The sequence below is a fragment of the Cricetulus griseus genome, chromosome 7 (genome assembly GCF_003668045.3).
Source record: "Cricetulus griseus strain 17A/GY chromosome 7, alternate assembly CriGri-PICRH-1.0, whole genome shotgun sequence".
NCBI lineage: Eukaryota > Metazoa > Chordata > Mammalia > Rodentia > Cricetidae > Cricetulus > Cricetulus griseus.
The window spans coordinates 73,357,806-73,411,025 of NC_048600.1; the positions used below are offsets into that span (position 1 = coordinate 73,357,806).

General features: G+C 50.8%; 1 protein-coding gene across 1 annotated transcript; it reads left to right on the forward strand.

The window, feature by feature from the left end:
* The first annotated feature begins 7,781 nt into the window (after positions 1–7,781).
* Positions 7,782–33,476, forward strand: Wnt9a (Wnt family member 9A). Its single transcript, XM_027427346.2, has 4 exons — positions 7,782–7,974; positions 26,777–27,033; positions 27,722–27,984; positions 30,809–33,476. The coding sequence occupies exons 1-4, from the start codon at positions 7,880–7,882 to the stop codon at positions 31,289–31,291; spliced, it is 1,098 nt and encodes a 365-aa protein (XP_027283147.1). The 5' UTR covers positions 7,782–7,879; the 3' UTR covers positions 31,292–33,476.
* The last annotated feature ends 19,744 nt before the right edge of the window (positions 33,477–53,220 follow it).

A 53,220-nucleotide genomic window follows, 5' to 3' on the forward strand; every position in this document is an offset into this window, starting at 1 on the left:
AGGCTGAATGTCCAGCATCTGGCAGCCCATCTGGCCTCTGGAGACGGAAGATGAAATCATGACAGTGTGTACAGGCAGAAGAGGTCTTGTTGAAAGGCAGGAAGCTGGGGAGTTTGGGGGATTTAAAAACAATACTCTTGGGCACCAACTAGCACCATGAACATCTCTCAGAGCACCAGTAAATCAGTCACTTTCTACTTTCGTACAGCCCTGCTGGCACGGAACTCACTATGTAGACTTGGCTGAGTTTGCCTCCTGGGTGCTGGATTAAAGGCTTGTGCCACCATGGCTGACAAAACAAAACAAAACAAAATTATTTTTTGAGACAGGGTCCCACTCTGTAGTCCAGGCTGGCCCCAAATTTTTTCAATCTTCCTGCTCCTGTCTTCTGAATACTGAATTTATAGGAATGTTTCCCAGCTAACACTTATGTATTTCCCATTTTATGTCACTGTGATGAGAAAAAAATGTGCTGGGATTGCAAGAGTGACCCCCCCCCCACCGCAAGCCTGGCTTAGACAACCTTTCTTTCTTTCTCCTCTTAGATTTATTTATTTTATAGATTTATTTATTTATTTTTAAAGATCTGCTCACCACATTTGTGCAGTGCCCACAGAGGCCAGAAGAGGGCATTAGCTCTCCTGGAACTGGAGTTAAAGACAGTTGTGAGCTGTCATGATAGAAGCCCAAACTGGGTCCTCTGCAAGAGCAACAAATGCTCTTAACTGCTGAGCCATCTCTCCAGCCCCTAGGAACCATTTCTTAATGGTCTCTGATAATGCTACACAGAGGGCCAAGCCTCCAACACATGAATCTGGGGGACACACTCACCCTATATCCAATTCAGCGCATCTTTCCAAGGGCCTTCCTTCTCATGTGCCTCATGGACCTTCCCAGAGAAGACAAAATAAACACAGAGAGGGCTTGGGGAGCCAACTCAGTCAGTGAAGTGCCTGCTATGCAGGCACAGGGACCAAAGGTCAGCATCTTTTGGTCCAAACAGACAGGTGGCACAAATTAATAATCCAGGTGCCAGGGAGACACTAGAGACAGGAACAGGCAGATCATTAGGATAAAAGACAGATGGATGGTTGGGCTGGAGAGATGGTCAGCCATAAAGAATGCTTTTTGCTTTTGCAAAGAACACAGGTTTGGCTCTCAGCATCAACCTGCAGCTTATGACAGTCTGTTATTCCAGTTCCAGGGCATCTGATACCCACTTCTAGCCTCCAAAGACATCAAACACACACATGCGGGCAAAACACTTATACCTGGAAAATCAAAATAAATAAAGCTTTAAAAAAAAAAGTTCTGAGGAATGACACCTGAGGGGAGGGTGACCTTGGTCTTCCACAACAGCCAGATCAACCAGATCAACCCTGGTAGTCAAAAGGTGACAGATGTGACTACAAGGTCACCCCCACATCATAGGGGGTCTTCTCTGTGCTTCTTTCCACTGGCAGTTTGTTGAATTTCTTGATTTTTAAAATAAAAAAGTTATTCTTTATCTTATGCGTTTGTTTGCCTGTATCTATGACTGTGCACTAGGTGTATGCCTGGTGTCCAAGGAGAAGAAAAGAGAGTAGGATTCCCTGGGACTAGAGTTAAAAATGATTGTGAGCTTCCATGTGTGTGCTGGAAATCCAACCGTGGTCCCTAGAAGAGCAGCCAGTGTGGTCTTAACCATGGAGCCATCTCTCTAAACCCACTATTTTGTTAGTTTACTTAGGTTTTTGAGAAAGGGTTTCTCTCTGTAGACCAGGTTGGCCTTGAGCTCACAGAGATCCTCCTGCCTCTGCCTCCGGGTGCTGGGATTAAAGGAATGTGCCTCTATTGCCCCACTCAAACCCAATTTATTTTTATTTTTATTTGTGTGTGTGTGTGTGTGTGTGTGTGTGTGTGTGTGTGTGTGTGTGTGTGTTTCTACATGTATGTCTGTGATCTACTGTATGCCTGGTGCCCTGGGAAGCCCAAAAAGGGCATCTGAGTCCCTGGGGTCCTTGGCTGTGGGTCACCTCTTGGCTGCTGAGAATCTAACTTGGTCCTCTGGAAGAACAACAAGTGTTCCTAACTGCTGAGGCATTTCTCTGTCTTCTCTTGATTTTTTTTAAAAGATAGTCTTGCCATGTTCAGGGTCTGGTGCTGAACTTGAGATCTCATGCCTCATCCTTGAGTGCTGGAATTACAGGCTTGGTCTGCTCTGCATGGATTTCCATGCATTCTGTTCCAGTCTCACTCCCCACTGGCTTTTCCAGGATGATGCCCAGAAAATCTGCTGGATTCATATTCTGCCTCTCCCCTCTGTTTGTCTCTGTCTCTCTCTTTCATTCAGACACTGAAGGACAACTGTATGAAGCAGTGAAAGTTAAAACAAAGAAACAAACAAACTGTTGATAAATGGGCAGCATTTTTGAGTGTCTATGGAGCTTCAACGCTGAAAGTGCAATCATGCAAAGGATGTGTGCATTACTTAGACAGAACTTGTGTCTTATTTTGCTTTGTTTTGTTCAAGACACGGTTTCTCTGTGTAGCCCTGGCTGTCCTGAAACTTACTCTGTAGATCAGGCTGGCCTCAAACTCACAGAGATCCTCCTGCCTCTGCCTCCCCAGTGCTGGGATTAAAGTCATTTGCCACTACCATCCCACAGTTAGAAACTCTTGGGATAAAACTGAGTAGAATGGTGCAAAGCTGTAATTTCCGAATTTGAGGTGGAGGCAGGAGGTCCAGGAGTTCAAGGCCAGCCTAGGATATACAGGACCCTGTTTTTAAAAAACCACCACCACCACCACCATGAAGAAGGAGGAGGAGGAGGAGAAGAAGGAGAGAGAGAGAGAGAGAGAGAGAGAGAGAGAGAGAGAGAGAGAGAGAGCGGCTGGAGGAGGATATAGGAATTCACTGGCAGAGTGCTTGCCCACCATGCACACGCCTTGGACTCAGTGCCTACTGCTCCATAAATTGGCATGATGCCCAACTAATCCCAACATTTGTGAAGAGAGTCAGGAAGATGAAAAGTTTAAGATCATCCTTAGCTACACAGTGAGTTCAAGGTCAGCAAAATCAATAACAACTATAGGAAGGAAGGAGGAGAAAGAAAGAAAGAAAGAAAGAAAGAAAGAAAGAAAGAAAGAAAGAGGGTCACGGAAGGGTTTTTCTGGGTTATGGTGTTCTGTGGTTCGCCAAAGAGGTCAGAACAAAAAGCTTTGAGGTTGAAGTAAGGGGAACACTAAGGAGAGAGGCCGTGAAGTGTGTGGGTAAGCTGGTAATTCACAGTGGAAATCTGATCCTGTCAACACTACTATAACCGTGTGCTCAGCCAGGTGTACTGGGCATCAAAGTGAAAATCATCCTTCCCTGGGATGCATGACATAAGACTAAGAAGCTCCTGCCTGGCAGCACAAGCATCGTGGAACCCAGCAATGAAATCCCTACCTTCACAACAAGAGTCAGAAGCCACTTTGTGCCCTAACCAGTATCCACAGCAAAACAGGACCTGGGAGATGCATCTGGAGTCTGAATATTGCTTTGTAAAGACAATTTAATAAAAGTCTTGCACAAAGGGCAAAAAGCAACACATTTGTCACACTCATATCCCAGAGGATATAGTAGTGTGGATGAATGTTTTTCTCAACAAGTCTGTCTTTTGCCTGGCATCTGTCCCAAGCCAGGTCTTGGGCTGGGTGCCACTGAGACAGTAGGTATGCACATGGGATGGTAGCCAGAACAGGGGCTGGGGCATTGGCCATTCTCTCACTGACAGGCAGGGGGCAGCCTGGTCTTGCAGTTTAGCTTTCCCATGCTTGTCTCTCTCTCTCTCTCTCTCTCTCTCTCTCTCTCTCTCTCTCTCTCTCTCTCCTCTCTCTTTCCTCTCTCCCTCTCTCTCCCCCTCTCCCTCTTCCTTTCTCCCCTCTCTCCTCTCTCTTCCCTCTCTGTCCCCTCTCTCCTCTCCCCTCTTTCTCTCCTCTTCTCTCTCCTTTCTCTCCTCTCTCTCTCCCCCTTCCTCCCTCTCTCCCTTCCTCCCTCCCTCTCTCCTCTCCTCTCTCGTTCCTCTCTCTTCGTCTCCTCCCCCTCTCTTTCACACACACACACATCACCACCACACACTATCACAGCCATGAGCTCATTCTGTCCGTGTCTGGCAATCTGGGTGGGTTCGTTTCTCTTCACACTCTGTCCAGCTTCATTTCAAATGACTCATGCATGGTTTTGCATTCTCCCCTAGGGAGACCCCTGCCCAACCTTCTCAATTAGGCAGTGTTTCCTGATAAGTGGCCCCTTGCCCCACTCCTCCAAGACCACCCGAGATTGGCTCCCCTGGTTCTACATGCTGAGTGAGTGTACAGGACAGGGACAAATCCTACCACTTTAACCTCTTCCTGCCTACTCTGGGGCCTGCTGTTGACTGTCAACTCACATTATGCAACCCTGGTCTAGAGAAATGGCAGCAGGATGGCCTTGGGGTCCACAGAAACCTCTATGAAATGGGATGGAGCTAAGACAGCATTGTCACTTGTCCCTCTTAAGCCTGTATTCTCAGTGGAGGGTAGTGACACTTCAGGTCCCTGGGAATCCATGTGAGTCATGAAGAGATCTGGTCATTCCCTTTCTCTTTATGGATGGTTACCTTGAAAAAGACCTAGAGGCAGGCTGGCCAAGTAGCAGAGTCCTTCCTTAAGGGGACCTGATCTTCCCTTAACTTGAGGGTTCCTGGTGTGTAAGTGAGCTGACTCGACTTAGAATTTCAGTTAGACTTTTGCTCTCAATTGTGAACACAGTGGCATCTGGCCGCTGCCCCGTATTTAGATGGCTGCACAGGCCTAGGTGGTCACTGAGGGAGATGACAAAGAGCCTTCTAGCCCTGTACCCAAAATGAAATCAGAGGGCCACTTGGCCATCCGCCAGAGCACAGTATTTAGGAGACTTCCCCAGTAGAATGCCCTTCCCACACTCTGCAAAGCCAAGAGCTCATCTACACTGGCACTGGCGGAGGGAAGGTGGTAGTAAATAAAGACCATGGAGCTGGGAGAGAAGAGGAAAGGGGGAGGGAGTTTCCTTCCTAACCTGCCACATGTCCTTAGGCAGGTGAGTGCTGTTAAACTCAGTGGGCTCAGTTTACCACCCAGTGCTTGTCAGTAGCTCTTCTATAGGGATGTGGCTTCTACCTGCTTCCTGGCTCCTTCGGGCATTGCCTTTTTACCAGCACCAGAAAGGCGCCAGAACCTTCTGTTTCCTGGACCTTTCACGTTCTTCCTCAGTGGCCCCTCCACTGAGCTTCTGTTTCCTTTCTATTGTCTTCAACAGAGACACTGACATGAGGGGTGGAACCTCCACAGGGCAGGTGCTCCCTCCACCCTGGTGCTGGGCTGGCTGGTGGCAGTTTAGGTAGATGTAGAGGGACTGGCAGGCTGGGGTGCTCTTTTGGGAGAGCATAGCAGGGCAGAAGCTATATGAAGAAACTATATGAAGAAGCATCTCAAAGATCTGTAAGGGACAGAGAGAAGCCACCTTGGCTTTGCTATGGTATGGAACAAGGCTGGGAGAGGCTGCATGCAGGTAAGAGTGTATGGGGTGGGGCGGGGCACATGTCTCCTGAAGTTCTGTTGAAGGTGGGACAACTGTGGTATCTCCATCATCCACTGCCATCCCCCCCTCTGGGAATGGAAGGCTGGGGTAGCCCTCAGACTCAGATCTGGCATTACCTTATGTCGGGCATGCATTCTGCCATGCACATGCCCTGGGCTCTGAGTTTGATAGGTCACTCAGAGATAGTCTACCCCTACCTCCCATTGTCATGATCAGACCTAACAAAACCAAAGAGAGCAGAACCCTCCCCAGTATTTAAAAGGTGGATCATCCTCATTAGCGCCTGTCTCCACAGACGGCCAGGGCTAAAGCCAGGCCTCTCTGTGCCTGGGCTGCCCAGCTGCTGCCTGCTTCCTCAGCACTTGCTGGGTGGCCGAGGTGCCAGCTCCACTCTCACTGAGTCTGTATGGCCTGCAGTGCCTGGCGACACTCGTTTACAATCTCACACATCATTTTTCTTGGAAGCAATCTCATGCCTTTAAATATGTCATCGCTCAGGGTCTCCAGTCCCCTGCCTCTTCCCAGGAGCAGGAGCCAGGCCTCCAGGTGGAAGTCTCCCTGATGCTGAGGCCCCCCGAAAGCTGGGGTGGCTGGGACTGCCTTCTGGTTCATTTTGCTGCAGAAGCACCATTGGACAGCTAAGTGCAGAAGGGGTGCAGAAGGGGTGCAGAAGGTTCCCAGCAATGGGGAGCGATGTGAGTCAGCCACACCCATTGGGAAAGTAGCTCACAGGCTACAACATGATATCACAAGCTAAAGACACCGCTCACTGGAGTTAAGTGGGCCTTCGATGGGGAAACCAAGGCTCAGAGAGGAAGTGATGGGCTCACCCCACCCCTTACTCAGCCACACACCCACCACATCTGGAAGCTTTTCTGTCAGGATACGGTATATTCACTTGGGTGGTCCACGCCCACAGGAGTAACCTGCTTGGCTCTGGCCACTGTGGAGGCTGATGTGATTTTTTTCCTCTCTCTTTCTCTCTCATTTCCTCTTTTGCTTTCCATAGGAGCACCCTTCCTGTGACAGATGACTGAGCAGTTGTGCACAGCTAGACAGCCCAGCAGCCTCCCAGAGGAGCTCCAATCCTTAAACTTGCAAGTTTCTTCATCCAGAATCAGCCCTTTAAGTTCAGAAGGTGCTGGCCTGTAGGGAAGTTTGCCTTCCTCCCGAGTGGAAAGCCTCAGGTCAGGGAGGTTCACTAGTGTTAGTGGCCCCTGAGTTTTGTCAGCCTGGCTCTAGTGTGTGCATGGGGTCACTGTCTTGAACAGAAGTGCATCTCTAGCATGGAAAGCTGACACATGGGCACCTACAGGACCCAACCCTTCAGTCCTGTTCTCCTGTTGTCCCTGCATAAGCCCTTCTACCCCCTCTCAGGGAACTTGTAAGCAGTCTCCTGGGTGCTCTGGGTCTTGTGTTTCTCTGCATCTTAGTTCAGGTCTGACTTATTCAGACAATGCAGTCCACGAAGATGAGTCACAACTTTGGGCTTCCACACGAGTCAGGATCCTGGCCAACAGTCCCCCTCATCTTCTACCCTGTTTGGGGGATAAGGTTCCTGGGTGTCAATGATATCTACACCTGATAGTCAGAGGGCTCCTAAGGACCACATCACCCCATTCTCTCGTCCAAGTTCGCCACAGCGCCCACTTTGCAGAAATGCCCTTTTGGTCTCCCTTCGAGGGATCGCCTTTTCATTCCTCCAGCCACAGTACCCCAGCTTTCAGCAGTGGCTCCCTCTTGGCAACATCTCGGGCGAGTGGATTCGCGCCCCCGCGCTGTAATCCGGAGTCTAACGTCGCCCCCAAGCACAGTCGTCCAAATTTCCCCGGCTCTCGGATGCTTTTCCCGGTGGCCAACAGCCGGCCCCAACTGTTGGGAGACTCCCTGGAGCTCTCACTTGTGTCCCGGCTGCAGACGCCTAGCCTGGGGTCTACCCTTGCTTGGTCTCTCGGTCTCCGCCCGGCCGCTCTTTCTGGCCCCGTTACTCGGCCCGGGTTCCCACCGCGCCACGTGCCCAGCCCTCCCCACGGCGCGCCCCAGGCCCGCCCCGCGAGCCGAGCCGCTCGGCGGCGGCGGCGGCGCGGCGGCGGCGGCAGCGGCGGCGGGCGCGCAGCTCGGGTTTCGGCCCGCCCCCGGCGCCGGCGTGACCCCTCCTCCGGGGCGCGAGCGGGCCAGGCCCAGCTGGCCGGCGCCCCGCCCCGCGGCCGCGGTTGCGGACTCTATAAGAGGGCGGCGGTCGCGGCGCGCCCTGCGCGGAGCCCGGAGCGCGATGGTCAGCCGCCGCGGCGCGGCAAGATGCTGGATGGGTCCCTTCTGGCGCGCTGGCTGGCCGCGGCCTTTGGGCTGACGCTGCTGCTCGCCGCGCTGCGCCCTTCGGCCGCCTACTTCGGGTAGGTGCCCGCGGCGGGCGGCCGCGCGAGGGCGGGCGAGGGCGGCGGGGCCGGACGGGGCATCGAGCCCGGGGCAGCACCCGCCAGGTGCTCGGCGGGGTACACGGGTGGCTTGGAGTTGTTAGTTGGCAGCGAGCGCGCCTCTCGGTCCGCAGGTCGTTGTCCGCCGTGCGCCCTAGAGGTAGAGGGGCCGGTGTCCCCGACGGGCTTGTGCGGGGCCGCGGTCCGCGGTGACTCCGGAGTCGCCGCCGCCGCCTTAGGCCGCGGTGTTCTTGCCAAAAGGCTGGAGCCTCCCTGGCCCCTGCCCACTACCCCCCTTCTCTCCTGGAAAAGTTAATTTAACAACAACAAAAAAACACGTACAAAATCCAGATGTTCCTTGCACTGAGCCCCAAAGGGGAGAAAAAACCCTCCAAGCTGGAGAAATTTATTTTTCTTGCGCTTTCTTCTGGCGCCCGTCCGAGCCCGGCCCCGACCTCGGCCATCGGGAACACGTCTGGGAGACCTGGCCCGGGGGGTGAACGCCGCCGCTGTCCCGCGGGGTCGCCGCCCCACACTCGCTTGTCTCTAAACTAGCAGTTTTGCCGTGTTGTTGGGAGCGTTTCTTTGCCTTTAGTTCCTTTCGTCCCTCCCTTTCTACTCCCTTTCCCAGGTCTGGGATGCCTGAACCCAGCGATCTTTAGAGGGACACCCTATGCGCTTTGAGTTCGCCGAGGTCCTGGGTGGCACCATGAGAGGCAGCGCCCCAGCTTTCTCCGCCCTCCCTGCTTCTCATCCCCGCACTGACCCCCTGGGAGCTATGGTTAGCCCCTCGGGTCGCAGCCCCGGTCCTGGGTGCCCTGGACTGCTCTTGGGCCGCCGCCCTTCGCCGGTCACCTGTTCCCTCGCCCCTGGCTACGGTGCCCGCTCGCAGCGGTGTGGCCGGCAGAGGGCCCCGTTGGTCCAGGAATCTGGCACCCGCCAGGGCAGGGAGAGGCGGCTGGGCTGAGGAGCCCTGCAGGTGTATCCTGTTCTCAAAGAAAATAAAATATTTTCATGGGAAAATTTCCCTTTGTGTTTTTCTTTCTCCTCCTTTCTCCTCGTCTGTCTATTTCTTCTGGGTTGTCTTCCAGGGTCAGTTCCATGTCTTGGTTCCCAGGGTCTCCCCCACCCTGGCTCCCCTGGCTTCCACTGAGGATCCAGCCCCTGGGCCTTGGCCTGGCGCGCCCCTGCACACCATCTGTGCAGCCCTAAGCCTCACCCGCGGGCAAGAGGGAGGGCTGAGGATGGCCGTCTGGCCGCAGGTCCGCGGTGAGTCACAGCAGCCCATCAGCCAGCTGTGCCTTCCTCTCTTCTGGCCCAGCCGGGCTTCTGACACGCCCTGGGCTTGCATGGGCGGCCACTTTGCTCCTTCTGGGACCTCTGCTGCAGGCCTTGTGGCCCCAGGATCCAGAACTTACAGATGATGGGGTTAGAGTACTGGCTGCACTGCCCCTCATCCGTCTCTTTGTCACCCTCTCTTTGCTGTCTCTATGCCTTGCATCTTGGGAAAGTCCTCTCTAGCTTGCCTACTGTAGGGGTATAGGCACCCTTTGATTCTATGGCAGAGTTTAAGCACAGGATAGCTGGCTCCCAAGCAGGTACTGAAGACATTAGTATTGCTATGGCTTGGGTCAACCTCTTCCTAGCTCTCTGCCCCAAAGGGCCCCTCAAGGAAAGCCTAGCTTGACTGTGAGTGTCCTCTCCTGCAGCTGCCCTGGAGATTTGGTTTGGAGGAATAGCTCTAATAGACTAAAGATGCACAGAGTGGATACCTGTTGAACCAAGAGCCAGGGGAAACCTGGGAGGACAGGGTAATTGACTTGGGTTTTCTTGAGATTTGAATTCAGATGAGTATGTATGTATGTTGTTGTTGTTGTATGTATGTATGTATGTTGGGGGCACAAGATGTGTCCTAGGCTGTTTTGTGTCCAGAGATCCCACCCCTGCCTCAAGCAAGGAAGGAGATGAGTCTGGGAATCCTGAAAGGCCTAGCAGGCTTGGAGCTGGAGGGGGATCCTGAGGGTGCGCCCATGAGATTGTGGTGTGCTTGTGTCCCTTCCCAACTGGAGAGGGAGTGGAGAGTAGGGAGAAGGAGTTGGAATCTGGGGCTCTCCTCTCCCTTCCCCCTCTCCAAAGCTCTGCCTGGCACGGAGGCTCCCAGGCAGGAACACGGCTCCAGTTACAGCCCAGGAACCCAGAGAGGAGAGGCTGGCCTGGGGGAGGGTCACGTGGCTACAGGAGCCCTCCCCACCCCCTCCCTGAGCTGCAACCCAACCCTACAGCTCTGGCTGCCCTTCCCTTCTAGAGGCCTCTGGCCACCCTGCTGCTGGACCCCTCCAGGCTGGCCACCAGCCATGGGGAAGGGGCTCCCCTCTCTTCTTCCCTTGGCCCAGCTTTGCATCCCAGTCGGTTCAGCAAATCAGCAGGTGGCAATTCCATTAGCTTCTTCTAGAGCTGCTGCCCACTGCAGGCCCATGTTCCTGAGGCCAGTCGGAGGTCACATGTGGGTTGGGGACACAGACACAGAGCCTCTTGGAGGCTTTGCTTCCCTCACCCCCTGTGTCTCTCTGGGAATTGACAGGAGAGAGGATTGGTGTGAGCAGACCTGGAACAGACCTGTGACTCTTTTCCCCTGATAGATTGCACAGAATCTAGAAAGGAGCTCCCAGACTAAGTGGAAGTCAGGATTAAGAATTACAGCCCTGAGCTAGCTCCGCAGCAGAGGCCTTTGGGAGTTCGGAGACTTTCACCCTGTTTTCTTGTAAAGAACTAGGAAGGTGCATTATAAACCTTAGGACTCCCCTTCATTTCTCTGTTCTGGCAATATGCATCCAGTTTCTACCAGGGATGCCTATATGTCCCCTTCTGAAAGTCACTCTCACTCAGGACCTCTTGGACTGTTTGGGGCTGAGTGGTATCAGGGCCTATAAGGCCCTCTTTTTGTTATTGAATATAGCTCACATCCTGAGAAACTCCCCCAGCTCTGCGGTTTGGGGTATATTCACAAAACGGTCAGCCATCACAACTGTCTAATTCCACAACATTTTCCTCACCCCAGAAACCTCATACCCACTCAGCAGTCACTCCCCACTCCCCTCCCTCCAGCCCCTGGCAACCACTAATCTTTCTGTTTCCATGGATTTTCCTATTCTGGACTCCTTGTAGAAGTGGGACCATACCCTCTGTGGCCTTTGTGTCTGGCTTCTTTCATTCGGTGTCATGTTTTTGGAGGCTCATCCATGTTGTAGCATGAATCAGTGTTTCACTCCTTTTTATGACGGAATCGATTATACAACAGTTAAAAAACAACCCTGTTTGTCAGTTGATGGCTATTTGGGTCGTTTCCACTATTTGGTTATTTCTACTAATGTTGCTGTGAATGTCAGTGCTTTCCGCTCCCACCCCCATATCTGTGTTTGCGGTTCTTGGGGAGTTCCTATCTAGAAGTGGAATTGCCAGGCCCTCAGGCAATTTTACTTTACACTTCTTGAGGAACTGCCAAAATGTTGTCCCAAGTAGTTACAATATTTTATATCCTTCCCATAAAAGTACAGGGGTCCAATTTCTCCATGTCATCACCAAACACATTCTGGGTTTTTTTTTTTTTTTCATTGTTGTTTTTAATTCTAGCCATCCTAGTGCGCGTGAAGCATGTGTCCTTGTGGGTTTGATGGCTGGTGACACTGGTGCCTTTTGTAGGCTTCTTGTTTGATTGGTTTGGTTTTTGTTGTGGGTTTTGTTTTGTTTTGTTTTGTTTTGAGACAGTGTCTCTTCAGTACATCACCCAGGCTATCCTAGAACTCACTAATGTAAACCAGGCTGGCTTTCAACTCAGAGAGATCTGCTTGACTGTGTCTCTGGAGTGCTGAGATTAAAGGGATTAAAGGCCATGGTTTTTTTTCGGGCTTCTTGACCATTAGCATACCTCCTTTGGAGAACCATCTGTTTAGTTCTTTTGCCCTTTTAAAAGTTGGGTTATTTGGTTTGTTGTTATGTGTGAGAACTCTTTACATATTCTGAATCTCTCCTAGATAGAGAAGTTTTATTTCTTTCATCCCATACACAGAGGTAAGCTGCCTTTATTATCCCTGCCCCAGCCTGACTGTAAGGGTGGAGGGGCATCCTTTATGATAATTCTGGGTACTGGAGAAACTAGAAGAGGAAGATCCCCTCAGGTCAAAAGGAAAGGAGATTGTCCCATCCTTCATTCTTACTCTGGAACCTGGGTGGGAATACCCTGTGGCCATTTGCCCAAGTCTAATGGCTGTTTGGACAAGGGGACCCAGGTAGCTCCTAGAGTCAGAGAAGGCTGGGAAGGTTTCCAGGCAGGATGCTGGGTCTGAGAGCACAGACTCTCCAAGCTATATGGAGCCTTCACTGTATGTGTTGGGGCGCTAGAGAAGTTACCAGGAAGTCAGGGGTCTGGGTCCAGCCAGGAGCTGAGTAGGCATGAGCTGCAGGTGACTTAGGGACAGACTGGAAGGTCAGGCCTAGGTCAGGAGTGGCGGCTGAGGCTGGGATCAGGTGTATCCATGGAGCTGCTGAGATCAGAACACCCCAGGATGCTCACAAGCCTTTGGGAGGTCAGCAGAGTGTGGCACCCAAGTAATGGGGCTTTGTGGGGCAGCAATGGGAGCAGACAGGCTAGCCTTGGAGGCCTCTGCCAAGGGGCTCTGTGGGGAAGACCTTTTGGCAGAGGATTAGGAGACAGCAAAAAGTGGGTGAGAGGAGGAGAGCTCCCTGGGGCCTGCTGAGGTAGAGGTGGTGCCAGCATTCCTTTGCATCTCCCCAACAACCCACCCCCAACCCAAGGGGCCAGCTGAAGTTGGAGTTGCCAGGCTTCTCAGCTAGGCTGTGTGGCAGGTGTGGCATGAGCCCCAGGTAGGAGCTGGTTACCATCATTCTGCATTAGCAACCCCTCAGACCTTCTACTCCAGCTGCCCTTGAGTTTCCATCTGTAAGTTCCTGGAATTGGCAGGTGGGGGAGGGGCTTTGCCTTGGACCCCCTCACACCGGTCAAGCCCAGACCCCCAGCCTAGGGTGCACAGTGTCTCTCAAGTGCCCCGAGGGAACGGGGAATGGTGTTGAGCAGCAGTGTGGTGGGATTTAAGGTAAGGCCTGCCCAGGGCCACCTGGCCCCCCTCAGCTGTGTGAGCAGATGTCCTACTCACAGCCGGCAGCAGTCTGGACAGGGAGACAGCTGGCCTAATCTTGTTCCTATACTCACCATACGCTCTGCCTCCTGCCTTTATGGCTCGGGGTGACTGTCCTGGGCAGGACCTGGTAGGTGCCAGGCAGCATCTAGGTGGCCTAAGGCCCCAGGCACCTTTTGCCTCTGCCTTTGCCTCTCTGCCAATCCCCAGGTTTGGCCATCATGGGTAAGGTGTGCAGGTAATTTGTACCCTAGGAAAGAATGTACAAGGATAGATTCCTCTCGGGGAGGCCCTGAACCCTGGAGAGTGATGAGCTGATAAGGGGTAGGTGGAGGGGGGCAGCCAGGCCCGCCTGGCTCCTTGCTAGAAAGACGACACCTGTTGACAGGCTCCCTGCACTTGCCCTCTGAGTCCAGCCTGCCGGGCACCCGCTGCCTTTGTGTATTGTGCCGTGTGGCGGGTGCCCTGCTGGTGCCCGGCTGGCTGCAGCAGGCTCTGGACAAGGCACAGTTGTCTGAGTAGTCAGAGAAGCTTCTGGCATGAGGCTTAGATGCCTGTGGATGAAGCCAGGCCTCCTGAAGCACATAAGTGGACTGTTTGGGGGAGATTCTTGCTGGGAAGTTGGGGGTGAAATCAACATTTGCCTGGCTTACTGCCTCTACAACAGCCCAGATGTGTCAATCTTTCCCTAATTCAACTCTAGGCATATAGGAGGGTCTCTTATGAGTTTCTTCTTAGCTATGCACTGTGCCCCCTAGTTCAAGGCTGCTACCGGCGTAAGGTCATTGGAGGACCCTCTGTTCCCCCCGGGAGTGTCTGCATTTCTTATTGATCTGATAGTCTAGCCTGGTCTACTACCGTGACTGGAGTCCTGACTTCACCTATTAGATGTGTCTTAGAAGAGGTGTAGCTGCCTGCTCCAAGATCATGGCTGCCTAGCTGGCATGCCATCCTACCTTCTGGCATGTCTGACATCATTATGAGGAAGGGGCCTGTGCATGTGGATGCACACTCATGGGTAGCCACACAGTGTGAGCCCAGCTGGGAAAATGAGAAAGTACCTATGGCTGACTGCCCCCATGGCAGGTGTCTGGGGACAGGCTCACCAAACTCTCCGATCTGGGTGGCTCCAGACTGCCTTGCCCCTGTGACCCACAGGCCTGGCCCCTCTGGCAAGGTCCCTGCTGGCCCTATGCCCCTACCCACAAGAGGAAACCCAGCTGCCCAGCTGGCAGCCTAAGTACCTTGGGTCAGGCAGCCAGAGGAGGCGATGGAAAAGGCAAGCCGCAAGCTGCGTTTGTTTTTCATCTCAATACCTGAGGTCGGAGCAGCTAGGGAAGTGGGCTGGAGGTCTGGCCCAGGACAAAATGCTTGCTAGGAGCTCCCAGAGCCTGAGGACATTGGGGCCATCTGCATCTTGGCAGATGGGGATATAGAGATGGGAGCTCCCTAGTCACAAGGCTGGGCAGCTAAGGGTATAGTCCTTTATGGAGGACTGCTGTGTATGGTTATGCTGGTGGCTGCTGAAGGCCCCAAAGCTCTGCCTGCTTCCAGTGTCACAGGCCTATGGCTCGCCTTCTGTGAAGGCTGTTGTTGGACACAGAGGTGCCTATTCTGGGAAGTTCTGCTCCCATCTTCTTCCCAGGGGTCCAGTGCAGCACTGTGGCACCACAACATGCTTGCCTGTGATGGATGGGGTCTGCTGGACAGCACCTTGGATCCTGGGGTGGTAGCTGGATGGTGCTTGTCTATCCCACAGTCCCCAGGAGCTTGGCTCCTCCAGGGCAGTGGGCAGTGAGGGAGGGAGACTGGATGGCTGCCCATTTGTAGCCTTTGACCAGTGTCTCTGTAGAAAACATCCCTGGCCTTGTCCTGGGCGCATTGCCACCCCCAGGGACATGGAGGTACTCGGGTTGGAAGCGGGACTGTGGGAGGGTGGAGGGTTAATCTCAGTTCCGTCTCTCAGTGCTGGAATTTGTTTTGATTTTGTTTCACACAGAAATTAAATGCTGTCTGGCGGAGCTGAGGTTTCCTCGGCTGGGCGATGTGGCTTCTGGAACTGCACCCTTGGCTCCCTCCACCCTGGCCCAGGGGAGAGCCGGTTCCCTGGCAGGGTGGCCTGGGGGTGGCCTAGCTTGTTGGTGGGATGGAGGACTGTGGGAGCAACTGTGGGGGTCTGCTGTCATATGGGCTGCCCATCTGCCTGCCCTGTGTGGGGGAACAGCTCGGGCCGCAGGACTGGGGTACACTCCCATCTTGAGCTATCCTCAGCTCTTGATCACCTAGTTAGTGCTCCAAGGAGGCATCTGGGTCCCTAAGCAGTCACAGCCTCCAGCCTGTCCAGGACCCAGGAGAAGTCACCAGCTCTGTTCTCTCTAGAGACCTCTAAGGGTCTCTGCTAAGTTCCTGCACATCAGTGAGGGGGTGGGATTCTTGGTAGACCACCTCTCAGCATCCTAGGGGGTCAGCAGTCTTAAGTCATTTCTACTCCATGGGACTTTGTTGGTTGGAATGACAATTCTGTCACATGTGGTTCAGTGTGTTACAACTTCTTCCTTCTCTCCAGCTGGCCTTACATCTTCTGGAGTGCCTGCAACTTGAACGATGGAGAAGGTGTGAGAGCTTGGGATGCTTGGGTTACTGGGGAGGGGGGTGTGGACATCCCCTGGAGACCATGTTGGGCTTCATGCCAAGGAAGCAATCTTAAGTCAGACCTGTTTGTGGGCTGAATTGGGGGCTGCTGTTGGATCCTGGTCTTATCTGACTTCTTTTGGCTATGTCACTTTAGCCTCCACCCTTTAGAGTCCCACCGATATATAGAGTGAAAACACCTACCAAATCCATCAAAATGAGAACATCTGTGGGTATAAGTCCTTAGTTTTAGTCATGATGTCCCATGTCATCTTGTTGAAAACAGTTGAAGCTGGATTTGTGTGTGTGTGTGTGTGTGTGTGTGTGTGTGTGTGTGTGTGTGTGTACATGTATGTCTGTGGGCATGTGTGAAACTGTGCGAGCATGTATGTATTCATGTGAATGTATTTGTGTTGTATGTGTCTTGGTATGTGTGTGAATGCACCTGTGTGCATGTTTCTGTAGGGGTTACCTATGTATATGGGTGTGTATGTGCATATATGTGTATGAGGATGATTAATGTTGAAACTGTTAAAGGCCAATAAGGTGAAGCCCATAGATATAGATCCATAGAGATAGCAATGCTGGCTTGGAACCTCTCACAGGAGAAAAGACAGCAGAGGCCAGTACCTGCTATATCAGGGAATGCTCAGTGGAGACTTTCCAACAACCATCAGGGCCCCAAAACTTGCAGGACACCTGATAATGGCCTAGTCTCCAGCACAGTCCAAGGTCTAGCCTTGCTTGGACTTAACTTATTCTGAGCTTGGGACTATCATGGCTATAGCAGCCTGACTACTTGACATGGGAATAGTTTCTGTGGGCTAGGTAAGGGGGCTGTTGTTGGATCCGGTCTGTACAAGTGACTATGTCCCAGTGTGTTATGTTACAGCAGCAAGAATTTGTTCTCTGTCAATTCTGGAGACTTGAAGTCTGAATTCAAGGTATTGGCTCTTCCTGATGGCTCCTGTGCAAATCCTTCCTGTCTCCTCCAACTCCTGGGACCCTCACTGTTTTTTGTGTGTTTGTTTGTTTGTTTTTGTTTTTGGGATGGTGTGTCTTTGTGCGTGTGTACATGTGAATGTGCGTATGTCCAGATGTACACACCAGATGTCTTCCTCCACATTATGTTTTGAGACAGGGTCTCTTGCTGACCCTGCAGCTCACCAGCTAATCTAGATCGACCATCAGGACCTAGGGATCCACCTATCTCGGCAGCACCCCTTCAGCACTGGCATTGCAGACGCATGCCACCATACCAGGCCTTTACATGGGTGCTTGGGTTCTGAACTTAGGTCCTCCTCGTGCTTGTACAGTAAGGCTTTGATCCACTGAGTCATCTCTCCAAGGCTTCCCCACTTTTTTCTTACAAGGACATCCTCTGCTCATTTCGGGGGGCCTGGACTTCAGGACTCTGACCTTCATGATATCTGCAAAGGTTCCAGATGACTCATTCTTGAGGCTCTGGGTAGATGTCCATCTTGTGGGGTCACCATTTACCCCCATCTCCATGTTTTATACTTTATTTCAACTTGTTCATGTCAAAGACAGCAAGCAGCATGCAGTCTAGGGTAAGCAGACATGCATGGAGAAGCAGCCACAGACACATCAGGCTCTAGAGCACCACACTCATGCTTGCTGTACTTTAACTAGAGGGTGGGGAGTCACGATGAAAGTAGATAGGCTAGGAATCTCTGTACAGAGAGAACCCACAAAAAACTGACCCAGCAGTTTGAAACACCAAACAACCCTGGGGGAAAAGTGCCAGTGACAGATGGATTGAGAAGCAGATTCAAAACAGCTGAAGGGAATTAGCACGCTGGGAGCCGGTCAGAAGAAATTACCAGGGGTGGTAGAGAGGCAGACAGATGTGGGACAGGGGCGCTACCTCCCTACTGGGAAGGTCCAGAGCAGGGGAGGAAGCTGAATGGACAGGGCTGATGTTCTGAGGGAGAGGGCAAGCACTTTCCAAAATAAAGCTGTACAGAAGATTCAAGAAACAGTGAATGGGTAAAACCCAGACAGAGAATAAGAGTGAATTTCACAGGAATTTATTCAGCCATGGAACATCTGTGGATCCTGAGGACAGTTGTGAGAGGAGCCAGAGAGAACAAGACACAGATGACATGATGTTCATGGGAGCCAGGGGGCTGACACTCACTCTGGCAGCTTGCCCACCCCATTCCTAGAAGCGCAGAGAGAATGGCCTCTGTGAGGTGAGTGACAGGTGAAACAATGCTGACTGTAACATGATGTTTCATTGGCCCCGAGCTGGACCTAAAGTACATAATAGATTTCATTGGTGGCAAGAATGTGAACAGGTGACCTACACTTTCATTGGGCTTGGGTGAGTGACAACCTTCTGTCAAGGAGAGCTGAGAAAATGGGGGGAGTGTTAAATACTGAACTGTAATGAGTAGAGGGTGAGTTGGGGTACCCCTAAGATGAAATTAGAAGAAGATTTAAAATGGACAGGTATGGTCCACAGACGGGATGAAAGAAAACAGCAAACTAAGACCCTTGACCTGATAAGGTCAGCACTCCATGGCAAGGCTGAGCAAAGAGCGAGTGATCAGGTGCATGGTGATGAAGGCTCCTGGTGAGACACCATCAAAACATGAGGATGTGGGAGTTGGGTGCATGGGAGAAATCATACAAACCTGGGCACAGACAGTGGGGCGTCTAGAGAGACAAAGATGACCTGGCTTTGACTGGAGCTCAGCCTGTTGAAGAACTTGGGAATGGGATTCCGTGTGGAAACCTGAGGCAGTGACTCGGGCTCTGTATAATTTCCTGAAGTAGTGGCTTGGACTCTATAGGATGAACTCAGGTTGAGTTGGATTCTGTGTTGATCTGTGTGTACTTCTGACTCAGGCTGTGACTCGGGCTCTGTATGGACTTCTGGCACTGGAGATGCAGCTGCAGTGACTGGAATGGTGATAGTTAATGCCTTCCATGCTTAGGTTTGAGGTGGAGCGAGGCTTGGAAGTGCCGAGCAGAATTCCATCACAAGGAATGAAAGCCTTTTAAAGCCAAATACAAAGGCAGTCATGGGAAGACAGTTGACAGTGGCAGTGCCATATACCTAAAGCTGCAGCATGCTACACCTTGATGAAGGGCCAGGAAACCCTGATGATGTAAGGTGGGGCAGCTGCTTTGGAGAATACACTGACAGTTCCTGGAAGGTCCCTGACCCAGCAGTTTCATCCCAGAGACACACCCACAAGAAACAGAACAGGTCCGCTTGAACTCAAAGGCAGAAGCAATCCAAGTGCCCATCCACCAAAGAATAAACAAGCAACATGTCCTTCCACACAAGGGAATGTTTCCAACTAAAGTAAAGGACTCTTAATATTCTTTACCGTGGATGAGCCAGGAGAGCGTGACCTAGTGAAACAAACCAGCCACGAAGGACAACTGTTGCCTGGCTCCATTCAAATGAAACACTCAGAGTGGTTCAGTTGGTGAAGTGTTTATTGTGCAAGCACGGGGGCCAGGATCCCCTAGGACCCATGTAAAAATACAGGTGTGAAGGTGTGATGTATACCTGTCACCCCAGGGTTGGGGATACAGTCTGGAAGGTCCCTAGGGATTGCTGTCTAGGTAGCCAGCCCTCATTGGCAAACTCTAGATTCAGTGAGAGGCCCTATCTCAGAAAATAATGTGGAGGGCTGGAAAGATGGTTCATCAGGTAAGAGTACTTGCTGCCAAATCTGGTGAACTGAGTTTGAACCCCAAGACGAACATAGTGGAAAGAAAAAAAAAATCAACTGTGCAAGTTATCCTCTGATCTCCACATACACACTATGGCACACAAATACCACCACCAGCCACACACTCAGAGAAATTAAAATTTTAAATTTATTTTTATTTTATGCGTATTACTATTTTGCCTGCATGCAAAATATATGTGGTATATATATGCATACCACATACATAAAAGTGTCCATGGGGTGACCATGCTTTATCAGAGCTGTTTTTAATGATGTTGTTCAGAATGGTTTCCTCCCAGATGATGACTGAGAAGCTAATGTAAAAAAAAAAAATGGTGCCAATACCAACAAGAGTAACAAAACTGTGCTGTCTTCTGGGATTTTGTTTTTTATTTTTTTGTTGTTGTTTGTTTGTTTGTATTTGTTTGTTCTTTGTTTTTTTTTAAATGGAGTATGCTGGATATCTCTACAATTTTGTTCAAAGGACTACAGAACCTGGAAAAGCTGTTGCTGCTATTGATGCATAACATATTGCCATACTTGCTCTTTTTATATAAATATAAATATATACATATATATATATATAAATATATATATATATATATATATATATATGCTAAAAAAAGTGTCCATGGAGGCCAGAAGAGAGTGTCAGATCCCCTGAAAGTTGAGGTACAGACAGTTGTGAGCCACCATGCAGTTGCTGGAAACTGAACCTCGGTTATGCATATGAATAATAAGTGCTTTTAACAACTGAGCCATCACTCCAGCCCCCTAAATAAATGTTTATGTTTGTTTGTTTTGAGACAGAGTTTCTCTGTGTAGCCCTGTTTATCCTGGAGCTATATCTATAGACTGGGCTAGCCTTGGACTCAGAGATCCGCCTCCCTCTGTCTCCCAAACCCTGGAATTAAAGCTGTGCACCACCACACTCAGCTATGGAAGAAGTTCTAAACTTGATACTGACTATTGTTATATGTATCTGTGAGTAATACATCAACAGTCTTTAAATGTGTGGATTTATTGGTAGGTGATTTAATCCCAATAAGGGTGTTACAAGTAACAAGAGGAGGTTAAGGGTGATCTTACAGTCTTCCGTCTGCTGTTAGCTCTTCCAGGGAAGATCAACAGAAGGTTCACTAAGAACTGAGACTCAACAGGAAGAGCATGGAAGAGAAGGGCACACAGGTGAGACCCCAGGCAGAGTCCAGCCATGCAGAAGGCAAAGCCACCCTGACCAAGGAGAGTCCTCCAGGCTTTGCTCCAGAACAGAGCTTCTGCCAAAGCTGTTGGTTTCTATGCCTGCCCTCTGCAGATAAAGGGGGATGTTCAATCCCCCACATGATACTTTCCTGATGCAACCCAAGTCAAGCCTGTAGCCTGAGATCACTGGCTATAAGTGACTTGACAATATACAGTGCATGCCATGCAGTAAGGGTAATGTGTACCTCCTTCAAGCCAAGTTCCCAGACCCCCACCCTCTGCCCTTGAGAGACAGCCACTTGATTATTGATGGCTTCCACTGATGAGTTTGAAAGGAACCCAGAGAACTGTTCCACCCTGTTCAGTGTGTCTGTGACCCATCATGAATGGTGTGATATTCAAGAGTGACAAAGACTGTCTGGCTTAGCCTCATATACACTGGGAAGATGCTATCTGCCCCTGGTTTCCTTCACAAAGCAGTCCAAGGTCTGGGCACATGAGTGGGTACCTGTCCTAGCTCTTGCCTTTCTGCTCTCCATTGTTTTGGGGAGCCATCCTTGTGCCAAACTGGCTGCATCTGGATTATAGATTTGTGATGTTGATTTGACTGTATTTTTGGCTTTTAACAGTCATTTTTTTGCTTTTGCTTTTTTTTTTTTTTTTTTTTTTGGTTTTTAGGAGTAGGGTAGCTGGAGTGGTGGTCTGAATGGCCTGTTAGGCTCATATGTTTGAATACTTAGTCCCCAGTTGGAACTGTTTGGGAAGGATTAGGAGGTGTGGCCTTGTTGGAAATAGGTGTGTCACTGCGAGTGGGCTTTGAGGTTTCAAAACCCCATGCCATTTCCCGTTAACTCTCTGCCCCATGATTGTGTCTCAAGATGTAAACCCTCAGCTCCTGCTCTACCACCATGCCTGCCTACCTGCAGCTGTGCTCCCTGCCATTAATGATCATGGAGTCACCCCCTGGAACTGTGAGCCTTCAATAAACTCTTCTATAAATTGCCTTGGTCAGGATGTTTTATCATAGCAACAGAAAAGTGACTAAGACAGTGGATCATATGATGGTTCAAGTTTTGTTTTTGGCTTTAGGATCCTTCCTACTTCCTTTTACAATGACTGCCCTAATTTCCATCCCTTCCAGTGTTGGTCAGGGCCACATGCCTGTGGTGACGTGATATCTTACTGAGGTTTTGATTGGCATTTCCCTAATGATTTGGAGAAGGGGATATTTTCCTCGTATGTCTGTTATGGAGTCATCTCCTTGGTTAGTTGCTGTTGTTGTTTTTTGTTTGTTCATTTGTTTTTTTCTGTTTTTAATGTGTGCTGGTGTTTTGCGTGCAAGTATGTTTGTTGACCATGACCCACAGAGGCCAGAAGAGAGCTTTGGATCCCTTGAGATGAGTTACAGACTGCTGGGAATTCAACCCAGGTCCTCTAGAAGAACAGAGTGTTCTTGATCACTGAGCCATCCCTCCAGCCCGCCTTGGCTAGTTTTCAAGGGGTTATTTCTTGCTAATGAATTGGATGCTAGCCCCTTCTCAGAGTGTCTCCTCCTGCTCTGCAGGGTCTCTCTGCTGATGCTTCCTTGACCTGTAGAAGCATCTTACCTTGGTGCAGTCCTGTTTTACTTCCATTCAGTGTGCTTTTAGAGTTATGTTAAAACAACAAACAAAACTACCAACATCAGTCATTTCCACTATATTTTTAGAAGTTAGTTTAGTCTAAGATTTAGGTAACCGTTGAACCATCTCTTTTGAGACAGGGTCTCATGTCACTCAGACCAGCCTCAGTCTCACTATGTTGCCAAGGGTAACCTTGAGTTCAGATTCTCCTGCCTCTACTGCCCAGGCGCTGGAATTACAGGTGTGTGCTATCATGCCTGGTTTATAGAATCCAGGGTTTTGTGCCAGACAGGCACTCTGCCAATGGAACTGCATCTTCAGTCCCCTGTGTAACCCACCTTAATTGGTGTGTGTGTGTGTGTGTGTGTGTGTGTGTGTGTGTGTGTGTGTGTGTGTGTCTTTGTCTGTGTGTCTGTGTGTCTGTGTCAGGATGAGGGATCTATGTGTAGATAGATATAGAATCAGAGAAACAGACATGGTATGTGATTGAGTTACAGACTTTAGTTGCCAGAAGACCATGTAGAGTATATGAGGCCCCTGGCCTCAGGAGAAACGCACACTCCTGCCTGGAAAGATGTGTATGCCCAGCTGGGTGGCTGTGCTGAGCTGTGCAGCTGGCTCTGTCTGCCATGTTAGGCCAGACACCACCAGGGCTGGGCGGCAGCTGCGTTGAGCCTGGCAGCAGGTGCTCTGTGTGTGGCAGGCAGCTGGTCCGGTGGGCAGGGCCTATACCATGCCAGGACAGGATACAGGAGATGCTGTCTGGACTTTAGGGCCACAACCTCTGGATAGAGAGCTATATAGGAAGGCACTTGCCTCATGTTTGTGAAGAAGCCACCTGTGCCCAGGGATGCACACAGCTGTGCGGAAAAGAAGGTGCTCTCCGTCCCCAGGTGGCCTGTCTTGAGTGTTTCCCTGTCTCCAAGCCTGTCTGCAGGCTGCTGGGCATGCCTTCTGTGGGGTGGGCTCCATGCTGGCATAGGGCTGTTGCTCACTCGAGGCACAGTGGATCAAGCAGATCCAGCCTTTCCCTTCTTCTTTCTCAATGCCTGCCAGCATCGCTTCTCAGCCTTTTGGCTAAGATCAAGTGTAGTATCAATGTCCGCCAGCACTGTGTTCTACCATGTATGAGGGCCATGTGGCGTAGTGACTTAAGATAGGTTATGTCTTGAGAAACCTATGGCATGTTATAAGCCAAAAATAGATGGACTATACCCACCCTCCCAACATCCCAGCTCAGGCTAGTCCACTGGACATACTCAGATTGTGGGGCCTAGCTTATAGTGGGGCAGAATCAACACCAAGCCTGTTTCAAACTAAGCTGACCACCCATGTCACTTCTGAGCATTGGTGTTCCTCTTAGGATCTTGGGGCCAGCCGCAAGGAGCGTCATGCTTCACAATGCACAGGAAAGAGCAGGAAGCAAATCCACAGTACCATCTCTACTGAATTCCTGTCACTTTTGTACCATTGTAAAGTCAAATTTTTTAAATGATAACTTTGTCTTGGTAAGGGCTACTATTGCTGTGGTGGACCACCATGACCAAAGCAACTTGAGAAGAAGGCTTATTAGTCTTATATGTTTCCTCATCACTGTTCATCAGGAAGCCAGGACAGGAGCTCAAACAGGCCAGGAACCTGGGGGCAGGAGCTGATGCAGAAGCCATGGAAGGGTACTGCTTACTGGCTTATTCCCCATGGTTTGCTCAGTCTGCTTTCTTATAGAACCCAGAACCACCAGCCCAGGGGTGGCCCCACCCACAATAGCGTAGGTTCTCCTACACCAATAACTAATTAAGAAAATGCTCTACAGGCATTTTCTCAGTTGAACTTATGAAGGTATTTTTCTCATTTGAGGCCCCTCTTCTCCAGTGATCTTAGCTTGTGTCAGGTTGACATAAAACTAGCCAGCATAGACCCATAGCTCAAATTTCTCATTGCGTCTTTTCTTCTTCTCTCCTCCTCTCCTTTCCATCCTTCTGTTTTTCTGTCTGGGTCTAGCTTTTTGGTGCAGGATGACATTGAACTTGTAGTCGTCCTTCCTCAGCCTCCTGAGTGGCTAGGGTGGCATGCCTGTTCCATCATATGTGTTTTTTCCAGTGGATATGAGTGCCTGAGTTCTAAGAGCAGTTGTTTTTGTTTTGTTTTGTTTTTTTAAGTGTGCCACGGAATGCATGTGGATGTCATATGACAACTTTCAGGAATCGGGTCTCACCTTCTACCATGTGGGTTCTGGATATCAGACTTAGGTTGGCAGGCTTGGCAGCAAGCCCCTTAACCTGCTGAGCCCTGCATTGATCCTTGCATCAGTCCTCTCTTGTGAATCTTTTTTTTTTTTTTTTGGGCAGGGTCTCTTTGCCCTGGCTGTCCTGAACTCTGTAGACCAGGCTGTCCTCGAACTCACAAAGATCTGCCTGCCTCTGCTTCCTGAGTGCAGGGATTAAAGGTGTGCACCACCACTGCCTGGCTATTTTCTTCATTTTTTAACTGATACATAAAAAATGTGCATATTATGGGGGAGTCAGCGATGTTTTCATATGTGCAGGTGTTGTTTGGTTTTGAAGTTAGAGTAAGCACTGTCTCCTAATATACCTTAGTTCGTCAATTTTCAAAATCTTTCTAGCTTCTTGGGACACATAGTACATTACTGTCATCTATTATGTTAGTGACATTTGCATCCCAACGACTAAAATACCGGACAGAAACAACTTAAGGGAGGGTGTGTTCAGGCTCACTGTTTCGGAGAATTGCAGTCCATCATGGTGGGTGAGGCATGGTGGAACATTGTGGCAGAGGCTGTTTACCTCTCTCTGGGCCAGGAAGCCAAGGATGTTACTAGAACCAAGGGCTGAGTGTAGCTATCTAAGGCCCACCCCTATGGCCTATATCTACCAGCCATGCCACATTTCCATATTTCCTGAAGGCTCCCAGAATAACGCCTCCAGCTGGAGGCCAAAGCATGAGCCCAGGGAGGGCATTTCACACACGAAGCACAGTGTTATGCAGTCACTCTCAGACAGCACCACAGCAGAACCTCTTACGCCTATCTGCTTTGTGTGTTACTCCTATCTACTTCTTGTGGTTATTCATTTATAGGAAGATCTACGTCCACAATCACACATGTGCATGCACTCACACACACTCATAGAGTTGGGTTTATTCTGGGAAATTAGCTGCAAACAGTTTTCAAGATTGCCTACTGCCCTTTTATTTCCTTGCCCTTTACAATGCCTTGAAGGATTTTAGTCCTGTCAGGTAGTCAGATACATTCACCCTTAATACCAGCACTCAGTCACAAGGAAGGACACACTGTTTTTGCAGTTGATGATGGTTTTCTGGGAACCTTGCCCTGGCTAGGTGGTCCCCGCCTCCTTCCAAGCCCTCTAATCAGGCATTCCAAACCCCCAAATCCTAGTCCTGTTTCTGTGCCCCTGAATGTTGTCATTCTGATGACATGCCTTCCAGATATCAACACTGAGTTCATCCAGAGTCAAAAAGGGTTCTGAGACAAAGTCAGCCCCAGCAGGACAGTAGAGGGACAGCTGGACCAGACAGGGACCCTGGTCTCTTCAAGTCCTTGTTTACATGGTGATACATGTTTGCTCAAGAATTCAGGGGCACCCTGTCTTCAGTCCCCTCAGCCAGAGCATGCACTGATGTTGTCTGGACATGCCCAGGCTGTCCAGGCATCAGGGGACGCTACACAGTCTCTTTCAGAATTCCTGTTTCTACCCCCTTTTCTCCTTTCTTTTTTCCCCTTTCCCTGTCCAAAACAGAGCTCTTAAAAGCTAGCATTCCACATAACCCTTAGAGGTGCTGCTAAAGGTGAAGGTTTGGAGCCTACTTCTCTAGGGGCCAGTGTGCCCCCAGTCCTGAGGCTAAGGGACTATCAGGGCCAGACCACATGGTATCCAGAAAAGACTTCAGGGGGGTCAGGGAGAAGAAGGGATCCCAGGATACTCCTGGCTGGTAATAGCACAGGGTCGGGTTTCCAAGCTGGGGAGGAGGACGATATGGACACAGACTGGGGTCCTGGTCCCTTTCCCACTGTAGTTCTGTATTCCCCACTGTAGTCCAGCTCTTGAGAGTGTGTCTGGGTACTGGTCTTTATCCATTAATGCTGGTATCAACTAGAACTGTCGGAACAACTACATAGCTGTTGGAGGCCATGCCTGGACAGCTGTGAGGGCCTTGGGTTACATGGGAGTCCCCGGGGCGTTCTGTAGGGAGCAGGGCAGTACTGACTCGTGTGAGATCGGGCAGGTTCAGGGAAGATCTCTGTGTACTGCCTGATTCTCTCTGGGTTCCCTAGGGCCGGATGCTCCCATCTTACCACTCCCGTCCTCTCACTTGGCTTAGTGTGCTGCTTCCTCTGCTCCCAGGGAGACTCTCAGACACTTTAGCCCAGACCATTCTCCCACCCTATGACAGGGGCTCACTCTCTTCTCTCTGTTCTTAGGCTAACAGGCAGTGAACCCCTGACTATCCTCCCTCTGACTCTGGAGACTGAGGCTGCAGCCCAAGCACACTACAAGGCCTGTGACAGGCTGAAACTGGAACGCAAACAGCGTCGCATGTGCCGCAGGGACCCAGGTGTAGCCGAGACGCTGGTGGAGGCTGTGAGCATGAGTGCACTGGAGTGCCAGTACCAGTTCCGCTTTGAGCGTTGGAACTGCACCCTGGAGGGCCGCTACCGAGCTAGCCTGCTGAAGCGAGGTAAGCTCTTACTTGCTTCCCTTTGGCCACACCCTCCAGTCTCTCCCTGCCGTGTGCACAGGTGGCAACATACCATCAGCTTTGACTGAAAGCCTCAGGCCCAGGCCAAACCCTCCTTGCCCCTCCTTCCACTGGGCACAGGAGCTCATGGGAGTCTCTTCATAACCTTAAAAACTGAAGACCTGAGCAGAATAGGGGTTAATTCAGTGGTAGAGTACTTGCCAATATATGTGCATAGATAGATAACAGATGATTGGTAATAAATAGATGATATATAGACATGGTTAGACATAGGAGATCTATAGATAATGATTGATAGGTGATGAGGATGATGGAGATAGCTGGATGGATAGATAGATAGATAGATAGATAGATAGATAGATAGATAGATAGATAGATGACATATGATACACAGGTTAGTAGAGGTCCTGAGGTCTAAGGCTGGATTTGTCAAGGACCCTAGGGACAGGCCAAGATATTGGGGACCTGGATGAGATCTGTGACCACCAGGCTAGAGGTACCACAGTAGACTCTGAAGTCTTAATCTCAGCCTGTCCTACATTACTGAAACCTCAGCATCTCTCTCCAGGTGCCTGCCAAAGGCCCTCAAAGGGACCCCAACCCCTACCTACCCCTACAAAGGCACACATGTGAAATTGGGCCTCACTAACTCTACTGCTGTCCCCAGGCTTCAAGGAGACTGCCTTCCTCTATGCCATCTCTTCTGCGGGCCTGACCCATGCACTGGCCAAGGCCTGCAGTGCAGGGCGCATGGAGCGCTGTACCTGTGATGAGGCCCCTGACCTGGAAAACCGTGAGGCTTGGCAATGGGGTGGCTGTGGAGACAACCTCAAGTACAGCAGCAAGTTTGTCAAGGAGTTCCTGGGCCGGCGGTCTAGCAAGGATCTGCGAGCCCGAGTGGACTTCCACAACAACCTCGTGGGTGTGAAGGCAAGCTGGGAGGGGCACAGGGCAGGATTTCGGTGGGGGGATTGCTGTGTCTGAGAGGAGCTGGGTCCCAGTGAGTATTTTAGGGTTGGGCACTAAGTATACAGGGCCGGGGAGAGAGGTTTGGGTACAGGGAGGCTGGCGCTGGCCATGGAGTAGATGGAGTAAGACTGAATAGGTGGAGGAACGCAGTGTGAGTGGGTATGACCCAAGAAGAAAAAGAACTGGGAGGAGGCAAGAGCTGCTTTTCTAGCCATGCAGTTCCAGCCAGAGTCCTGGAATCCTGCTTAGATATGGGACAGATGCTGTCACTAGGCATGGAGGTGCCTCATGGTGGTCTAAGGAAGAGTCTTTGTCACTTTCTGCACCTATACCTGGCAAGTCAAGGACCTGGAGATCGTCTCTCTGGATAGTCTGCCCTGTGGTGATATATTATTTACAATTTATTAAAGCTTGCCTGAAGATCAGGGTAGCAATGCAGCTGAGCTATCAGAGAGCTCTTACCTCTAAAAGGGCTGGAGCATTCCTGTTCTCAGCGTGGATGGAGAATGAATGCCTCCTACTGAGACCTTGCTCCTGTCTTATATACAGTCTTATATACCTTTTGTGAGTCCTGGGATTAAAGGTGTGAGCTATAATTCTCTTTTAGACTCAGTCTTATGTAGATCTGGTGGCCTTGGACTCACAGAGATCTGTCTATCTGTTAATCCTGAGTCGTAGGATTAAAGGTGTGTACCACCACCTCCTAGCTTCTGGCTGCTGGGATTAAAGGTGTGTGTCTGGCTTCTATGGCTTATGGCTGGCTTTGCTTTCTGTATCCTCAGGCAAGCTTTAATAAAACATAAATAAAATAGCACTACACTGCCCCAGAGGCTCGTGGTTTGTATCCTATGTGCCAAAGTGACCTGCAGTGTCACCACAAAAGTAGAGAGCAGTATAGTAGATGGGAGGTTCCAAGGAAGAGCTGAGAGTACAGGACCCATTTGCCCAGGGTGCCCAGTGTTGTTTGTGGCTAAGACTCTGTTCTGGAAGACAGAGCTCCAACTCTAAAAACAAGCAAAAGAGGGATTTATTAGCTCTCTAGTAGGCCTTTGGGGTGCTGTAGCTGCAGACATGGCCAAGCTCTGGAGTTGTCTGGCCTCTTGAATGTCTTTGATGTGACTTAGAGCTCTGAAGCTCCTGGTTTATCTGTTGTTGAATGGGACCAAGATAGAACCCTTTTCCCGCTTCCCACTTTTTTTTTTTTTTTTTTTTTCCTTTTTCGTGACAGGGTTTCTCTGTGTAGCCTTGGAGCCTATCCTGTCACTAGCTTTGTAGACCAGGCTGGTCTCGAACTTACAGAGATCCACCTGCCTCTGCCTCCCGAATGCACCACCACCACCCACCTCATCTTTGAATGACCCAAATTCGAAACTCTAGTCTGGGCTTGGGAAAGCAGGGTCCATATCTCCCTCAGGAGTTGGGGGCCTGTCCTCTTCCCCTTGCCTGGCTCTGCATCTCCAGTCTGGGGAGGACAGCAAGGTAATTAGAGCCCATCCTGCCCTGAGCTCCTTGTTATTGAGTAATCGGAGTTCTGAATCCCCCACTTATTAAAGGATTGGTCTGCCTCCTTTCCAACCAGTGCCTTCCCAGGCCCAGGCTAGTGGGGAGGGAAGCCCGGGAGGGCAGATTCAATCTCTGAGGCCAGGCTGTTCTTTTCTTTTTTGCTGGACCCTCCCTCCCCACCTTCCCCTTTTGAGCTATTAATGAAAAGTCAGAATGTGTGAACGTGCTCCATCAGCTTACTGCTCCCAGGCAGCCGGGGTTTAATTAAATCTGTCCTGGTTTCTCAGGAGAGCATGGTTAAGTGGGACTCTCTGGTTGCCTGGCAGGAGAGCAAGGAAGTAGCTACACTTCTTAATCCCTCTCCAATGGACGCTGCTCCTGGGAGCCAACTTGGGAGCTCAGCAGTGGCTTAGGGCCCACCTGGGAAGAGGTTCCCCCCTCTCTGACATTCTTCCATCCCACAACTCTCTAAGATTTGAAACAGCATTTGGAGGGACCCTGGTCATGAGAGGTCAGGCAAAAGATCCCTCAGGCGAAGCCCTAAGTCCTGAGAAGGGACAAGCCTGGCCAGGGTTCCCTGGCATGTTACCAGACCTGGAATTTTGGTGCTCCAACCTATATTCAGGGAGCAAGGGGTGCAGCCTCTCCTGGGGAGTTGGCCTTGGAAGGTCTCTAGGTGCAGCATTTTCTTAAGAAATTACCTTTACTGAAGTTACCTTAAGAAATTACCTTTATTTCCCACCTTTCTGTGCATCTGCACCCCTCCCCCTCCCATCACAGGCTGACCCTTAAGTGGGTAGGGCTTGAGTTATATCCACCTAGAGCTCAGTACTCAGGAGGGGTGTGGTCAGTCTAGACAGAGAGCCCTGGGGGATCCTTGTCTTCATCCATCCAATGAGTGTGCTGAGATCAGAATCAGGAGACCCTGACAAGGCTGTAATTGTTGATGGCAGGGCAGGGATGTTTATAAGGTTAGGCAGGATGTGTCTCAAAGGGGATATGGGCCAGCCTGTGCTCATAGAGGTGCAGAGGTCAATCCTGGAAGTCAAGATACTGGCCTGAGGGCCTCTGTCCCTGGAATTCCTGACTCCAAGAGCAGCCTATGATCCTGATTGCTAGGCTTCCTGTGTGTTGCACAGTGCTGACCCCTGCTGGCCAGGCTCTCTGTGTAGGTCTATGTGAGGGTTGCACAGTGGGCAATAAGTGTGGGCTAAGGTTCCAGCCACTCTGATATTTCTGGACATTCCTGGCATGCTCCTCATGCTCCTGCTCCCCTCTGCAGGTGATAAAGGCTGGAGTAGAGACCACCTGCAAATGCCATGGCGTATCTGGCTCCTGCACGGTGCGGACCTGTTGGCGGCAGCTCGCACCCTTCCACGAGGTGGGCAAGCACCTGAAACACAAATATGAGACAGCGCTCAAGGTGGGCAGCACTACCAATGAAGCCACCGGTGAAGCTGGTGCCATCTCCCCACCACGAGGCAGGGCCTCTGGGTCAGGAGGTGGTGACCCACTGCCCCGAACACCAGAGCTGGTGCACCTGGATGACTCTCCCAGCTTTTGTCTGGCTGGCCGCTTTTCTCCTGGCACTGCAGGCCGCAGGTGCCACCGTGAGAAGAACTGTGAGAGTATCTGTTGTGGCCGTGGCCACAACACACAGAGCCGTGTGGTGACAAGGCCCTGCCAATGCCAGGTGCGCTGGTGCTGCTATGTGGAGTGCAGGCAGTGTACACAGCGAGAGGAGGTCTACACCTGCAAGGGCTGACCTGAGGCCCAGTGGCCCTACCATAAGGGGTACGGGCTTTGCACACAGTACCAGAAGAATTCTACACCTGCAGGAGCTGACCCTGGGCTCTGCCCAGCCCTTCTGCAGGGGTGTAGGCGTTGCACATAGTGCAAGGGGTCTTAACCTGTATAGAGTGAGCCCTGCAGGTCCAGCCTATCCTGCTGTGTTGGGCACACGTGTCACAACAACACAAAAGGTCTGCAAGGAAGGAGAGGTGCCCCTAGGACACTTGGGCCCTGGTATGCGGACAGCTGGTTGGCTGTCTAACTTCTCAAAGGCCCAGAGGGCAGGGCTGGCCCCTGTCTGGCCTCCTTTACCCCTTTTGCTTATGCCTTGGGCCTGAGCTTCTTCCCCTTGACCCGAGAGCGTTGCAGTAATGCTTTCTCAGTTGCCTCCATCCCTGACACATCAGTCCCGAGTATAGCCCTTGCCAGGGACCAGTGTGTTGACTGGCCCTCCCTGCCTCTTGGCTTCTTCTGAGGCTTGGAGGGCAGGTGCACCTTCATAATCACATGGCTGCCATTCTGGCCCAGCAGCCTGATGCCAGCACTGTCTTCAGAGAGTCAAACCACTAGGAGAGAGCAGCCACTCTGTCTCCAGGGCCCAGCCTCTGGCCCTCTGACCCTGAGCACTTCCTTGGAGTATCAGTGACTTTTAAATTATTATTATTTAACTAATATAGTAATTATTATTTTCTCTATACCCTTGCCTCCTAATCTGTGGCTTTTTCCTCTGACCTGCCCCAGGCCCAGCCAAGCCAATCTGGGAGGCCCTGCCTTCATGTTCCTCTGTACTCTCTTCTGCTTGCTCTAGTTTGAAACCACTAAATCAAGGTCATGTTTGGAAAGAAATAAAGCAATGGAGCCTAGCCATGGCCCTCAAGGCTTCTGGAAACCCACTCCCCCATTCTACCGTACCTGGGGGTCAGAGGCCCTTGGTGTGGTCCCTGCTCTGTACCCTGCAGGTGATCAGGTTGTTGGATATGGATTGTGGGGTCTAGGGTGCTGGAGGCATAGGCCTGGTGACAGAGGCAGGATTAGCTTTCGAATGTCCATCTCAGGAAGCCACACTTGCTCTGTTTCACCAAGGGAGGTATGGAGGGACAGATACACTTGTGTCATCAGGTCTTGCTGATGTCTTTGCAGGGGAACGGTGGCTACACTGAGCTGGTGAGGAGTGTGTGTGCATGGGTGTGTGAGTGTGTGAGTGTATGTACTCTGAGCTGTCATGATCAGCATCCAGCTGGCCTGTGCCCCTCTGCAATATGGTCACTCTTTGGCTCCCAGAAAGCCCAGCCTTAGGTTTGTGTGGGAATCTGTGGCTACATAGGCTAGTGTGGGCAGGTGGCAGGCATGGAGGCAGGAACTACTGAGGAAGGAGTGGCTCCCTTGGAGCTCCAGGGGTCCAGAATGCCCAAGCGTGGGGTGGTGGTAGGACTGTTTCTTAAAGGAAACCTATTTATGTGGATGAGGGCCTCTGGTCCCCATTGGTTGTGTAAATAGCAAAGTTTATTCTCCTGTGGTTCATGATAGCCCACCAATGAATGCCATGTTTCCAGGATGAGAGTATGAGTGGCAGTATGCAGTGGCTGGTGACTGGGGAGTGCGCCCAGCACTTCTCAGCTGTCTATATTCAGTCACAGTGTCACCACAGACTGGAGCTTCATCTCTGTCAGATCTGGGGAAAAGAGCCTACCAGTTCAGAGGAAGAATATTTTTACCAAATACCACATTTAGCTCTCTGTCCTCAATATTCAGAAAAGGATTTTTTAAAACAAGGCGGAATGAGACTGTCTGCCGGCTGGTTTGTTTCTGTATAAATATATACTAGAATGTCTTTCTGGATGAAGCAACTCCCACAGGCCAGAGCCTCTTTGATCTTCTTCTCTTCTATGGGCAGTAGAGTGAGTGGCTGCCCTGCTCCCGCTGGCCACCCAGGGTATGCTGGCTCTGAGGCTCACTGCTGGCCCGCCTGGCAGGGCAATGGACCCACAAGGGAGCGCTGTCTTTGTGTAGAGTCTTGTGCAGCCTGTGATTTCTCTACCTCATCTGTGTGGCGAGTAGGTGTGAACCTGAGTGACTGCAGAGAATGTATTTATTTAACAGCTTTGTGTAACAAAACCAGAAACAAATGGAAACACTAAATAAATGTATTTTAAATTATAGACAACCCACCCAAGTCTGCTGCTTTTGTAGAGGTGGTGGGGAACCTGAAAGGGCAGGGAGGAAGGAGATGTGGGAAAGGCCTGTGGTGGTGGGGGAGGAGGAGGGAAAGGAAGACCTGGAGATGGGGAGGAGGGTTAACATGGGAGGAGGAAGAGCAGAAAAGTACCTAGGGAGAGTGGGGAGGACAGGAGGGTCCTCTGAGGACCCAGGATGAACAGACTCGCTAACCCCAAAGGACTGATCACCGTAGTCTGTGTGGCCGTCCCAGACCCCTGTTCTCTCTGGGCTGGGTGGGAGTTGAGGAAGCCTTCTCTAATCCTGTGGCCTAGGAAGGGACCCTCCTTGTCAGAACCTCCACCAGATTCCTACCACTCTTCCCCCGGCTTGGTTCCTGCAGCATTTTTTCTGTTCTGTGGCAGGGGATCTCCTGCCCTAGGTCTGGGGTGCCTTCAGTGTAGCCCCCAGCACTCAGCCCTCCTCCCTCCTCTCCCTAGCTACTGTGACCTTCCTTGCTTGGGTTCCTACTGGCTCCTCTAGCACCTGCCTATGTTCTGCTCGCTGCCCTGCTCCCAGTTTGCACCCATAAGCACCAGGGGAGGGGCTGCCCTCTAAGGACTATGGAGCATCTACCTGATGAAGATGTCCAGATCTATAGCCCTGCATCCAAGAAGATGAGGACCATGCCCATGCCGGACCTTCACTGAGCCTGGAACCCACCAGTTGTGTTCCCCTTCGGTTCTTCAGGACCTTGGACTGACAAACAGGGGTTGGGAGTCATGGTTCCTTCCTGGGGCTTTGGAGGACTTCCTGGGGCCAGAATTTTTTTGGGTTGGTACTGTGGACCGCTGGCTGAATCCCATCTGCACATAGTTGCTAGACAGGCAGGATCAGTCACTATGTCAATCTGATCTGTTTGCACTTGGGCGTGTAGACTGTCCACCCTTCATGGGGGTCCTGGTCAATCTCTTGGAGTCTTGGCTGCCAGTTACAAAGGTCATATCCTTTGGTATGATGTCCTTTGGGCATATTATTTCAGGATATATGTACATGACCCTGCGAGCAAAAGTATGCCCAGGTCTGTGCCCACAGATGTCTATATGTGTTCAGCGGGACTGTATCCATAGATCTGTCTGTATGTGTTTTTGCATGTACACATGGAAGCCATGTCCTGACATGGATGCAACCATAGGTTTGTCCCTTCATATATGTATGTGTGTAGACGTATATATGATACATTGTGTCTGCATGTATGGTGTGTCTGTGTGCATGTTAGTTTGTGTGCATATGGGTACAGTAGGGGCACAGTGCTGGCTGTAGTTCACCTCCTAGTCCAGTCTTTGTTTACACAGTCTTTGCCTTGTACACCATCCACCACAGTGAGGTCTAGATCCACCTCCATCTGATTTTCTCAGTGGATGGGCTCCCATTTGGCCACTGGGGCAGGAAGAAAGACCTCTCCCATTGAGTTACTTCCTCAAGTGGACAAGATACCCTGAATCCTGAAAGGTACTTCCTACTCTTATTGGAGAAGAGGTTCCCCAGCAATCCTTAAGAGGGCAGGGTATCCAACCATGAGTGCTGGCAAATGAGCACAGACAAGGGGTGGGTCCCAGGAGACAGGGATTCTTCAATGGTATGGCCCCCGGGGTCCTTCATAGGTAGAGACACAGGCCCAGGGCATGCAGGTGATAGGGGCCAGCCAGAGACCAACCAGGCAACTCCTTGAGCTAGGACTGGGGCCGGGGCAGGCATCTGGCTCTCCTCCCAGCGGGGCTGGCTGATGTGGGAGATGGCTGGGGGATTAGGTAAGAAGGCACTTAGGTAATGTCTCAGAAAGGCTTGAGTCTGCAGCAGTGGGAAGGTATTGGGTTGGATCCCGCCTTGCCTGTAAGACTGACTTCAGACACCAAGGATGAAGGTGGAGAGGAGGGACTGAGGAGAAGAAATGAAGGAGGAGGGGAGAGAGAAAGGGAAGATACGGGGAGGGAGAGAGGAGGAGCAGGGAGAGAGGGAGGACTAAGGTAAATGAAGGACAGACTGGGGAAAGGGAAAGGAGGAGGTCGGACCCTGGAGCCCCATAAGACCTGCGTCAAGTCCTTGGTTACCCTGGATGTGTTGAGCATGAGGACCCCAGGAGGTGTCCTTACTGTCCCCCGTTCCTGACCCAGGTTGCTTATGGTAAGACAGAGTGTCAGGGAAGGTTAGGGTGGGGGTGTTGACAGTAGAAGGTTGTGAACAGGTTAGGTTGGGTCAGGGGTCTAGCCTGTCCACATACGCACACACACACACACACACAAGCCCCATGGCCCTCCCCTGAGCGTACGGGAGACTGGGTTGACCTGGTCCAACCTGGGAGACCCCCTCTATCCGTGGTGCTCTCCTGATCTCTCAGCACACAAGAGAACCATGAAGGAACTTGCTGCTGACTTTGTGGGACTGGGGATGGAGTAGATACGCACATACAGGGGCCTGCTGATGCCCTAGACCCTGGAGCTGCTTGGAGACTAGCCACACTGGGGCACTGCTTTGCCCAGTCCTTCATCCACTGCCTGCCAGGGATGGCTGGGCTCTGTTCCTGGAAGGTTGGAGCTGACCCCAACCTGTTGCCCCAGGGAGGTGCTGTCACGCAGGGTTAGCAGGTGGCGCTTTAGGCTGATCTTCAGCCCTGGGCAGGGATGGTCTTGCTTCCATTTTCCAAACTCTGCCTCTGAAAGTGGGGTTAAGGGTTACAGGCCCTTCCTGGCTGCTCAGCATTATGGTCTGGGGTCTCAGCACAGCAAGGTATGGCCTGGAAAAGGGCAGTGGTCCTAGTTGCAGCTTTGCTGCCCTGCTCAGGGATGGAAGTGGGGGAGTGGTCCAACAAGTTGCCAGGGAAACAAGAGCAAACAAACACTTCCTCCCCTCACAGGCCTGCTGGCCTGCTGGGGGGCCTGTGGCAATGACCTCATCTGCCCACCCAACCCTACTCCCAAGGCCAGGCAGAAGGTGGGGGGTCCTGGGCTGTTTGTATTGGGCCCAGATCCATGGAAACGGCTGGGGCTAGGGGTGCAGGGCTGTTCCTGCTGCTGTCTGTCAGTAGGTGGCAGGAATAAGGACAAGAGAGGGAAGGAAAATGAGAAGGCTGAGAAAAGAGGAGAGTAAGGGAAGCAAGAAAACAGGGCATTCCAGGTAGGAGCAGAGAGAGGAGGCAGGGAGGGTAGAGAGGTTGGGGCTGGGGTGTAGAGAGACATTGAGCTTGGCGGGGTAGGGGGCTCAGAGAGGGCCCTTAGAAGCATGTCCTGGGGCATAAGAAGAGCCCTGTGGGAGCTGAGGGTAGTTGGGGTGAGGCAAGCGTGTGGGCACAGGACCTTAGGATTTGTGACTGGCATAGGGTGGCATCTCCCTCAGGAGAGTTTCCTCCAACTTCCTTTTTTTTTTTTTTGGTTTGTTTTTTTAAGACCTGGTTTCTCTGTGTAGCCCTGGCTGTCCTAGAACTCTCTCTGTAGACCAGTTTGGCCTCAAACTCAGAGATTCATCTTCCTCTGCCTTTGCCTCTGCCTCTGACTCCTGAGCTGGGATTAAAAGCATGCACCATCACTAACGGGCTCCTCTAACTTTCTAAACTGAGATCGTCCCTGTGGGAGAATACAAAGCAGCATGATTGTAACACTCAATGGAGGACCTACCTTTCCAGAACCAAATCCTCCAAGACAGACCAGGGTGGAGTCTTCTCTGCTCTCAGAACACACACAGATCTACTGTTTTTCTGTCCATCTTAGAGAAGTTGGAGATCTAGGCACTATGTCCCTGCTTGCTCCTGTTCCCATGATATGGGACCAGAGCGCACTGGTGTGAGGGTAACTGCCATGTTCCCCTTGTTCTTCTCTGGCCATGTGATGGAGGACACGATAAGGACACCCCTCTCCTCTGGGACCTTCTGCTCTGGTAAAGGTTATAGCATACACTAGGAAGCCCGATTTCGTCATCTCCAGGACCAGATGCTGTTGTTCAAAGACTCTGTGTGTTTGTGGTTTTTAGTGTCACTAATGATCAGTTCACTCAGGATGCTGCACAGACTGAACACACCTCACCTGGAGAACTTGGAACCAAAGGGGCATTCAGAGGTTAGACATGTTTTAAACTAGAGGACATTTGATGGATAGGATAAACATCCCTACCCTGAAAATTTCAAACCCTGAGATCTGAGGCACTCCCACAGCCAAAACTTTTGAACATCATACAGCCTTTTAGAAAGTTTCAGACCCCAAGATGGCTCAAGTCTTGCCACCAAGCCTGATGACCTGAGTTGAATTCCCAGAACCCACAAGGTGGACAGGGAGAACCAATTTTCCCAAGTTGTCCTTTGGTATCTATGTGTGTGCCATGGCACGTGTGTGTGCCAGAGCACACACACACACTCACACACACACACACACACACACACACACACACACAGAGAGAGAGAGAGAGAGAGAGAGAGAGAGAGAGAGAGAGAGATAAAAGCCCAAGAAATCAAGTGAAAAACAACTAGGTCAGCTTCTCTTGGCCACCTGCCAGCCTCAGTGGCCACCTGACACCTTTCTGACTGAGGGATGACAAGTGTGAAAGTCCCTCCTCTAATGAGCAGACAAAGAGCAGATGCTGAGACGTCACCCTTGTGCTGAGCACTTCACCCTTCACCCACTTTCTGACTGGAGGCAAAGTCACAGCAGCTATCTTGAGCTCCCTAGTAGGAAAGCCACACACCGAAGCCAATAGAGGAAAACTAGAGAAAGCTTAGGCTCCAATGCTACCCTTTGTTTCTGTTGCATGTGTGACTTACAACAAATGAACACTGGCTGGGGGTGTGACTCAGGGACAAACCATGTGCTTAGATGTGCAAGACTATCTCCAGTCCCCAAATAAATAAACAGATTCTTAAAATTTAAGAAGATTATCTGTTTGAGTAGACTTAGTTGTAAAACACAAAACAAAACAAAAATCCAAACCCCATTTCTCTGTGATGGCTATTTGAAGCTCTGGGTATCGGGCACGGTGTACAAATTAAATTGCAGCTGCAGTTAAGCCCAAAGCCAGGTTGATGATGTGGTCCTGTAATCCCAGCTGAGGCAGGAAGATCAAGAGTTCAAGGCTGACATGGACAATTTAGTGAGACCTTGTCTCAAAATAAATAAATAAATAAATAAATAAATAAATTTTAAAGAGGAGGGTTGAGATGTAGCTACGTTGTACAGTGCTTGCCTAGTCTGTGTGAGACCCTGGGTTCAATCCCCCATACCAAGATACCACCAAACCTAGATAATTCAAGGAACAGTCATTTACCCAGACAGCTACACCTACCAAGATAGCTTTTTATAAATCAGAAAACAGCATAAATTTTATATTGATGGGTACCATAGGGTGCTGTGCGATGCTCTTTCCATATTGCATAATACTCAAGTTGCAGTGGGCAAAGTTGTTTACTCCAGTGTCAATTTCTGGCTTCCACGTGGACATGCATATACACATGTATGAGCACTATCATATATGTATATTCCTTTATGTCAGAACACACACACACACACACACACACACACACACACACACACACACACACATGCCACAGACACACATACATGGAAAAAATAGATCTGAGTTGTGAACAGAAGGCTGGCGGAGCTGGGAGCCTGAGGCCATTGCAGAGATGACCCATTTGAGGTCAGGGAGCTGGGACAGATGGTGACTGTGTCCTTGCCGATCTTCTTCCTAGAGTTGGCTGGACTCAGCAGCTGAAACCCTGTGCCAGGAGACACCGCCACCCACTTCTCACTCCTCTACCTCACTTTTCTTTTTCTCTCCTGTCCTTTTCCCTCTGTTTCACTTTCCTCTTTTTCATTTTTAAGATTTATTTTTATTTTTACGTATGAGTGTTTTGCCAGCATGTATGTATGTCTGTGCCTGTGGAGGGCAGATGAGAGTATTTGGAGTCACAGACAGTTGTGAGCCACTATGTGAATGTTAGGGATTGAGCCTGAATCCTCTGCAAGAGTAGCAAGTGTTCTTAACCATTCAGCAATCTCTCTAGCCCCTTCCTTTTAAAAATATATGTTTTATTTTATGTGCACGAGTGTTTGCATGCACTATGTGTGTGCCTGGTGCTTGCAGAAGCAGAAGAAGGAATCGGATCCCTTGGACCTGGAGTTATAGCTGGTTGTGAGTTACTATGTGGGTGCTGGGAATCAAACCCAGGTGCTCTGCAAGAGCAACCAGTGCTCTTAACCACTGACACATCTCTCCATCCCTTCTTCCTCTTTTTTTATATGAGTGATAGACACCCCCAAAAGCATAGGTAGTGTATGTGTGTGCTGCATATCTGTGTATAGATGTGGTTGTCCATGGATAGTGTGTGAAGACCAGAGGTCAGTGTCTGGTGTCTTTTTCCATTGCTTTCCACCCCACTTTTTTGAGACAGGGTCTCTCAGTGAACCTGGAGCTCACTGAACCAGCTAGGCTGACTGGCCTATCAGCAAGAGCTATTGACTTGAGCCATCCTCCCATCCCTTCTTTTTCTCTTTCTCCTTTCCTGTTTTTAAAAATATACTTCTCACCATGCATTGGTAGTGCACGCCTTTAATCCCAGCACTCGGGAGGCAGAGACAGGCGGATCTCTGTGAGTTCAAGGCCAGCCTGGTCTCCAGAGTGAGTGCCAGGATAAGCTCCCAAGCTACACATAGAAACCCTGTCTCGAAAAACCAAAAAAAATAAATAAACAAAAATATACTTCTATTTTCTTCTTTCTATAATTTTTCTTCTTTTGTATTTACTTCTTTCTCGTATTTTCCTTCTTTTGTCTCCATCTACCTACCACCCATCTATCCAGTAAGTACTTATCAAGGATGATTAAGAATGTCAGTGTTAACACTAAGAATATGCACTTGATGGAAGGAAGTGTGTTCCACAGGAGGAACACCTGTCCCCAGGCACATTCACACAAGCCACCTGGCAACTGAGCCTTACTGACCATCATCACGTCAACACACAGAGAAGAGGTTCTGTGAGCCCCTGTCATGGCAGGGAGACACACTGAGTCACGAACATGTCAGAGCAACAGACCATGGGTCAGTTCAGAATGGCATGGGCCTAGGAAGCTGCTGATAGGGAGAATGGATACTCTTCGAGAACTGCCATATTGGCCAAGCATGACAAGCATAAGGTCACCAGAGTGGTGATAGGGTAACTAGTGAGAAAAGGGTGGGTCATAACTTCATCCCAACACAGTGTTTGGCTTCAACAAACTGAGATCCCATGAAAACATCCTTAATTCATTCAAGGACAGCACCCCAGTGACTCAACCACTTCCCACTGGGACCATCAAGGTCCCACCTCTTAACATCAGGATCCTGAGGAATCAGCTCCTTGGACAAAGCACAGCAGAACACAAGATACTGTCCACTGAAGAGTCCCCTAGGAGGCAACAAGAAAGCAACGATGAGATGCTTCCATGGCTTGTAAACCATATCCTGACGAGTGGCGGTGGCACACACCTTTAATCCCAGCACTCAAGGGTAGAGGTAGGCTAATTTCTGAGTTCTAGGCTAGCCTGATCTACAAAGTGAGTTCCAGGACAGCCAGGGCTACACAGAGAAACCCTGTCTTGAAAAACAAAAACAAAATACACAGAAATAAATCACCCCAAGGTAAGTAAGAAAAAGAGGGTAAGAGGTGACAACTGATGACACGATGATGAGAGGTCATACCTGGAGGAGGGCCATCTGGGGACATGAGTGCAGATAGGAGGAGGCCACCCTTGCTGCACAGGAGTCCTGGTGTGGAGGCAGTGGGGTCGAGAGGCATGACAAGGTTGAGGAAGGGGCTGGCAAGGGACAAGGATCTGTTGTGGGGAGCTATGGTCCGCTGCCACAGTGACAGGATTTCCTAGCTGAGAGCACAATTGTGGTGAGGTTTGGCCTGTGGGCTCCAGCCAGAACATTTAAACTTGTGGCCATATGCATAGTAGCGCTAGGAGCCACTGGCTGGCTAAGGCGGGGAAGGAGAAGGAGGTGCCAGCTGGCTGGGGGGGGGCATAACCTCATGTTAAGAGGGGCTCGTCTTAGGGTAGAGCCAGGGAGGACCAGAGGCTCCTGTTCCTCCCACTGGTGGGGTCCTTTTCTAAAGGCAAGCTCACCCCCAGAGACACACTCCTGCATCCCATCCCATCTGCAGGCTGGGATATGGCCTCCTGGACTCCCGTGGAAGTGTGTAGGAGCACGTTAGGCTCCTGTCCACTGATAGCAGTGGGAACTTCACACTGCTTGCACAACTGGCCAGGGTGTCCTTCAAACTACACCAGTGGCTCAAGATGAGGACCATGTGTCTATTTAGACTGGAACAAGCCTCTGGCCCTATAAGTACCACCTGCCTCCCAAGCAAGGGACTGGAGCCATGCAGTTGGAAGTGTGGGCTGCTAGGATGCACAGCCTGGGCCTGGCTGAGAGAGAGAGACAGGAGTGATGTGGAGGGAGCTGGACAGATACATACAGCTGGTTACTGAGGAGAGATGGGGAACCCAGGCAGGCCAGGAGTTTGGCTCCCATGAGGAAGTGAAGGCTGGTAGAGTGTGGGCTGAGTGCTGCATGTTTAGTCAGAAGTGTCCTGAGGTATGCTGCTGTCTGGAGTTGGGCCCAGGAGCTTCTGGGACTTGGACTAGGAACTTCCCTTCTGTCCTATCTACTCTGCCCTAGGCACCCCAGGAGGCGGGACTATGAGGGCTGGTCTGTGGCCAGTAGGAGACCTTGCTCCATGGGGAAGGAACTGTGGTTCTGGTGAGGAACTAGAGCTCTGTGGTTGTCTGGGACTCATTTCTGCAGAGCCCAGGTCCCCAGTGACCCAGGATCCACAAAGATCTGTATCCCTCTGTGGTGTCTGGGCTCCAGCCAAGGTAGCTGGAACCCCACATGGGGTAAAGGGAGTTGGCAAGGCCAGCCCAGAGATGGTTAGAGCTTCATGAAGGTTCACAGCAAGAGGGGCGGAGTGATGAGCTGTCCCCACCCAGCCCCCAGTTGGCCCCAGTACAGGGTTGTGGGCTGGGTGGCCAGCTCTGGATGTTGGTAGCTGTCATTGATAGCATCGACTGCTGATGACATTTATGGTGCCCTTGGGGACATTTTCTATGCCAAATAATTCAGCAGGGCTCGCACATGGAGAGTGAAATGTGTGAAATCCAGGAAGGCAGAGGGGGTTGTAAAGGTTTATTGTGGGGTGCCTGGCCGCATGGTCCATGGGACAGGGAGCTTCTCAGGCATCCCCATCAGTAACCCACCCATTGCAGCCAAGTATGTGACTCCCTGTTTGCTATGCTGGGGACAGTGGGGCAGACTTGTCATCTTCCTGTGTTTACCCACCAGAGTATAGTGGTGTTCAATGCATGCTTTTATGTCAGTTAGACACAGAAAAGACAGGGGACGCTGTCCATCCTATTGGCAGTAGCTGTGAAAACTGACTCATTCTGAGACCTGTGAGATATGGCCCACCTGGGGTCTGGGTAGACACTGCCTTGCCAAGTGCCATAGACATGTGACCCTAGAACCTCCAGGCCCAGCCACCTTATTCTCCCCTTTAAGAATGAGGATTCTTACTCACCCTGACATTTCTCCTTGTGTCCATCTTTCCATGTGGAAGGTGCCCAGAATGAAAATAGGGCCAGGGTTTCCCCCACCCCACCTAAGCTACCCCTGAGGCATGGAAGAGGGTCAGTTCAGGTAGCAGGGTCAGATGGGGACAGTTGGGAGTTCAATAGATATCAGTCAGGTGACTTCGGGATCAACCAGACTTTCAGTTAGAAAGCCAGCCAGAGAATCAGTTATGTGACCCAGGGACATAGCCAGGAACATAGCCAGCATGACAGCTATGGCCCAGCCTAAAGAAGACATATGTTTCATGGTTCATCCTGGTGACCCCTGTTCTTATCCAACCTGACCAGAGGACAGGAGGGGCTGATCCTGCCCGCTAGAGAGCCACTTGGGCACATTGATAGGGTCTGAATAGATGGGCATCTTGCTGCTGGGCAAAGCCATACCCAGGGAGGATGGGGGGATGACAGGTTTTGGTTCTGGTGGCCTTGAGTCCAGGAATCCAGTTAGAGCTACCTCTCCCAGGAGTGTTCAGGGCCCAAAGCTGAAATGTTTGAGATGGTAGGAGTGAAAATTTAAGGTACCACCTTAACTGGAGGCTCGTGCTTGCCCCTTTCTGACTGCCACAGCCTTGTCTCAGTGTCACAGCACAGACCCGAGAGTCACAGGACAGACAGACCCCTTTCTGCTGGGGGCCCCACTTAGCTACTGCTTCATCACCCTTCAAGATGAGTCTGAGGTCACTGGTTCTCTCTGCAGGGCAGTGTCCTCACCTCACCCCTACCTGCCCTACCCTCTAGGGCCTTGGGCTGGGGCTGTGCCCATCTCGGGTCATAGTGGGAGAGTGGAGCACTGTCCTGGCAGCACCTGTCCCCAGGCCTGCAAGATGAATGTTCTCAAAGAAAGCACTTACTTCATCAATTGAGAGTGAGGCCTGGGGACCAGAGCCAGCTTAAGAGCCCCATCCTATTGCAGCCTCTTCCAAGCCCCAGGCTGGCCAGCCTCCCTTTATCTTCTTACTCCACCTCTCCGGGCATGTCTTGGCGTATTTAAACCAAAGGCCCAGCAGGTTGACCCAGAGACATAGAGAGATGGAGAAAGATAGTGAGAGTCAGGGAGAGATGAGATAGGAAGATGGGGAGCTAGAGATGGAGAAATAGCTAGACACAGAGAGAGACAGACACAAAGGAAAGAGATAGAGAGAGATGCAGAAACATAGTGATAGAGACAGAGAAAGGAGAGAGACGATGAGACAGAACTGGACAATGAATTCAGAGAGATAGAGATAGAGAAAGTCAGGAAGAGACAGAGAGACAGTAAAAGTCAGAAAGATAGAAACAGACATGGGGAGAGAGAGGCAGGCAGAGACAGAGAGAAACAGATGGAGAACAGAGACAGAGCCAAAGAGAGAGACAGATACAGAGATAGAGACGGAAAGTGAAAGACAGGGAGATGGAGATAAGCAGAGAAGGGGAGAATGGGAGAGGGGGAGAGAGAGGAGACAGAGACATGGATGGATGGAAGGATGGCTAGATAGAAAGAGATAGAAATAAGCAAAGAGAAGGGGGAGAGGAAGATGGGAGGAGAAGGAGAGGGAGAGGGACAGGGAAGACCCTGGGGATAGAGACTCAGAAGTGACTGGTCCTGCCCATCCAGTGGCTACTCTTCCCCCACAGCCTCTCCTTCCATTTCTAGGTGCACTGAGCAAGGATTCAGCCTGCTCAGCCTAGAGGATGGGGATGCACTGTGCATCTGTGCCTAGAGGCTAAACCCACCTTTCCACTCCTATCAAACTTTCTCCCCGAAGGTCCAGTCAAGAAACCTGGGGCATCAGTCTCTCAGTGGATCCTCCTTTGTTCTGTTCCTCTGTTCCAGCTGGACCTTCCTGAGGCCCAGGTCTTCTTGTTCTCCTGTCAAATTCCCCAGACTCCAGTGTGCTACTTGCAGGTAGCCTTGGTCAGGACTGAAAGCTGGGATGCTCAGTCTTTCTTGGTGTCCTCAAGGAGGCTGCTTGCAGGGAGAGGGTCCCCTGGACACAGAGGGAAGCGTCATGTATCATTTTTGCAGGCTGAGAGAGACAATGGAAAGGGCTGGCTGCCAAGAGCCAAAGAGGAACCCAGGAGCCGGCAGAGGGAGGCCTGGCCTCACAGGGCTCAGGCCTTTCTTTTTGCCTAGTTATGGGGGCAGGGCACACGAGGACTATTTATGTAAATGCCATACGCTGTTGGATTCTCCCAAGATGAAATCACACTGCTTGGCTCAGGGCCTGGGGAGCTGGCCAGGAGGGCTGAGTTGGCCTGGGGCTGCACCAGGCCCTCAGTGAGCGAACTCAGTAAGGAGAGGCACTGGAGCCTCACAGCTGCAGGGGTACAATCATCTCTGGGGCTGCAGAAGGAACAGCTGAAGGATTCCCCACTAGGGCTCAGAGAACTTAGGGTACATTTAGATTTCTTGCTCCAGGGCCCGTAGAAAGAAGGGTCAGGGTCTCTGTGTGTAGGGACCATCCTGAAACAGCCAGATTCCTGTGAGATTTGGATTCATTCCAGTGGACTGAGATGTGGAAGAGAGAGGGTGCTTCAACTGTGCCAGGACCTAGGGCAGCTCTATGGCTGACTTATCTTCCAGAATGTCAACTCCTGGAAGTCAGGGAGCTAGCAAGAGGCCTTGAAGCCAGCAAAGACAATAGCATTATACACCCCTCTCACTGAGGGCTGGGCACAGACTCTTGAAGGTTTACCTTGCATGCGTAAGCTATGGAAGCACAGACAATGAGAGTATGTAGGGTTACCTCAGAGATGAGGGATAGGACTTGTGAGATCACAGAACATGTGATACAAGGCACTAAAGACACATGAGTTACCTCAGAGATGAGGGACAGGACACTGAAAGAACTTGTGAGATCACAGAACACATGATTTAGGGCACCAAGGGGACATGTGGGGTCACCTCAGACAATGAATGTAATAGTTACCTCTTTGTTCTGGGATGAAATTCCATGACCACGGCAATTTATAGAGAGACGCATTTATTTTTATAGGTGTATGGTTCCAGAGGGTTATGAGGCTATCATGCAGGGTTAGAGAACTCACATCTTGAATCATAAGCAGGAAGCAGAGAAATCGACCTGGAAATTGCATGGAGTCTTTAAATTCCCAAGCCTGCCTTCAGTGGAACCTCCTCCAACAAGGCTACACCTCCTAAATGTCTCCAAGCAGTGCCACCAACTAGAGACCAAGTGTTCAAAATCCGAGACTATGAGGGACTTCTCATTCAAACCACTACAGTGAGAGACAGGACATTGAATTAACTCAAAGCATGAGGAATGGGACACCAAAGGACATGCGGGGTCATCTCAGATCATGAGGGACGGGGCACTGAGAGGGTAGATGGAGTCAGCACATAGAACAAGGATGAAGGGATAGGGACAGGATTGAGTTTCTGGTGAGTGTTGAGGTTAGCGGGTCTGCATCAGGTGGGACTGGGCAGTCTGCTGCACTGGCCTGCTGTGTCTATGGAAGAACTGTCCGATTAATGGCATGTTGCTCCCCATGGCTGTGCTCCGACACTAGCCTACCTGTGCAGTAAGAGGATGGTTGCGGTCTTTGAGGCTACATCCTAGACAGGGGCCATGTTCTCTCACGGGTACTGTAGGATTGGATACCTCTTGCCACCTACCTGAAGGCCATCTCCTGTTAATGACCCTGGTGGGCAGCACAGATATGACCTCCCCCCTGCCCTGTGATCTCAAATTCCTGGCCAGAGATGAAGGCAGTTTTGCAACAACAGGACTGCTTATGTACTGCCCTCCCCCGCACCACTCTCAGCCCAGAGGACATCTGGGAACCAGCAAGGAGGGATGTGTGGGGCAACAGAGACAGAAGACATGCATAAAGGCAGAGGTGAGAAATGGGGACAAAAAGGGAGGTGGAGATACCAAGAAACAGTGAGGGACTCAGGAAGATCCAGATAGAGAAGGGGGACAAAGAGAAACACAGGAGAGGGAGACAGAGAGACAGAGACAGAGAGGGTGGTAGATGGCCATAAAGACACAGAGAAACTCTGGGAGATCAAGAGGGAGTCACAGTCAGGGTCAGGAGCACAGAGAGATCAGGGATACGCAGAGTGAAGACGATGGGGACAGAGGGGACAGATGTCTCACACCGGTGATTCCCACACTGGAGAGGCTGAGGGAGGATGGCCATGAGTTCCAGGACAGCCTGGCTTACCCTGATGTGAAGGCCAGAGGAAGACAGAGGTAGAGCCAGAGTAGTGACAGAGTAGAAGAGTCAGAGGAAAACGGACACTGTAGAAGAGTCACAGAGACAGGCTGTGAGGACTGCGAGGAGAAGCAAAAAGGGGAGACTGAGGCAGGGACAAAGAGGACAGTGGATCCAGAAGCAGCCTGGGGCCAAGGAGGTGACAGGGAGAGTCCCACGGCACAGCTGATGGTAAGAGACAGGCTGCTACTTGGGGGTAGCTAGAGAACTTCCCTTGACCTTTAGGTTCCACTTGCTCCCAAGTCCCCAGGCTCCTCGTTGTCCTGGGTCAGTGCCAGGGACCAGGAAAGATACAGTCTTCCTTTCTTCCACTAGTGCCTGTGGCTCCCTGGGTCATCTTTCTCCAGCTTAGGCCATGTCACCTGCCACATATGTTAGTGGTACCAGATGATGTTGATGTTTACTGGGTGGAGGCAGCAAAGCAGTATAGTGAGGTGACAAATGCCATATGTGATAACTCTTGAGGAAGGGACCTTGGCTATTGAGTGAGGGGGCCCGGGGACTCATATTCAACAGATACTGAGCTCTGGAGTGGAGAATTGGAGGTCTGGCATTGTGATCAGTGGTCTGGTGATGGGCAGGTGGGAGCACTAGGGCCTCCCACCTATACTCTGTGAAGTGCCTGCCCTCAGTCAAGAGACAGTTTGATCCACCAGGCCCAGTGATATTCCTCTAACCCAATGCACACTCAAGGAAACTCAGTGGGCATGTCCCCTTCTGCTTGTCAGTGGTCACTTTTTCTAAGCACAGGTGCAGGAGGCACTCCAGGAGGACTAGAGCCTGCTCCCACTCCCAGAAATCTGCTGTCATTCCTGCTTCAGCCATGGGTTCCTAGGACCACAGGCCACTGAGAGACACCCTCCTCAGACTTCCTGCACTCTGGCTTCCTAGCCCAAGTATTGTTTGGGGTTTATTAGCTCCTACTTGCAATGCAAAGAGCACCTCTAAGACTTCTTCACCTCAGAGCTCCTCCTTTGGTAGCACTTCCTAGAAGGAGATCTGGTCACTCACCCACAGATGCCTCTCCATCCTGGGCCCCCACAGTGCTCCCCACTTGTGCCTGCTCTGTGTGCCCACCTCACAAGACCCAGGGGTCTTTTAAAAGTGTATTTATTTTTATTTTTATATGTATATGTTGTGCTTTCATGAGTGTGTGTACACCACACGTACATAAGAGGAGGCCAGAAGCAGTGCTTGGATAACCTTGAACTGGACTTGTAGGTGATTGTGGATCCTGGGAACTTAGCAGTAAGTGCTCTTAACTGCTAAGCCATCTATTCAGCCACAACCCAGTGGGCTTGCACAAGATCAAATGACCACTCACCAAAAAGAAAAATGGGGCAGATGGGTGGCAAGAGGACAGAGAAAGAAAACCGAGACCTAGGAGGGAGGGGCCATAGCTGTATCAGACCCAGAAGCCCAGAGGGACCAGGTAGTCCAAGTCTGTTCCAAGCCTCTAACCCCTCACCTCTGCCCTCCTGAAAACAAACTTCCCTCCATTTCCTAGCTTACTCTGGTGGGCAGTTAAGGCCTAGCTACTGGGAGATAGCCTCTGACCAAGGAGATTCCTAGAAGGGCCCCATATAGGCAGTACTGAGGAAATTGGCCCTGAATAGATGTCACCAACCATCCCAGCAACCACTGGGCAGTTGCCCTCTGTTCTGTACTCCTGAGTTGACATCGGGCCATGAGACTAGCAGCCTCCATTGTTTCTCCACAAGCTGGGAGTCCTTTCTGGGCTAGTGTCGTCTGGGAAAGAGCAGCGGAGCCTAGGAAAGTTTGGACTCAGGAGTCCCAGCTAACTGCTGCTCAGCACGGAGCACCCAGGATGCGGGATCTGGAGGTGGAGAGGCATGCTGAAGGGGCCACATTATTCAGGTTCTTTGAGAACTCTGTTATTTGGACCTGGCTTTATGTCATCACATACACTGTGTCTGGTTTACTGAGAACCTGCTAAGGCTGGAAGCCCCACCCTGGATATCTGGTGCCCTGGATGTAAGACTGGCTTCTTGATCCCCAGCCCCGATGTTGTCTGCTCACCAAAATGTTTCTTAGTCGGACCCTGTCAGATGGGCTGGGCCAGGGTCCCCTTACTTGGTGTTCTCTCCTGGTCATTCCCCAGCCAACTCCCTCCCCTGTTCCTGAATGTAATTGCTACCTAAATGTGTTCAAGCTTGATCTTTTCTCCTACTGCCAGGCCATGTTAGGAAGCCCTATACCCACTGGGATGCCCCCTCTATGTCTGTCTTTAACAAGTGTCAAGAGTACATTTTTCATTACCAGAGAGCATGGTAGCAAGTCCAGGCAATGTCCCTTGTCCCCATGGGTTCATCAGATAGAAACGAGAACCCTATTGTCTATATGGACAACATGAGTGGCCTCCATGCCACACCTGTAGCTTTAGGCAGCCACTAGGCTTTGGAATTCCAGAAGACACGGCTCCCACACTTGGGATAAGGTCATCTTCCTCCCTGAAAATATCCAAGTCTTCCCTGTTCCAGGCTTCCAGATACTTCTCTGAAGTTTCTGGTGAGTACACCAGGTGCTGTGTGCCCAGGTGCTGCATGTGCAAGTCGGTGTCGGCCCCTGGCTTGTGACAGAGCCATGAGAGAGAAGGTTTTCATGTGCAGGTGCTGGTGGTCAGTTCTTGGCCTTTTATCCAAATGACTGAAAACAAGGGTTCACAGAGACCTGCAAACATAGCAAGATAACTATTCAAATGCAAAGCACTAGTACAGATTTGAAAAGGGTATGCTCTCAGTACAGCAGGACACCTGCATGAGGATGTTCAAGCTTCCGGATAGTGTTTGCTGAGTCCTTTGACACGATTCAAGAGAAGTAACCAAGAATTTGGTTGCTAGGGGCATAGTGAGGATGGTTCTCTATTTTGACTGATAATTAGGTCATATAATCATTTTTCTATTGCACACATCCCTTTCCATAATGCATCTAATTTTAATCATTTGAATACATATTATGCATAAGCAGAAAGTGTTAACTAGGAAATTCTCCTTAAAAGCATACTTTTGTTTGGTTTTCTTTCTTTCCTTCCCCTCCTCTTCCTCATCCCCCATTTTTTTGAGATAGGGTCTCATTTGTAGTCCTGGCCTGGAACTCATTATATAGATCAGACAGGCTGCCCTCAAACTCAGAGGTCTGCCTGCCTCTGCCTCCTGATTTGAAGGAACATGCTACCACACCTGGCTCACTTTGTTGTTGATTTTGCTACTTAATTTTATTAACTTTGTGTGTGTGTGTGTGTGTGTGTGTGTGTGTGTGTGTGTGTGCTCACAAGTGCACATGCATAATCACAAATGAATATAGGGGCCAGTGGACACCTCGTATCATTTGGTTTTTCCTTCTGCCATGTGGGTCCTGCAGATTGAACAATGAGTTCACGCTGCTGAGCCAAGTTGTCAATCCTAAAACTTCTCTCTCTCTCTCTCTCTCTCTCTCTCTCTCTCTCTCTCTCTCTCTCTCTTTGAGACAGGGTTTCTCTGTGACTTTGGAGGCTGTCCTAGAACTAGCTCTTGTAGACCAGGCTGGTCTCAAGCTCACAGAGATCCGCCTGCCTCTGCCTCCCGATTAAAGGCATGTAGCCACCACCACCCAGAAAAACTTCACTTTAAAGGACACAGTTTGCCTGTGTCCTTTTTTGATATTCTCCAAGTCAGTTCAGGCCAAATCAGCTTTTCCATTCTTAGTACCTGGATACACTGGGAATACATTTGAATAGAAACTCTAAATTTGACAGCTATTAGGGGCCAAGAAACTTATACTATTGTTGAGAGAGGGACGTACATGTAGTCTAATGGTGAGGGTCTGATGGAGTTTTTGAAGTTGCTAGATGCATTGTTCAGAGAGAGAGAGATAGGAAGAGAGGGGGGAGGGATGGAGGGAGAGAGAGAGAGGCAGAGAGAGAGGGCAAGAGGGGGGTGTACACAGTACATGCAGGTAAAGGAGCTAGGCTGTCAAGGGTATTATTAGAAGGGAAGTGTGCATAACTCAAGCCAAATAGAGTCTTGAGCTACTAAACTCTCTATTTCCTGTGTTTGCTTGCCTCATTCACCCAGCTTCAGACTCTGCCAGCAGTTCAACAAGATCCTGAAAGTAGGCAGCCTGGGCACTGTGAAACCCATCTACCTTTGATACTCTAGGACCAGAGGCAGACCTGGGGATGTGTCCACGATCCCAGGCTGGGGCTGAGGCCGGCCTAAGGTAGCTACAGCTGTGAGTGTCTAGAGTGCCCAGCATCTAGAAAATGGCCTTTTAGGGACCATTAGCCATCATGGTCTCTGCTGGTCTGAGATGTAACAGTTCTGTCAACCCTAGAAAGCCAAGGAGAGAGAGATCTTGGCCCCTCCTGCAGGCATCCGCCAGCCTGCCTTGGCAGCCCTCCGTCTCCCTCCTAGCGAATTCCCGGAATTCCTTCCCAGTCCCCTTGCTGGGCTGGGTGAGATGCAGGCGGCTGCACTTCTCCCAGCATCGGTTGGCCTATAGCCTCCAGGTTGGATCCAGGCCTGGCCTCTCAAGGCTTCCCAGCACTCAGAACTTTACCAGGGCTCTAAGATCCCAACCCACACTCCTGGGTCTTGATGGGAAAGGAATCGATGGAAGGCAAACTGGAAACCTGATGCTCTCTACCTACTCACAGGAGGGCCGCCTGGGCTGGCCAAACTTCCCAGTGTCTAATCCTGAGCACTGGGTTCCTGAGAACCTGCTCTGGGTCCAAGAGTGGATGGAGAGAGAGAGAATGGGAGGGGTACAGAGCCACGGACACGGAGCTAAGGAAGGCAGAAATAAAGAGACAGAGACACAGAAAAATATAGAAGGATAGGGAGGAACAAAGATAAATGACAAAGATAAAAAGCTAGGAAAAGAGACAGTGAGGGAGAGATGAAAGAGACTAAGAGAGATCCACAGAGACAGAAGCAGGGAGACAGACTGAGATAGAGAGAAATAGAAGAGAGAATAGAGAAGAAGAGGAACAGACCCAGAGACAAAGTGAAATAAGAGGAGGGAGAAAGTGGGGGAAGGGGAGACAGAGGGGGAAAGGGAGGGAGAGGAGACAAGAGAGAGACAGAGAAGGAGAGACAGAGAGGGATAGGAGCAGAGAGAGACAGACAGAGAGGAGGGAGGGAAGGAGAGGAGACAGAGACAGAGGCCATAAGAGATTGGGAGAAATTCAACAAAAAGGAGGCAAAGACAGAGACAGAGGTAAATCAGGAGGTTGAAAGCCAGAGTGAGTGGAGCCCTGTGCCTACTTTGGGACCAAGAAGTATTGCAACACCACCCAGCCCACTAATGTCCAGAGGTTGTGAGGTGTTCTGGAACAGCTTGTGACACTGTTCTGGAACAGTGGCTGAGAGAACAGATACCACATGACTCCAAGCCTGTCTTGTCATGCCCTGCTGGCTCCACAGGGCTCATAGGGGCAGCAGTGTGGTCCTCACCCAACTATTTCTCATACCCCAGATCACATGTGGCCCCTCAGCTGTCTGGAAGCCTGACAGGGTCAGGGCGGCTCAAGGGTGGTATGTGGATGAGCCCAAACACTGAAAGGGGAGTAGTAGTGGTGACCGGCCGTGCGGTGGCAGGTTGTCGCAGCATCTCCTTAGGTCTCCTGGTTCTACTAGAGCCCCCCCAGAAGAAACAAATTGTTTCTGAGGCTGGCTTACCCTGAGTCTCAGTTTCTCCTTCTGCACCACCAGGCAAAGGTACACAAAGTACCACATGGAACGGAGGCTTGCAGCTGTGTGTAGCTTTCCTAAAAAGGCCTGCTGAGCCCCATCTCTAAGGATTTTTCCCCACTAACCTCCTGGTCCTTCAACCATCATTTGCATCTTTTGCCTCAGTGGCACCTCAGGCTCACTTTCATC

What these genes read in the sequence shown, in the direction of transcription:
- Wnt9a (XM_027427346.2), top strand. Translation starts at nt 7,880, where the DNA reads ATGCTGGATGGGTCCCTTCTGGCGCGCTGGCTGGCCGCGGCCTTTGGG. An exon ending in CCTTCGGCCGCCTACTTCGG is followed by an intron (nt 7,975 to 26,776) that starts GTAGGTGCCCGC and finishes CTCTGTTCTTAG; the next exon opens with GCTAACAGGCAGTGAACCCC. An exon ending in ACAACCTCGTGGGTGTGAAG is followed by an intron (nt 27,985 to 30,808) that starts GCAAGCTGGGAG and finishes TCCCCTCTGCAG; the next exon opens with GTGATAAAGGCTGGAGTAGA.